The 68,588-nt window shown below is 46.4% G+C and overlaps 6 protein-coding genes across 7 annotated transcripts in view; 4 read left to right on the forward strand and 2 right to left on the reverse strand.

Moving 5' to 3' along the window:
- Window positions 1-569: 569 nt before the first annotated feature.
- Window positions 570-8,797, forward strand: mazb (MYC-associated zinc finger protein b (purine-binding transcription factor)). 2 transcript variants are annotated; one of them, XM_079757478.1, is made up of 7 exons: window positions 570-1,339; window positions 1,493-1,640; window positions 2,038-2,387; window positions 3,367-3,608; window positions 4,467-4,530; window positions 4,696-4,867; window positions 5,318-8,797. In XM_079757478.1, the coding sequence occupies exons 1-7, from the start codon at window positions 1,307-1,309 to the stop codon at window positions 5,659-5,661; spliced, it is 1,353 nt and encodes a 450-aa protein (XP_079613604.1). In that variant the 5' UTR covers window positions 570-1,306; the 3' UTR covers window positions 5,662-8,797. The 2 variants fall into 2 exon arrangements, with proteins under 2 accessions (XP_079613604.1, XP_079613605.1); XM_079757479.1 differs by having other exon boundaries at window positions 2,038-2,144.
- Window positions 8,798-10,817: 2,020 nt separating this feature from the next.
- tlcd3bb (TLC domain containing 3Bb) lies at window positions 10,818-18,782 on the forward strand. Its single transcript, XM_079756434.1, has 7 exons — window positions 10,818-11,180; window positions 12,577-12,761; window positions 13,158-13,241; window positions 13,766-13,991; window positions 14,358-14,453; window positions 15,538-15,647; window positions 16,121-18,782. Exons 2-7 carry the CDS (start codon window positions 12,637-12,639, stop codon window positions 16,341-16,343), a joined length of 864 nt encoding a protein of 287 aa, XP_079612560.1. The 5' UTR covers window positions 10,818-11,180; window positions 12,577-12,636; the 3' UTR covers window positions 16,344-18,782.
- A 686-nt stretch (window positions 18,783-19,468) lies between these two features.
- Window positions 19,469-22,010, reverse strand: pagr1 (PAXIP1 associated glutamate-rich protein 1). The gene is made up of 5 exons (XM_079756409.1): window positions 21,838-22,010; window positions 21,348-21,545; window positions 20,529-20,871; window positions 20,347-20,435; window positions 19,469-19,790 (listed from the first exon to the last, which is right to left on the reverse strand). Exons 2-5 carry the CDS (start codon window positions 21,520-21,522, stop codon window positions 19,555-19,557), a joined length of 843 nt encoding a protein of 280 aa, XP_079612535.1. The 5' UTR covers window positions 21,523-21,545; window positions 21,838-22,010; the 3' UTR covers window positions 19,469-19,554.
- Window positions 22,011-22,366: 356 nt separating this feature from the next.
- On the forward strand, window positions 22,367-32,273 carry kif22 (kinesin family member 22). The gene is made up of 13 exons (XM_079757530.1): window positions 22,367-22,493; window positions 22,780-22,974; window positions 23,093-23,220; window positions 24,177-24,331; window positions 24,602-24,811; window positions 26,562-26,958; window positions 27,355-27,454; window positions 28,056-28,167; window positions 29,017-29,206; window positions 30,578-30,681; window positions 31,373-31,573; window positions 31,885-31,944; window positions 32,051-32,273. Exons 2-13 carry the CDS (start codon window positions 22,787-22,789, stop codon window positions 32,078-32,080), a joined length of 1,875 nt encoding a protein of 624 aa, XP_079613656.1. The 5' UTR covers window positions 22,367-22,493; window positions 22,780-22,786; the 3' UTR covers window positions 32,081-32,273.
- Window positions 32,274-33,175: 902 nt separating this feature from the next.
- Window positions 33,176-37,859, forward strand: prrt2 (proline-rich transmembrane protein 2). The gene is made up of 5 exons (XM_079756591.1): window positions 33,176-33,326; window positions 33,930-34,273; window positions 36,138-36,418; window positions 36,794-36,923; window positions 37,722-37,859. Exons 2-5 carry the CDS (start codon window positions 34,039-34,041, stop codon window positions 37,736-37,738), a joined length of 663 nt encoding a protein of 220 aa, XP_079612717.1. The 5' UTR covers window positions 33,176-33,326; window positions 33,930-34,038; the 3' UTR covers window positions 37,739-37,859.
- Window positions 37,860-47,567: 9,708 nt separating this feature from the next.
- fasn (fatty acid synthase) overlaps window positions 47,568-68,588 on the reverse strand; it is a 41,947-nt gene continuing 20,926 nt past the window's right edge. The window contains exons 18-42 of the mRNA XM_079757208.1: window positions 68,468-68,548; window positions 68,067-68,252; window positions 67,255-67,434; window positions 66,532-66,735; window positions 65,660-65,988; window positions 64,759-65,166; window positions 62,342-62,506; window positions 61,791-61,909; window positions 61,377-61,531; window positions 60,764-60,967; window positions 60,073-60,223; window positions 59,413-59,591; window positions 59,174-59,293; window positions 58,698-58,820; window positions 58,061-58,284; window positions 57,310-57,508; window positions 56,190-56,341; window positions 55,237-55,328; window positions 54,172-54,569; window positions 52,888-53,073; window positions 52,113-52,340; window positions 51,094-51,305; window positions 50,453-50,551; window positions 49,828-50,079; window positions 47,568-49,315 (exon numbers count right to left, since the gene is read on the reverse strand). Coding sequence (XP_079613334.1) covers window positions 49,178-49,315; window positions 49,828-50,079; window positions 50,453-50,551; window positions 51,094-51,305; window positions 52,113-52,340; window positions 52,888-53,073; window positions 54,172-54,569; window positions 55,237-55,328; window positions 56,190-56,341; window positions 57,310-57,508; window positions 58,061-58,284; window positions 58,698-58,820; window positions 59,174-59,293; window positions 59,413-59,591; window positions 60,073-60,223; window positions 60,764-60,967; window positions 61,377-61,531; window positions 61,791-61,909; window positions 62,342-62,506; window positions 64,759-65,166; window positions 65,660-65,988; window positions 66,532-66,735; window positions 67,255-67,434; window positions 68,067-68,252; window positions 68,468-68,548 — 4,784 coding nt within the window. The 3' untranslated portion in view covers window positions 47,568-49,177. The remainder of the gene's footprint in view (window positions 49,316-49,827; window positions 50,080-50,452; window positions 50,552-51,093; window positions 51,306-52,112; window positions 52,341-52,887; window positions 53,074-54,171; window positions 54,570-55,236; window positions 55,329-56,189; window positions 56,342-57,309; window positions 57,509-58,060; window positions 58,285-58,697; window positions 58,821-59,173; window positions 59,294-59,412; window positions 59,592-60,072; window positions 60,224-60,763; window positions 60,968-61,376; window positions 61,532-61,790; window positions 61,910-62,341; window positions 62,507-64,758; window positions 65,167-65,659; window positions 65,989-66,531; window positions 66,736-67,254; window positions 67,435-68,066; window positions 68,253-68,467; window positions 68,549-68,588) is intronic.

Raw genomic sequence — 68,588 nt, forward strand, 5'->3', positions numbered from 1 at the left:
TCCCCTGTGGGTTGTACATACAGCTGCTGTGTGTCCCACATCGCCCGGGAAACGGACGGAGAGGCGATGGGGGACATTCTTTAAAAACAATCATGACTGTGGACGTGTTTAATATTCTAACCTTGGAGTGACAAAGAGAGGTCTTTAAAGGTGTATTGATAAGAGGGGGTAATTTAAAGTAATTTAAAAACATGATAATAAATTGATATTAACACATAGCCAGTCTTTATTTGTGACGTGTGCGATGATAAGTATTTTATTTGTGTGCGTGCGAGTGCGTTTTTTTTTCATCTCTATATCCGACTCTGACATCATCGTTACAGGAGCTCTGGTGAATCTGAGCCGGTGCACTGCCCTTTAAGAGGTGCTCAGTGTATTCACCGTTAACGGAAATGTCATTGCGTCGGTTCTTTAGCGACGCGGGACTGTGGCGGTGGAGCCTGGTACCGCATCCCGCCATAGTGTCGAATACACGGCGATGTGTTTTCTGTCGGCCGAACGGGGAGAGGAAACGAGGGGGCCGTCCAACGAGAGAAAGCCCATCCCTTTAAGAGCGAGTGGGACACGGCGGTGCGAGAAAAGGAGAGGAGGGGGAGAAGAAAGAAGAGGAATTAAAAAAGAAAAGGAAGAAAGAGACAGGGAGGGAGGAGGGAGAGAGCGAGCGATAAAAAAAGAAAGATGACATCCTCGCCATTGAAGCGCCGAGGTGGAGCGGTAGGCTGCGGCCCGGCGCAGACGCTCTCCGCCGGGGTCAGGGCTTGAACCAGACACCGAGGCTTCGATAGACACCCGGTCGGCCTATTGGGGAAATCGCGAAAATAGATTCATATATTAAAAAGCATGAACTGCTATTGTATCAAATGCGTTTGTTAACACTCCAATTATACTATTAAGATTGCGTGAATGCATCATTTATTTATTTTGGATGTATAATGTATATCGTTAAAAATATATGTAATCACACAGAATTTTCTGATTTGTTTATTTTTTTACGTTCTCTTTAGTGTCAAACGCCTCGTTTTGATTATTATGCTTTGACCGCTTCTAGTAAGAAAGCGGACTGAGAAGGAGATAGGCCGTTATTAGAGCTGGTTGGTTTCCTGGGCCTGGCCCTCGGCGAGAACCCGGGTTTGTCTGTCCCTCTGAGACGCTTTGGAGAAGCCCGTCGTGTCTGCGACTCTGAAGGCGGCTCTTTGCCCCGCTACCGTCGGTGTTTCGATCGGAGAATGCGAACGGTCTGTTCTCACATCTCGAACGGGACCGTTTAACGTTTGCTGACTCTTCATCTGCATCGCTCTGCTGCAAAATGGATGCTGCGTGGAGCAATTTCCTCTTCCAGGTAGCCTTTCATAATATTCACGCTCGACCTCTAACGTCTCCCGCTGTCGTGTTGTCTCTTGTATACGTTACTGTAAACCTAGACATTAGTAGCTGTTCCAAGCTCAAGGTGTAGGGACTTTTATTTACATTCGCTGCTCTCGGCCTTGTGCAGAATACTCCCACCCAAAACCAAGTGGAGGGCAGCCTCCAATCAGAGCTGATGTCGGTGCACGGAAGCTCCCAGAGCCCACCTCCGGAGCACATGACCCAGCCCCCCTCCACAGTGGACACCGCTGCGCTCAACGAAGACCCCCCGCCAGGTGAGACATGGACCTACAGACTGACTGATGAGAAAAAATCCTCCGTAGCCAATAAGCTAACTCCCCAGCCAATCATCTAGCAGTAAACCTCGACTGTGTCCCCTAAGAGTTGACCCGCACAATAAACGTAACACAACCTGGTTAGGGTTAATAGCCAGTTTCTAAAATGCCGTGTGAACACCCATACACGTGCCCGACCCGGTTGACACTCCCAGATACCCAAAACCTTTTTGCATGTAACCCGTCATGTGATTCGACCGTAGACTGTTCAGTCAGCCGTGTCTAGCTGTGCATGTCAACGGCTCTCTGACTAACGGTGTAACTATTTGTCTCTCCCCGCTGTGTGTGTGTGTGTGTGTGTGTGTGTGTGTGTGTGTGTGTGTGTGTGTGTGTGTAGTGAAGGCAGCCCCGCGGCCAGCCCGGGCTTCCCACGTCTGCTCCATCTGCAACAAGCAGTTCAAGAACAACTACAACCTGCGGCGCCACCAGTCGGTGCACACCGGGGTACGCATGACCCACAGGCCCAAGGAGCCCGCGGGTGGGGGGAGGTCCGACAGACAGACCGTCCCGCTCTCCCTACTCCATCTATCCATGGCCCCCCCCCTCGCGTCCCAGCAGCCCCCTCTGGCCGGGCTGGACGGGGAGGGGGGGGTGGCCATGACCGCCGTAGTGGCTAGCGCTAACCCCCCCCACAATCTGGCTCCCGCCGCTGCCGCGGTCGTCATGGGGACGGGGGCGACAGGACAGGTGGGTGAGGGCCGTGTGGAGGGCGCCGGCGTAGGGTTGCGGCACGAGCGTCTCCCCCCCCCCCCCCCCCCCCCCCAGAACATTGTTTCTTAAACTAACCGGTCTGTGCTCCCTTCTATAGTCTACTTAGCCTGACCACTAGCCTAGCTCAGCAATAGCCAAGCTGGTCGCTAGCCACACTATTCAACAAAATACCTCAGTGCTAGCAATGCTAGGCTAGCTAGCTCAGTAATAGCCTAGCTGGATGCCAGTCATATTATGCCAGAACCTACCTGGGTCATAGCCTCACTATGCAAAAGCATAGCTGGTTGCTAACATAACTGATTGCTAGCCTAGCTGGGCATAAGCCTAGGTGGGCATTAGCCTAGCTGGGTATTAGCCTAGCTGGGTATTAGCCTAGCTGGGCTGTAGCCTAGCTAGGAAGGCCCACAATTGGGCACCACCACCTAACTGTTAATTATGTAAATAAAGACGTGACTAAGTAGAGGACAACAGGCTGACCTCCCAGCGGGCTGTGTCTGGCCCCCGGCCCGTTTGAGAAACAGTGTACTAGAGACCCCTGCATGACCCCCCAGCACCAGGTCCAGGGAAGGTTTAATGTAAATAAACCCAATGATTATATCTTGATCCAGTGACTCGCTGTACAAACCGATATCAGTCTGTTTATAATTAACAGACTCTAACCTAATAACCTACAAGATCTGTTGTTAGTCCATGCTGCACCAAAATGACTAACTTCAATGATGTGTTTGATTTCAGTCTTAGTTTTGAATATTGTTAATCATGTTTAGTTAAATCCTATTCAAACCCTAAACACTGTCTGTTTGGTTTTGCATGTTTATTTGCGAAATAACGTTGTTATGAATTGTATAGATTTAACTGGTTAAAGTATTTTGTTATGTCTTCCCCTGTCGGTCTCTGGCTGTCCGTCTGTCTCCCGCCCTCCCTCCCTACCCGTCTGTCTGTCCGTCCACCCCAGCGTCCAGCCAACCCCAGCCCGGTGAGGAAGAACCATGCGTGCGAGACGTGTGGGAAGGCGTTCCGGGACGTGTACCACCTGAACCGCCACCGTCTGTCCCACTCGGACGAGAAGCCCTACTCCTGTCCCATCTGCCAGCAGCGCTTCAAGAGGAAGGACCGCATGTCCCACCACGTCCGTTCCCACCAGGGGGGGGTGGAGAAGCCCTACATATGCCCCCACTGTGCCAAGGCCTTCTCCCGGTAGGAGCCCTAATCGCCTCCTGCATACCTGAAGCACAATAGTACCAGACAAGGGGATGATGATATTCTAGTGTATATGAGCCTTAGTATTAGTGTTGTATACAGGTTTAAAATGTCTCGGTAGTAGGAGAGTAGTATAAAGATTTATAATGACTAGGTAGTATGAGAGTCGTAAACAGGTTTATACTGACGGTAGTAGACAGGTTTAATACTGTCTGGGTAGCATTAGTGTAGTACTGGGGGCAGGATAGTCTCCAGAGGTCTAGTGGTAAGCAATTTTATTTCCCAGCCGAAAGATTCTGGGTCAATCCCTATGTCAACACTCTATTTCTAGGTATCGCAGAGAAAGATGCCCTAATGCCAAACTGCTCCCGATGAGTGTCTGAAATTCACTTAATCGCATTAAAAATTAAAAATAAAGTGCGGTATTATATAATGATAATAAACCTTTTATAGTGCGTTATATAGTCTTTTCAGTAATTGTTTACCAGGTCAAATATAAAAATAAATATTATGGTTGCAGAAGAATAGAGGGCTGTTTGATGGGGGATGATTAGAAGCTCTGTACTTTGTGAATGAAGATCTCTTGTGACCGGCTACTATGTACAGCGTGGGAGGTATGCTGAAAGAAGCCAGTCAAATCTGATCTGAATGTTGACTGATTCAAAGCGATTCACTTCCGATCGTCGGTTCTAGTCTCCTGACTGTAGAAGCCCTTGGGGCCCTATAGTGTTTAAAAGTCCTTCTTGCATGACCAATGAAATCAATGCGGCTGTGTTTAAAGGTTAACATTTGACCTGAATAGATTGGCCTGTGTGGCTCTGTGCTGTTTGTTACTGTTATTTTCTCAACCTTTAGACCCGATCATCTGAACAGCCACGTCAGACAGGTCCACTCGTCTGAAAGGCCCTTCAAATGCACGGTAACTACCTCACTCTCCATCTCATGATGCTGTCCAACCCCAGTCCAACCCCATTCACACCCCAGTCTAACCCAAGCTACTTGGCTGTATCCTCAGATGTGCGAGTCTAGATCTAGGTCCATCAGACTTGTGAGGTGTCTTCACTCTCTCTCTTGTCTCTAACAGACGTGCGAGTCGAGTTTCGCCACCAAGGACCGTTTGCGAGCTCACATGATCCGTCATGAGGAGAAGGTGCCGTGCCACATCTGCGGCAAGCTGCTGTCGGCCGCTTACATCACCGATCACATGAGGGTGCACAACCAATCACAGCACCACGCGTGCCACCTTTGCAACCGCAGTAAGTAGCTCTGCCCAGACAAAGTACTAACCGTGTTAAATCGATTTATAGCACAGATCTTATCTGACAAGGAAACTAAATTAAGAATATGACCTCCACTGCTCAGCTCCACCGGAGCCATCTTGCATCTGAATACTCTTATATTCAGCAAGTAAACACCGTCATAAAAATCAATGGAAAGTGCTCCGTCCAAACCGATTTCAACACTAGCATCAACCCACCCCCCTCAAAATGATGACATAATTATTTGCACATTAAAAACAATCAATATACAACGAAACGTCTGGTGAAACGGAGCAGTTTATGAGTAGTTTATATGTAGTGGCAGGTTGACTCGTCTCTGGGTGCCGACGCAGTACTTTCAGGAGAGCCCCGGGGTGCAGGTGTATCGAGGCCCCTTGGTTCTGTGTGTTCCTTACCCCGCCTCCTCCTCTCCCCCCCCCCCCCCAGGCTTCACCACGCTGACCTACCTGCGGGTCCACGCCCAGAAGCACCACGGCCAGGAGTGGAAGGAGAGCGGGGGGGCCCTGGGCTCTCCCGTCGCCGGCGGGGTACTGGTCTGCCAGCTGTGCGGCATCCAGTGCAAAACCCCCACCCAGCTGCAGGGTCACATGGGCACCCACAGCGCCTCGCAGGGGGCCCCCAGCCCGGACCCCTCCGGCACGGCGGCCAGCAGCTCCGTCTCCCTCGGCAACATGGTGTCGGCGCCCGTGTACGTGAGCGGCGGGGGGGCGGTGGTGGACCTACTGGTCACGGACTGCTCCAGCATCGCCGCTCCGCAGGCACACAGCTAACGACCCGGCTCCGGCAATGACCCCCCCCGACCCCCCCGCGCCGTGACCTCTGACCACTAGAGCACTGCGACCCCCTGAACCCTCCCAAACTAACCCTGGAGAACCCTGACCCACCGCCATGGACGACCCCTGAACTCTGAACCGACCCTTGGGGGTTATTGATGGTAAGATGGTGTGTTAGTATACTGAGGGTCCAGGGGCAGGATCCCATCCCTGCTGCAGAGTTGTGTGTGTGTGTTTGTGTCGGAGTGTGTGTGCGTCTCAGGGGGTGTGTGTGTGTGTGTGTGTGTGTGTGTGTGTGTGTGTGTGTGTGTGTGTGTGTGTGTGTCAGGGGTTCCACTGTGCGACTCTGAAGTCAGGAGATAGAATCCTACTGGAGGTTCCTTCACACAAAAAAAACATGAAAATGTCCGTTAAATATTTCTGAATGCTTTCAATCCTTAAATAGACTTTAATAGAACTGTACTGCGAGCATCTACTGTATTGCTGGAATCTGCTACACCAAGGAGATCTTATTTCGTACCAGCTCTTCCTCTTCCTCTCATGCAGTGTTTCTCAACCTAGGGTCCGGAACCCCAGGCGCGGCCACTCTGTTAAACTCAGACCTTTTTGGACGTGAGATTTATATTGATATTATGAATATCAATGATATATTGACGTATTTGATTTAAAAAAAAAATGAAATGAAACAAAGTAGATAAAGTAGCGGCTGCCTAATGAATGATAGCCAGGAAAGGCCCAGTACTAAACGTCTCTGGATACGCTGCACGGCATGGTGGCACAGATTTTAGCCATTATTTCATGCTTCTTCTTGCTCCAGCAGATCGTTGGCTTAAAGAAGGAAACCCAGCCCCCCCTCCTTCCCCTGTTTGAGGTAGTCTATCACATAAAATAAAAGCCTTCTTGCTGACTTATAGTAGACTCTTTTAATTTCAATAAGGTGTGCTGAGGCTTTTGCAGTCTGGCCAATCCACAAGCCAATCCCATTTGCCACAATCAGATTTGGGTGGGTGAAGCCAGAAAGTTGTATTTATTACTTGGTCACTCAAAAGGGCCAATAACGGGTAACTAATGCAATAGAAAACCCTTTGTTGGCCATTTGAATCCATATTAACTTTGAATCCTGCAATGCAGTATTGGATTAAGATCTATCCATAGCATTACTATGTCACCAACTACATCAGTTTTTCTAAACAAAGTCGATCTAGGGTTTGATTTCCCTTTTTAAATTATTCAATTTTCCGTCCAAATATTTCCTTTTTAACTGTGATAAACCTCAGACGCCAGCTTCTAGACAAGAACGGCTATAGAAATGGTTTTGTGTTTGCTAATATGGATCCAAGAAATCACAGAAACAATAAGGTCCAACTTAAAGGATTGCTGCGTGATAATGTACCTTGTTCCGAGAGATGGAAACTAGTAAATGAATCTTGGAAAACGCTCACAAGGAGTACTTTGGGAAGCGTCTTAAATGTTTTCGTAAGAAAAATGCTGAGGCAGCATATTAAGACCATTAGGAAAACCTGAGATAATCCTCCCCAGCTAGTTCCTGTGTGTCTTCGGTGTACGACCGCTGAGTCACTAATATATTACTGGCAGCTCAGCTGTTGATGTGCTGACTTAGCGCATTGGGAGGGAGATGCAGAAAAATCGAAGAAGTCTGCATTGCAAGATTTATTCCGATCAAAAGGTTGGGGTTCCCAGCCGTATGTTGAGAAGCACTGCTCTCTTTCAACAGTTTCTTACTGGAAAATAAACACAAATAATCTGTTAACTGATTTGTTGGGACATGATGCAGATTGATATATTGAGACATTGAAAGACTAGAAAACTACAATGGAGCTGGTTTAGGCACCGGTTGATCCAGTCTTGAATATTCTAGCAGGCTAACAGCCTATCAAGCATGTTAGCCTGCTAGCATATCAGCCTACAAATGTGTTGGCCCGCTTAGTTGTTAGCTTAATGAGCGCTGTGTCCGAAAGATTTTCAGAGGGGGGTTTGAAACCTTAAGTATCATTCAAGGAGGTGTTACTCTGGATTTAGCCAATCAGCGATGAGTTTGAAGATGTCTGTTTTTATAGATGGAAAACCATGGGATGTTATGTTATGTTTGCTGATGATGGTACTCACAAAGTTAGTCCAATCTACTTTAGGAGTGAGAGGCACCTTAAATTGGGAGTCAGTCAGAAAATGGATTTTTGTTTTTCAAATTAAATGGTTTAAACGTTTTTATTTCTCCCTAGTTTTGGGCCTAAACATGTTGAAAAAAATAAGAAAAATATTTTCAGTATGAAAACTTGTGACTTGGCAGCACTACTTGCGCCTGAGAAACCACCTTTTGCATGAAATCCAGCCTAGTCATTGTGCATACAGCGAGGATGCTAAGCTAAAAAAGTCACATCACTAAATCTGTTAACAGTTATTTTATAGAAGTCTTGTTGTTTTAATTGAAATTCACCATTGCATTGCCATTGATTTGATTGTAACTGTCCATTGCCATTGTTGTTTTTAACTTGTGTGTACCAGTGGGGTGGGCTGCATTATGGATCAGTATGTACAGCACAGCCTTTCAAACGCACCTCACTCCCTGACGCCCCATTCCCTCCACTCCCCTCGATACACACCATCACCAGGGGTGCGTTGGGTTGTTTGGTTGCCGTCTCCCAGTTATTGGGACAGGGTTTGGAAAGTGTTTAATAACAGAGAGGTTGATCATTTCACGTCTGTATGGTATCTTAAATTTGGTAGTTATTTTATTTCTCGAGATGTTATTCCTGTTGAGAAAAACCGGTAGTAATTTTAACATTCATTTTGGGGGATTTTTACATGACACTACTAAAATTTAATACCTCTACCTTTTAGGAACTTGTACAGCTAGCGATACATCTTAATGCCTTATCGTACTCAACTGCTTTTTAATTCTTTAATTCTCAAATATTTTAATTCTTAGTCATGGATTCATTAAGAATATTAAAGGGGTGTATTTATATTTATATTTTTATATTTCTCAACAGTATGCATGTCTATAAACAGTTCTTATGCTTACCACTCATAAATGTTATGTTATTTGTAGATGACGTAGGGAACATATTATTTTGTAATTTTGACAATTAAAATTAAAACGGTTAAAAATTGAGTGTTTTGTGAGTGTGTGATCTGCTGGTGTTTGGTGATAAGAACGTGGAGGGGTGGAGATCTAGGCTCGACAATATCTCCTGAAGGCCTCAAATACACCCTTCAGTGCAGTTGCATCATACTAGAAGATCGTACTAATGCCTCCCGGTTTTTCCATTGTGAAGTGCAAGTGGGCCTTACAATTTGATACCAGAGTGTATTTGATACAGCTAAATAAGAAAAATGTGCTCAAGTCGATGTCCTCCTGGGATGTAGGCCTATATATTGTATATAATAGAGAACTTAATATTAAAATGGATTAAGGGTTTAAAGTCTCAACATCAGAATTGTAGGCCTCCTCGTTTGCTTTTAGTTGTGTATTATATTTTCCACCCCTGATGTACACAGTGGAAAGTGTTTCCAGATTTAGCCCTGAACAGCTAATCAACAATCCTGTCCAATGGGACTGTGGTTTGTTGCACCTTTCACTGCCTTTAATAATTAGTGTGGTTACAGCGCATGCCCCGATATTGTTGTCTTCATTTTTTTATTATGCCTAATTTGGGGTTATCGCCTTCAGTTTTGGGGGGATCAACACCAAACACTACTGCATCTACCTTTATATACCAAACATTTTGATTTAAGGAAAAACGCTTAAATCAACCATTCCAAACGTGAAAACGTGGGGGTTCAAATTAAACACACATATGCAAAACGAAAGTAATGTCTCCAAAAAGTTTAGTACAGCTTAGACCACAGGGGGCACTATAACTCAAGGTCAAACCCAAACGTCCAGGCCCAAGCCAAAACATACCAAAGGTCTACCTGGGTAAATTGAACATGTAGGCGTGGTTTATTTACCATTCCGCCCACTTCCAATATAAACAGTTTACCTGTGTTCGAGAGATGATTCATGAACCACCTCCGGAACGCAAGCTGGTTTACCTTGTTTCTCTGTTGTAATAAACCACGTGTTGAGCATTTACCACTCTTCGAGTCATACCTAGCCCGAGACGACCATACCATAAAGGATCGAAATAGTTTTTCATCACTCCATTATTCAATCAATCACAAGACCAAGAGTTCTCAAAATTGGTGTGCCCATCAAGGACTACCCCGTCAGGTAATGTGGGAAGTTTTGTGTAGAAGGCTTGAACAATGACGTCACCGTGTCAATTTGAAACGACCACTTTGCATGTGTTCACCGATTTATGTTTTAATAAATGAAGTCAATGGTAAAAAACAACAAAAAGTCAAGTACCAATTCGACAACAGGGGGCGCTATAGAACCCAATCAGAGTCAAACGATCAGCCCCATATTTCAATCAATCACAAGTCCGCTTCAAAGCGGTCCAAGGACTAGGTCCATTAGGGATCCTCACATTAACCTGTTGGTTTGTTCTCGGAAACTGCACATACGAAGGGTTTGCTGATGCAACAACACGCATTTTCTTCAGAAAATGCACATGTCTAGTTGAATAATGTATTTATTTATTTATTTTAAATAAATATGACATTAGGCCTACCCTAACTTATTTATTTTTGTTTGATTGGCTTGAATATATAACGCTAGGTCTTCCCAGAACATTTAAAAATTAGAATGGCATCAATTATGAAACCATGTCATGATCAAATAAATAAACAATGAAAATAAAGTAACAAGTAGGCCTACACGTTAAAATATTGCAAAATGAACAAGTAGGACTATATACGTTTGAGTAATAAGATCGATGGTTAAACACACGTTTTCTGGCCGGAGAGTGGAGGCAAAATGAACAATCATCTACCCAAAGGGTGGTTTGCTGAATGTGTTTAACATACAAAGACGTCTGGTGGGTGCCGCCGCACATGTCCCAGCGGCACGTTACCAGACGCAGCGCGACGCGGCCTCCTGCGCGTCGCTTCGCAAATCGCATTCGTTCGCAACGGCGCCGCGTTGTTCAGCGAACCAATCAATGCGATCCATTCACGCGTGGTAACGCGTATCGTACCGCGTCCTGCCGCTAGACGCCGCAGGGAAAGGCAGACGTGAGGACCCATGAGCCCGATGACCTCCTATCGAACCACTGCTAGCTACCACGTCGACATCTGGATGGATGCACATTTCCGTTGTTTCTGCAAATGCCAGTCGGGATCTGATCGGTGTCACTCTCTGTAGTCGTTGTCTGAAGACAGCGTTATTGCTAGCTAGCGCATCGGGAGGCTAGTTGGTAGCTAGTAGCTTCAATGTTAGCAGTTATATCAGGCTAGCGTTAGCCCGTTAGCCGCCGCTTTTTCCGACCGTGTTGGCCTCATAAACATGCGGATCATCGAGGCGCAGAGCCCCGGCACATCTTTACCGTCAACCGCCACCTGCAGGACACACGTTTGGACCGGACGTTGGCTGGACTCTGCATAGTTTCCATGTAATTGTTTATCATTTGTTTTAATAACATCAACTTTTGTGTGATTAGTGTATACTCTGATGTTGGCCAGTCTGCTGCTAGCCAATGTGCTGGTTTCTTACCGGGTTGTTAGCCTAGCTGCTATCGTTCTTAACTGTCGCGGACGGACCCGCATGTACCGGGTACTGATTGTCCTTCAAAGAAAACCACTTGACCTGAGGCTTTATCCGGTTTATCTGCTACTGGGGACTTTTCCTTTTAAAGAAATAATGGGTGTGTTCACTTAGGTCGTTATTGTTAACAGGTGTAGACCCAGACCGCATATCTTTACGATTCAGTCACACAGTTGTCTCTCCCGTTTTCCACTCTCCAAGGTGCTGACATTTCACACAGTTTTATAGTTTTTTTTAAAGTGTGTACCGTATGCCCCAAACAACCAGAGCCTTGCTTGAAGCAACGTGGCAGTAACGACCGCCGATGTTTACGAGTTGGATGTCTTATCTCTCAGACCGTTAGTCCCCGGGATGACTGAACGCTATCAGTCAGTAGCGGCTCTTTGTGTCCCTCCATGAATACACCCAGCTTGGTTTACATCCGCGATGTCCCCCCTGCGCCCTAGCCAGCATAGTGAAGAGATCAACCCAGCGTGCCCGGTTAACCTACAAGAGGTCCTTTTAAGGTTGTAGTGTTTAGTCCTGGTCCGTCTCTTATTTTAAAGCGCAGTGCGTATTTTCTTTTGAATTCTTCCTAATCAGTCAGCTTGTACTAATGTGAAGTTAAATGGGCCGCGTAACTTTGTGGATTATCCACATGTGTGGCCTCAAAAGTCTGACAATACGGATGTAGAGTACAGCCACTCGAACGATAAACCACTACATTACGCATACGTAATGTAGTAGTTTATCGCAATAATAATGTAGTGGTTATTCAGTGATAAAGTGGTTAATCATTGTGAGAATGTGACGGTTTATCGTGTTGATAATGTAGTGCTGAATCGTAGTTATAATGTAGTCATATAAGTGATAATGTGGAGGTTAAAGGTAGTGTTTAATTGTAGTTATGATGTAGTCGTTAATCATAGTGATAATGTAGTGGTTAATGCTCCACTATTTAACTGTTTCACTGCACGTTTTTACTTTTGTTCAAATGTTAAAGGTTACAAAATGTATAATAGTAAAGCAAGGAAATCCTACTCTAGAAGTAAAGTTGATAGATCCCTGCCAAATTACAATGGGGGAAAAGTATTTCCCCATCAAGACTTATATAATTGCTACTTGCTTCATAATAAAAAAGTCTGGTTGACTCTTTATCGGCAGACAATCAGCAAGTGCTCTCTGGTAAAAATTCTGGCCGTGAGGGGCCTATTAAAGTGTTATGTTATACAGTGGTTTTAATTAATGATAATATCTGCTCTCAGAGGGAAAGCGCCACAGATCGCCTGCCGAAGATAAGCCGCTGCAAGGGACCTACGGGCAACATGTTGAGCATCTTGGCCGCTGGCTCAGTATTCTTCCCCGGTCTCTTCCTGCTGTCTAAACAATGCCTCAAATACATCCCTGGCCTTCGCTGGAGCGAAGGGGACGCCGTCATCGTCTCTGCCAGGTGGGTGAACACTGGCTGCATTCAAAAAAGCTGCCCCTATAGGGGGATTTCGCGTGTTTCCTGCTAAATCTCCAGATGTTATCCTCATTGCCGATTTGCTGAAGCTGCTCAGCAAGAAGCTTAGCCGGTTGTGAATCGTCTTTGGGCCAAGGATACATCGGTTTATCCTTTGCGACTCTGTGACTGCAACTACTTCAATAGAAATTGGAATATCACGCCACCGCATGGCTAGATATAACAAATGTAATTTGGCTAAGAGGTCTGAAGTTTGTGACTGGTTGGATCCTCATCAACAATCTGTCATTTGCTGGTGCTCGGGTGACATGCCTCAAATCAAAGTGTTGGGACCCAGCCCTAGTGTTGGACTGGAGGGATGACCGGTTGTGTTCCCCTCAGGCTGGTGTCCTCCGTGCAGGCCCTCATGGCCTCCTCCGCCGGCTACATCATCGCTTCCTCCTGCGACGACATCATCGAGGACGGGTAAGGCCGGAAACTCACAGGCACCGTACAGAATAAGATGTGCCAATGTAAATGCAAAAAGGAATTACTGTTTCGAACTGGTAGGCCGGTCTCATGAGGGCTTGTTTCTAACGGATGTAAAGGTTTCTAGAGTAAAAAGACAACGGCTCTTACTGGGAACATATCCTGCAGTCACTCCACGGTTCACAAAATAAGAGCTGTGCCAAAGCACACGGAGCAGCATGTTAAAGAAGGACCTGTGTTGTTCTGATCCTGCCCCCCCACCAGCCCAGCGACGGGGCAGCCAGTGTTCGCTATCAACCTGGCCCATCAAAGAGCATCAGGGCACCAGGAAATGCAGAACATGCAACAACAGAGTAGAGCCACTGATACCTATGCCGCCCCAGGCTTGTGCAGACCTCTTGTTAGGAGCTACACCTAGTGACCTTTTGAACTGGGGTGATCAGCCCCTGGGAGCCTTTGTAGGCAGGTCAAGGTGTTGAGGGCTTGTACTCTCCTAACTGATTCCGTCCTTTTGTTTCCAGGCACTGGCTGACCTGCAGCTACATCCTGTTCGCCGTGCCCTACTTTGTGTACGACATCTACGCCATGTTCATGTGCTACTGGTACAAGCTGAGGGTGAAGGGTCACGAGGAGGCGGCGGCCGCGCCCAAACATGTGGGCTCTGCACTCCTCAGCTACCTCCGCCGGGAGTTCCTCATGGTCCTGCATCACGTCGTCATGGTCACTGTCTGCTTCCCTGTCTCCGTGGTAACCAGCGCTTTTCAGTCTCTTAGAAGAAAATCGTGCCTTAGATGCTGTAAATGGAAATACTTTTAATTCTGAGCATGACTTCATATTAATGAAGGTTATATTTATATTCCCTAAAGTAAGGGAACTAGTCGGTTGGCTCCTCACTTTAATGTCTTTAGATGTAATTCATTAAGACTTAATTAGGCACATCTAAGAGAAGATGTGCCTTTTTTGAAATGAGTTACACTGCCGTCTACTATCTGAATGTGGTTACCGTCTGACTTGTCAATAGTATTTTAAATTCATAAGCATATTGTGAAATTCAGTGTTATTGTGTGCAAGACTCAATCACTCGTTTGTTGTGCGGGTCATTTTTGTCTGTAGTTCTTGCGGCGCGGCAAGGGAGATTACTTCCAGGGTGTGATGTTTATGGCTGAGCTCAGCACCCCCTCTGTCTGTCTGGGGAAGATCCTTATCCAGGTAAACTTTATCTCTACAGCTTTTGTCTTCCTTCAGTCTGTCTCTCTCTCTCTCTCTCTGTCTTTCCTTTTCTCTGTCTCTCAAGCTCTGTTTCTCTGTCTCCATCTCTGTGTCCCTCTCCTCTCTCTGTCTTTCCTTTTCTCTGTCCCTCAAGCTCTGTTTCTCTGTCTCGCTCTCTCTGTCCCTCTCCTCTCTGTCTTTCCTTTCTCTCTCTCTCTCTCTCTCTCTCTCTCTCTCTCTCTCTCTCTCTCTCTCTCTCTCTCTCTCTCTCTCTCTCTCTCTCTCTCTCTCTCTCTCTCTCTCTCTCTCTCTCGACTCAACAACTCCCCTGGCCAAGACTTTAGCTGTCTAAATCTACTCGACACAATTCCAAGCATGCACCTTGTTGTAGTTTCCGATGACTCACGAGTCTTCTGAGGCTCATTCCTCAGCTCTCTTGCTTCACCACGTGACCAACACCATGTGTTTGTTTTTATGTGTGTGTCTACAGCGGTGAAGTAGCTAGGTGACGGTGTGGCCTGTCTGTCACTCACACACGCGCACACACACACACACACACACAAAGCTGTAACAGCTGTTGCCCTCTGAATATAGCTTCCATGGTAAGGCTGGATTAAACAGCTGATATATCCCTCCCCTTTAAACCAGACAGCCACTACCCCCTCCCCCATTCCCCGGTAGGTCGGGGTGATAACACTTTGAGGCTGGGGGCTTATATTTGTGCTCCTCTGTGCTCTTGCTGCTATGTCTGCCCAGTTCTCACTAACTCTTCCCCTTACTAAAGACCACCAAGCCGCCTAATATCAACTTCCCCTCTTTAGGGACCCCAGCAAAACAAAACGTGTAACAAAACCTTATTCTATAAACAGTGTGTATCTTGTATATATTTTGTTGTGTGTGTTTTTATTAATTTTTTTATTTTTTTTATTAATTTTTTTTATGAAAAGATGTTCAACCTATACTTTCATACCTCATGGTGGCTCTTACTCTCACACACAGGGTGCTTCTCCGAACACTGTGATTTATCTCTTCAGCTTGACCGACCTGCCTGCTGGCTGTCTCTCCCTCTCTGTTTCTCTCTCAGTACAAACAGCAACACACTCTGCTGCACAAAGTGAATGGGGCTCTAATGCTGGTCACTTTTTTCGTCTTTCGAGTGCTTCTCTTCCCATATATCTACTACGCCTATGGCAGGTATGTCTCCCTCTCTCTGTCTGTCTGTCTCCCTTTTGTCTATGTTCTGCAGGTCTGGTGCGTTCCCTCCCTCTCTCTGTCTGTCTGTCTCCTGTTGTCTATGTTCTGTATGTCTCGCTCCCTCTCCCTGTATGTCTCTCCCCATCTGTCTATGGTATGTATGTCTGTCTCTGTCCCCCTGTGTCCGGCTTGCTTTGTCTGTCTCTCCTTGCCTCTGTTTTGTCTCCGTCTCCCTGGCTGTCTTTCTCTTTGGCGGTCGGCCTCTATGTCCGTATGTCTGTCTCTCATTTTTATTTATTTGTTCCATTCCATTCCGTCGCCGTTCTATCATGTTGGCGCGTACCAGCTAGCATGATAGCATGTACCAGCTAGCTGCTATAGGGTGTGCGACTCTGAGCTAACCGTGTGTGTGTGTGTGTGTGTGTGTGTGTGTGTGTGTGTGTGTGTGTGTGTGTGTGCGTGTGCCTCTCTAGGTACGCCTCCATTCCCTTCCACCTGGTCCCGCTGAGGGTGTCCTGGCAGTGTAACCTGGGCGCCGCCCTGCTCATGGCCCCCCAGCTCTACTGGTTCAGCCTCATCTGCCGAGGGGCCTTCCGCCTCTTCACCCGCTCCTCCCGCAGGCCGCCCGCGTCGTCCCCCTCCCCCGCCAACGGGTACAGCGTGCGACCCGTGGAGCCGGAGTCCAGCGCTCACTGAGAGCCCGGGAGTCGAAGGGAGGGCGACTGTATGGATGGGAGCAACAGAGAGAGGAGACGGGAGTGTGTGGGGGGAGGGAGCAGGGGCTGAAACATCTGGTGGCCCCGACCACCTGGACCCAATCGCTGATTAACAAGACAGTTAGACCGGTGGTATAGCATCCCTGTCTCTCTGAGCTCACTAGGGCTAGCCTGGCGGCATAGCATCCCTGTCTCCCTGAGCTAACTAGAGTTAGCCTGGTGATATAGCAGTGCTATCTCTCAGAGCTTTCTAGTTTTTATCCTGCCGGGATTGCATCCCCGTTCCCCAGAGCTAGCTAGAGTTAGCCTTGGGGTACAGCGATGCTATCCCTCGGAGCTAACTGTATCCTGCTCTGTCGGTTGCCGGGCAGAGCAGGAACTAGGAATGTATTATATTGTATGTTAGTACATCTGCTGTAGATAAGGCCTCATTCAGCTTAGTAAGTCCCAGAAACTACCCACCCATCGGCTAAGCAGTATTTTGACTTGTAAGTGTTACCTCTGTGTACCCACCATGTAGCCAGTGGCACCAATTACCCCCACCCTGCCGACAGACTGGGCTGCTGCCTTACCCCCCCCTGATCGTCCCTGGGCCCCTTGTTCAGCCCTTCCCGCCCTAGACGAGAGGGACGCAGCCTAGCGCACCTAGCTTGACGGAGCTAGCTTAGCGCATCTAGCGGAGCTAGCTGGTCTACTACTCTCCTTCAGTGTTCACGTTGCGTTCTAATATGTTTCCTCAGTTCTACATGTTCGTAATGAGTTATCATTAATTTTATTAGTAGTATTAAAGGAGAACTCCGGCCTTAGTTTCAAACTACAGCTGAGGTCTCCCACCCGATGCCTCATGTGTATGTGTGCTTTGCTATCATTGGTTTCTTTGTTTGCAAGGTTAGTAACCACCTGTGACCGAAAAATAGAACTTAAGTATTTGAAGCATGCTTGTTATGACACCATTTGCTTCCACTGGACAGTATAAGTTGCAACTTCCAGCACAAAGGCCTAACCTGTCGGAACTTACAATGTCTAACCACTCATTAAGATGGTAGTGGAAGGGTTCCACTGAGAAAAAGTAGTGCCCAGTTAACGGGTTGGGGTGAATGTCTTGTCAGGTCATTGAAAGAGATTCACATATTTGACATACCAAATATTGCCACTGTGATGGGTCCGTGGTTTAGTCAGCCTTTTGTTGAACATGTCGTATATCTATTGAGCCTGTATACACATGGGGAGAGAAGCTGTCGTAGTCGTGCCATACATGGACGTGAGGCATGGGATGGGTTCCAGGTCCAAATGGTTCAGCTGTAAACCGAGAAGCAGGGTGCAGAGTTCTCCTTACACACACACACACACACACACACTTTCCTCCCAGTAAGGCAGCCTTCACTGCAGTGTAGATATTATTACCTTATTCCATTTAACAGTGTCGCGTACGTGGCTCATGTGTTTTTGTGTTTTCAACCCATAGAGAAGTGATGATAGGTAGCAATGTCACTTTTAAATGGTCTTCTGTTGACGTGACGTCAGATCATCTATTCAAACAGTTTGTCTGAAATTGCGTCGGATTATCCGTAATCGTGTCCAATGATCTGTCATTACGTCAGATCCTCTGCTATAGTTAACGTCAGATTGTCTGTTCTTGTTACGTCAGATTATCTGTGGTTGTGTCAGATTATCTACAGTTGCGTCAGATTGTCTGTTCCGTAACAACGGATGATCTGAAGAAGTAGCAACAGATATTCTGTTAACTCAGATTATCTGGACTAGGGGGTCCACGCGTTGAAAGTGTCTGGACAAGGGGAGTTTAGGGTCCTGGACGTGGACTAGGTTAAGGGTCCATGGTCCTTGGACGTCTTGGAGGAAGGGAATCCAGTCGCCGTTGCCGTTTGAAGGGAAACCAATCCAATGCTTTTTACTGGCAGCCTTTACTTACCTTGAACGGGGAAATGCTTTTAAAGCCACATGATTTTTCTGTGCCGATCCTTTTTACGATTTTTTTTCTTTTCAATTCCACCCCCACCCCCAATGTATGAAATGTGTCCTTCATCCAATATTCAAGGTTGTTTGACTTTTTCCAGACGTGAATCTGTTTGAGTCAACTGTTGGTCAACCCAGATTAACAAGCGATTCCCCATGGAGTCTGGGGGGCCGCGTCATCAAACTAGAGACCCCAAACTAGAGCCTACAAGCTCGGGGAGGGTGGACCCATGGCAGCCTGACCCCAGCCCCGCCCACCCCTCCCCAAGGTGTCATAGAGTACTGCTTGTTGCCAATGCTAAAGTATTTCAACTGATGTACTGTATATTCCACAAAGCTTGTTATTTATTTGTAATTATTTATTTATTGTTTATTTATTTGGTTCATTTGTGGTTTTGAATGCATATTTATGCATCCCTGTTATTCTCTATGCTTCTGAGCCTCACCTCAGGCGTTTCTTGTTACTCAAACTCTTAACTAAAATATATTCCAATGTCCCCAGACTGCTCTACTTATTCTGCCTTATTCTACTGTTTAAAACGTGTTCTGTCAATAGAACATTATTCCACTGCCAATAGAACATTATACTGCCTTTAGAACATGACTATCAATGGAACATTATTCTATGCCCAGAAGAACCTTAACCTGTCAATAGAATGTTATTCTGTTGTTACAACCCATTGGCTCTTTAGCTTAGTTTTACAAAAATGTTGGCTCTGAAAATGGTGACTTATATGATGATGTTCAGCCGTGTATGTTAAGTGTTTGTATCGTAACTATACAGCAATAAGGAATAACGACCAGAACTAGCATCCTGAAACACTTGCCTGATTACGCCCAGTAAAATATGCAATACATACGTTTGACCACTAGAGGGCGCTGAGCACCCTGGGTCACCAAGTTACAAGCGTAACTTGTTGGTGACCCAGGGTCTGTAAAGTGGTTTTATTGATTATGGTTGAAGGTTATTAAGTATGTTAGTTATTATATATTTTTAGAGAAACAAAAGGCACTTGCAGCATCTAACCCAGCCAGGCCACATTCTGCAGGAGAAACGTTAAACTCATTTATAGTGAAAGGCATCCAACCAGCATTTACATTGAATAAAGGGTTTATTACTGTTATTACAAAACATGCTTAAAAAACATACAAAAGTCCAAGACGGATATAAAATTCAAGTTTCAAAGCAAGAGGTCCTCTGGGTGCTATGGTGTCTCTCAATATCTCCTTTGCCTAGGAGAGAAGATGGTGTCTGGGTTGCTGTCTCTCTCCCGCTCCTTCTCCCTCTCCTTCTGACTGTTGGGGGACAGCGGCTCCTCTACACGCTTGTCACTCTTAAACAGGTCCCGCCCCGTCCGCAGGATCTGCTCCTCCATTCGCCGGTGGCGCTTCATGTCGGACAGAACCTTGTCCAGACGCGCCTCACGCTTCACAGAAGAGCGGGCTGAGGACCCTGGGGGGAAACGGACCCGGGGTCAGAGGATGGAGAGGGGTCACTTTAGGTGTTAGGGTACAGGGGGTTGAGTTAGCGATGGTTACAGTCAAGTTTAGGATAGAGTTAGAGAGGGTTAAGTTTAGTATAAGGTTAGAGATTGCTGGTTAGGCTAAAGGGGCTTAAGTTTAGTATAAGGTTAGAGATTGTTAGTTAGGCTAAAAGGGGCTTAAGTTTAGTATAAGGTTAGAGATTGTTAGTTAGGCTAAAGGGGCTTAAGTTTAGTATAAGGTTAGAGATGGTTAGGCTTAGGTTTTGGGTTAGTGGGGGTAAAGTTTAGGATCAGGTTATAATTAGGTAAGAGATATTGATAGTTTTAAGGTTAAAGACGGTTAGGTTAATATTAAGTTACGAGTTTGTTTACTTAAAGTACAAGGTTAGAGATGGTTATGTTTATTAAGTTAGAGATGGTTAGGTTCAGTTAAGGTAGAGAAGTTTATGTTTATGCATAAGGATAGAGATGTTTATGTTTAGGTTGGATATGGCCCGGTTCGAGACGGTTAAGTTAGCAGGTTACCTGGCGTTCTGCGTCGGTTGATGAAGGAGCTTTTCGGAGTGGCTTGCGTCTTCTCCTCGTCAAAGTCAAACTCCGTCGGAGACACAACCCTGGCGGGAGAAGGGTCACGGTTAGAACCAGTCGACAAGCAGCAGAATGAGTGCCCTGATCTCCTGTCCGTTAGGGTTAGGGTTATAACTCACTTGCTCTCTCCACCCGCCCGCTCGCTCTCGGCGTCGTCGTCCTCGTCGTCGTCCCTCTCGGGAGAGGGGGTGCGCTCCGGCGTGGGTGGCCGGCGAGGGAGGGGCTCGAAGCTCAGCTCCAGTGCCTCCCCCTTCGCCAGGATCTCGTACAGACGCTTGATCTCGGCAGGCGGGGGCATCCACGTGCGAGGCTGCTCTAACTCCTCGTCACTGTACGGGACCTCCCACTCTTCCTCCTCCTCCTCCTCATCCTCCGCCTCCCCAGTCTTCTCGCCTCCATCCGACCCCAGGAGGGAGTCTCCTCGCTGGGACTCCTGCCCCTCTCCTCCGCCCTCCTCCCCTCCTGGAACAACACCAACAAGCACACGTTGGAACAACAGCTCAGCGTAAAAGAGATGTGCAAAAGCCCTGCCACGGACCAATTAAGTATTATCTTAACACATAGACTTTTAGTTGACGTATTAGGTTAGGGTATCAGGTTAGAGGGGCTTTATGTTTAGAAGTAAGTACAGGAAAACTTGACCTGTATAGTAAGTAGGCAGGAGGATAGCTTGCGGTTGGTAAGGTGTTCGACTCACAGTCGATAGGTGTTTGGTTTGCAATCTAAGGTACCCTGGAGCATGATGCCCGAGCCCCTAACTGCTCCTTTAATGGCATGGGTCTGTATTCACTGTAAATATCTTTGGATGAAAAAAAGCAACCTGGGCGTCCGCCAAATAGTCATAGTAATTGCACCCTATTTGATACACAAAAAAGGTGCATCACAGAAACATCACTACAACGGACAAAAGTGATCGTTTATCGAACGACCAAACGCACCATTGTTTGTCTTCTCATCCGGTGAAGTGGTTTCTTCAACAGATGCTTCTACCATCTTGACGTCATTACTACCAAGGTCCCCGCTTTTCTCCTCCTTCTCTTCTGCGGTCTTGTCGCCAACCGCCAGCGCCTCGATGCCCTCGCGCAGCGAGGGCTCCATCGCCTCGGCTTGCATCCCGTCAGCAGCCGCAATTTATCCTATCAGCCCCGCAGAATGGTAGTTAGTTACACGTTGGTGACACAAATGAATGACTTGGGGGTTCCGACCGCATACGACTCTACTGGAGAAGGGGTTGGGGTGTTACAACTATGGCTATAGTTAACTTTATTCATAGTGTTTATATCTCCTTAGTTCGTTGTTAACATCATGGCCGAAAAGGATAACTTTAAAGTGTTTAACCTATATTTTTTTTAGGACTAATAAAGAGTTAGTGCCTAATTTCTAAGGTTAATGATTATTATGGCTGGAGAATGTGAACGTCTAATTTACCTATTGCAGACCAGTTAAGTCGCAGATATCCCGATAGACGATATTTCCAAAGAATAAAAGCATCAGTTCACCTCATGGGGATAAATCCTGGATATTATAATGACAACTAAGACGGTTAAACTAGAAAAAGCGTTCGGGTCCTATGCCTACGGACAGGTAAACATAGCGCCATTTTGAACCGAACCTACTGACTTTGAGCGACCGCGCAGTGCCACTAACAGCCGCTAATGTGGATGCGCCTAAACCACAACACTTGGGCTAGTCTGTGTGTCATATAGATCTGCTACAAGAGCAGCACTCAAATAGACACGGGCGGAGAAGCATTCTGTTTTTTCACCACGGCTATACATCTCATTAATTGTCAATTTGATTAAATGAAAAATGCATTATACGTTCAAACGTTTTTAATCATGTCGAAATATGAATATATATATGTGAATACTAGTCGCGATTATGACGTGTTAATAAAATGCGACGCGTTGCGCGGGAGGGATTCAGCGGCTCCTGATTGGTCAGTTCGGCTTTCCGGTTTGCATTCAAAATTGTTTGGAGAGGTTTTGAATCGCCATTGTTGCGTTCAAAACATTTTAGTATTGAAACCGACCGGGAACGCTGAGTTTATTGAACAAACATTATCGAACGTGAACGTAGCCAAGGTAATACTGGAACATCTATAGTAAAAAATGATGCTTGACTCTATTAATGAACTGCGGTGTTATCTTATCGTAGGCGTTGCCTACCGTTACTCGCTACGAGGTTTGGTAGAAGTTAAGATTGATAGATCGATGTAGTTACTGGCTTAAAGTATTAAAACGTGGCTTATCATTGGCTTGTTTATGGAGAACGATAAAGACGGCTATTGCTGAACGAATAGCACGACTTAAACCCGATCTCTAGTCGACTCGTATGATATTTAGCAGCGTCCATCTTTTTTGTTTGCAGCCAAGATATGGCGCAACGTGTCCCTGCAGCGGACACTGGGGCCAAGAAGACGTCCCGTGTGCGGGTGGCCGTTCGCCTACGGCCCTACATGGAGAAGGAGGACGAAAAGGCCGAAGGTCCATGTGTCCGCGGGCTGGACTCCCAGAACCTGGAGATAATCAACTGGAGGAACGCCACGGAGACAGTCAAATACCAGTGAGTCTTCAGAAGTCCTCGCTGTGTATTCCGTATCATTGTATGTTTTGTGTTCCGACCACTTGTAATTCACTTTGGAGAGGCTGTCTGCTAAATCGAAACTTTGTGTTTTATTCAGTTTTGACGCCTTCCACGATGAGAAGACGACCGAGCAAGGTGTGTTCCTCGCCTCCGTGAAGCCCATTCTACCACACATTCTGACTGGACAGAACGCCAGCGTGTTGGCCTACGGGCCCACAGGAGCAGGTAGGACATTTAACAGTATTGGTTGCCCAAAGGTTCCCTGTTTTACCACCCGATGTGACGCAGAGTAGCCTCTATATGATTAGTCATTATACAAGGTGTGTTTTTCACCCCGATATGTGATGGATGGATCAACTCCGTGATGCTTGCAATCCCCAAATAGTGCTCACCGCTCATTGAGTTAGAGCTCACCCATTTTTTTTGAAGTCTGAAAGGGCTTGCTTAATCTTTGTCGGCATCACAATGTTAACGATTATAATATTTGCCGTTGCATTACTGCCCGTGCGAATCATCTAACATCAAAACGGCAAGGCAAATGTATAGCTGTATGTGCTGTGGTGCTGGTGTTATTAAAGACAGCTCAATATAAGTTTAGTTTGTAAGTCGTTTTTCTTCAATTGGAACGATATTCACGCTATAAAGAGCCCGGTATGTGTCCAGTGTGCAATGATGTATACCTGCGGAGACCGGGTTTTCAAGATAAGCGTTCAGGCAGAGGCACAGCTCTATAGAGTGATTGTTGGGTCAATATTTCTGCCCAAGAGGCAAATTACAAAGTTCCCTGCCCAAAACAATAGCATTACTATAATGCCATTAAACCATAGACCACACACGTTTCAGAATGTTTACTGTGGAGGTAGGTATCCCACTATTGCCAACGGTGAAACAGGTCAATGAACACAGATTTATATAATGCAGGTTAAACTGACCCTCAATTTGTATTCATAATTGGAAACTATTGTGGACTTTGCATCTCTGTATAGAGGGAAAAAATTAAAAGCACCCTCAAATCGACTACCTGCTAGGTTTAAATTTGGACACAATCAATTCAATTCAAGTTTTTACTGGGTAGTCATTAATGACTAATCAGCATCCTACCTGGTGGTAAAGTAAGGGCCCTTTTTAATCACTCATTTACTCAGCAGCAATCAAGGTCTGACTCTTGTTTTTGTCCACAGGTAAGACGCACACCATGCTGGGCAGCCGTGAGCAACCCGGGGTGATCCCCCGTGCTGTGAAGGAGGTCTTCAAGCTTGTCCGCACCCAGGAAGAGGGGCAGGACGGCTGGGGCTGCAGTTTGGCCATGTCCTACCTGGAGATCTACAACGAGAAGGTAGAGCTGTGGTCTTAGAACTGCAACTAGATGGTGGTATTGTGTTCCGCTTGCAACGGCATATTAAACATGTTGTGGTCTCTGTTCAGGATTTTGTAGCTGGTGATGAAATCAACTTTGGCTCTCTGCAATAATTAATTAATGGCTGCTGCAAGGCCTGCTAGGAGCTTAGATTCAAATGAATTGGGAACTAACTAGCATCTGCCTCAGGACAGTAGTTGATGGTCTCCTGCAGATGGTCATCTTGACGTCTCTCTTTTCCCTCCTCAGGTTCTGGACCTGCTGTCCCCGAGCACCCAGGACCTGTCCATCAGGGAAGACAAGGACCGCAACATCCTGATCCCGGGGCTGACCCAGACCCCGCTCGCCTCCTTCTCAGACTTTGACCGCCACTTCGTCCCCGCCAGTCTGAACCGGACCACCGCCTCCACAAAGCTGAATCAGCGCTCCAGTCGCAGCCATGCCATTCTGCTCATCAAGGTGCGCTCTCCTGTACTTCTAGGCTCTAACCCGTAGAGGACCATCATATACAGGCTCTTCTGGGCTCTCATATGTAGAGGACCATAATATACAGGCTCTTCTGTGCTCTGACCCGAAGAGAATTATCATATATATGCAATCTGTCAGTTGCTAGTTTGTTTGTGTGTAGCTAGCGTGTTGGGTTCTGTGAAGGCATTTTAAACAGGTTTTGGTCTCTGTTCAGTAGACCAGGATTTGGTAGCTGTGCCGAAATCAACTCTTTCTCTGTATCACTCACTGGCTGCTGCAAGGCCTGCTGGGATATCAGAGATAGAAATAACATAATTTAATTTGACAGAAATTTCAGTATAAATATAGTAATGGTCTCTATACAACAGGCCTCTATTTAACCACCAGGTGATGTTGATTACCCATAACAAGCTTTCAAAATTGTCAGTGTCAATACATCTGTCATCAGATATATGATGGCAAGATCGGCCTACCCAGTCATTTGGACCAACTGATCGTTATACAGCATGCTATTAGGTTTATATTTAGAAATGACTAATCGCCTTGTCACCAGGTGGTAAAATAGGGGTCCTTCAAGACCACAGAACCCCAGTAGACATGAACTCGGCCACCACGGTCGGCCTCCTCCTATGCTCTTCATCGGGGTCCTTGGTGCGGTAGTAGCTCAGGAGGTAGAGCGGGTTGGCTGGTAACCGCAAGGTTGCTATTTTGATCCCCGGCTCCTCATACCTGAGAGTCAAGGTGTCCCTAAAGGGCTGATTATGGTCCCAGGTTCACGCAATGCACCGACCACGCAGACGCTTCGACGCAGTCGTGAACCTTTATGGTTCTGCGTCGGGTTGTAGTAAGCGGACAAATCACAGCCCTTGTTGCTGTGTCGCCTCGATGGAAGCTTGCAATTTTTGGGAGGAGCACGTCAACTCCTTGCGGTGGACGCAAGGAGGGTCCACAAGGAGGTAGGGGGTCCGTAACCCCCTTGCGTTGCGTGAACGTAGGACCATAATCAGCCCTTAAAGGACAATTCCGGTGTAAAATGGATTTGGGATATGTTTTGTATGTTAACGAGCTGGAACGTTTGTTTTGGAGCACAAAAAACGCATATAGACGCATTCTTCAGTTGGCTGTTTTTAGCCGATTCTATCAAAACGCTATAAACCTGGAACGATAGGGGCATGTGTTATGGTAAAAACTAAATCACTATTTTAATCCACTTAAAAGGCTAAAGTAGCCCGACATTTCTTTGGTAGTATAATAAGGGTCTCATCATATACAACGAGGCATTGATAACTTTGTAAGTGTACAGATTGTTTATTAAAAATAACATTTTATACACACAATACCATCAGTAGATCACCCGTCGATGCCATCTTGTTTTTAAGACTTGATAGGTAGATTTGCGAACACAGAGCTTGTGTGTTGCTGATGGATGTCACAATCTGTGTTCGTCAATCTACCTATCTATCTTAAAAACAAGATGGCGTTGACGGGTGATTTTTGTGCTCCAAAACGAACGTTCCAACCGGTATCATACAAAACGTATCCCAAATCCATTTTACACCGGAATTGTCCTTTAACTGCCCCCGACGAGCTGGTTGTCGCCTTGCACTGTTGACTCCGCTGTCGGTGTGTGAATGTGTGCATGGATGGGGGAATGTTTGGCAATGTTGAAAGGCGCTTTCGAATAAAGCCATCTATAAATGCAGTCCATCTGACTTTTGTCAACCATCCTCCTGGCGGTCAGGTGGTGCGGACGCAGCGCGCCCCGCCCCACCGTCAGCAGACGGGAAAGCTGTACCTGGTGGACCTGGCCGGCTCTGAGGACAACCGGCGCACGGGGAACCAGGGCCTCCGGCTGAAGGAGAGCGGCGCCATCAACCTGTCCCTCTTCACCCTCAGCAAGGTGGTGGACTCCCTGAACGGCGGCGCGGGCGGCCGCGTGCCGTACCGCGACAGCAAGCTGACGCGCCTGCTGCAGGACTCGCTCGGAGGCTCCTCCCACTCCGTCATGATCACCAACATTGCCCCGGAGTACAGCTACTACTTCGATACGTTCAGCGCGCTGAACTTCGCCGCCAAGTCCAAACTCATTGTCAACAAGCCCTTCGTCCGCGAGACGCTCACGGTCCCCGTCCCACAGGGTGAGGCGATAACTTGTCGCTGGCTGGATTCATATCCGCCCACGTTGCTACTCATTGCTGGTCATGTTTATAGCTGCCAAGGTTGCTACTCATTGCTGGTCATGTTTATAGCTGCCAAGGTTGCTACTCATTGCTGGTCGTGTTTATAGCTGCCAAGGTTGCTGGTCATGTTTATAGCTACAAATGTTGATATTCCTAGGTAACCCGATTAATCCAAGTCACATTTATAGGCTCTAACGTAGCCACTTTAGGCTAGTCTGATTTATATCAGACCATGTTGTTGCTCATACCTAGCGAGGGTTACAGCAGCCTACTGCTTGCAGCTAGTATACTTTATGTAGTGGTCGGCCCTGACTCCCTCAGAATACTCTTGACCCGCTCTTCTTTCTCCCCCAGTCAAACGACTCCGGGAGGAGCCTGAGGCGGACCAGCTGAGGAAGAAACACAAAGACGACCGCAAACCAATCACAGCCTCTCCTCCGGCCCCGCACCCCAGGTCTGACGCCCATCTCAGTCTACTCTAGATGCCCTAAACCCTACCTTCTTCTCAATGACATGTGTACCTGTATTAACTGTAAGTTAGTTTCAGTGTGTATAAGTCAGTGTGTATATATTATGCGTTTACTGTTTGTGTGTGAAGGCATTTTAAACAGGGTGTGGTCTGTGTTCAGTAGAACAGGATTTGTCAGCTGTGCCGAAATCAACTCTCTCTGCAGCACTCACTGCCTGCTTCAAGGCCTGCCGGTAGAATAGAGACAGAAACAGAGACAGCTGTGTTTAGATGCACAGGTGGCTTATCCTGTTTTGTATTGCTCTGCTTAACAGACCAGATAAAGCTCCTACGGGTTGCCATGGTTTCCATAGCAACATGTTCCTTGCATGCCACGTCCACTTGTTTAAAAAGAGTTTAAGCGATATCTGCTGATGGCTAGTTTTTAGTTAAACAGGGAAATGTTTTGTTCTAGCTGCTTGTATGTTGACACTCATCTGCTTTTCTTTATGTCACACGCTCTCCCATCTCCTCCTCCTACGCTTTCACTTCTTTACATCCTTCTTTCCACCGTGTCCCTCCTTCTTACCTCTGTCTGTAAGTCCAGCGGTACATCAGCACCCTCTGTGCTGGACAGACTGGTAGTGCTCGAGAAGCTGATGATGGGCTGTCAGGAGAAGGACAATCAGACCATGCAGCAGTCACGCAAAGAGATCGAGGTACACTGACTCACACGGCGGCCTGCTGTGATTCGTTGACTCCATTGATGACTGACACTGAATATGTGTCAACGTTAATATTTGTAGTCAACACGTTATTTTTCTCTTAGAATACTTTTTCTGAAAAAAAGTTTAATTCAATTTTTTCATTAATATCTTTATTCAATATCTCTACGTAATTTGGGCGCTCATGTCAGTCACTTTATTCTGTCATTGGTCTGCTCTTAGTGATTTCAAAATATATTTTGACTGCAATAGACGGCTGCTAAAAAGGTTGCTTGTAAAGGTTTCTCCATTCCCTAAACACAAAATGAACACAAAAATCGATCATCTGTTTAACATCTGAAGGATATGAAATGTGTAGTTTACATTGCACGATTCATCAATAGATTAATTATTAGTGGTAGCCATAATCTGAAGGCATCTTAAACAGGTTGTGGTCTCTGTTCAGTAGACCAGGATTTGGTAGCTGTGCCGAAATCAACTCTTTCTCTATAACACACTCACTGGCTGCTGCAAGGCCTGCTGGGAGATTAGAGACAGAAACATGTGTTCCTCCTCTGCTGGGGTGTGAGAACAGTTTCTCACCCCAAGACTGAGAATCATGTCAGCATGTATCAGTTCGTTATTAATATCTCACAAGAAACTCTTATGTAACAAACTTACAGCCAAGCTGGCAGATGGATTAAAGTCTGTCCTTTTACTGTCCACTCTTTCTGTTATTCTTTTTTTCCTTTTTGTGTCTCCCTCCCTTCTGCCTTTCTGTCTATTTCAATGTCCCTCTCCCCCTGCCCTCTATATCTGTCTACCTCTCTTTCCCCTTCTCTGTGTTTCTACTTCTCTCTCCAGGCGTTGAAGGAGAGGCAAAAGGAGTTTGTTCGCCTCAACTGCCCGTCTGGCGGCGGTTTGTCTTGGGATTCCTCATCGTCCAATCAAGACTCTATGTTCAGGAACAACCTGCCCCCTTTGCAGCTGAAGCCCGCCTCCGGCAACACTGCCAAGCCCAAGAAACAGCAGGCGATGGTTCTACCTCTACAGGGTCAGTCTGGCGCTGCACTCTATTTACATATTCATTTTGTAATTTATTGGGGTCGGCTTAGCTCAGGAGGTACTAAAAATCGAAAGTTTGTTAGTTTGAGCAAAGGCTCCTCATGAGGGGTCCCTAAATAAAAAAAAAATCAGCAGACGATTGTATTCAAAGACTTGAGGTGCATCTACTTGAGATGCGTCCGCTTTGAGCGCAGTGGGCGTCTAGCGTGTAACTAGGGCAGGCGATGTGTTCTCCAGTGAGCCAAAATCAAAACCACCCACTGCTTAAATTACTCTTTTCGACTGTGCTGCAAATCGGTCAGTCAGCGAGTTACGTCGGGTCAAAGTTTAAGTAAGGTCCACATCGTGGAGATCCCTCCAGGGCAACATACGCTTGGTTCAGCCCATGTCTTCTCCCCACTAAACACCGGTTTTCCTGTCGGAAACTCGAGTAGCTTTCGGGAGGTGTCTTAACACGTCGTAACAGTTGAGATCAGAATATACCATCGTTGTTGGGGCAGAAAAAGCTTTTGTGCTTCTAAACCATAGTTTAAAATAGGGGTCAGAACTTTTAAGGCCAGTCATGTTGACTGGGCGTTATTGCAGAACCATTGTCATATGAAACCAGCGAAACGGCACCACCCGTGGTTGGACCGAGTATTGCGGTACTCTGCGATGGTTTGTAATGGTGACTTTGCTCAGAGTTGGGAGAAGCTGCTGTGGTGGTCATCCACCTGTCAGCCACCTCTAGAGGGACGTGCAAGTTGAGGCATGGGCTGTCCTGCATACCCTCTAGAAGGGCTGAGCCAGTAGATTCTCTATCGACCATGAAGGCCTGGATCGGGTGACCCTGAGGCTGGGTTTCTTTTTACTCGACCTCAGCATCCCTCTGTCAGGCTGTAGGACATCCACACAAACCCCCCACCCCGATGGAGCCCAAAGCCTGGGCCGTCCCTGCTCTCTGATTGGCCCCCTCGATGGGCGGGGGGGCGGGGGTTTATTTAAGTGGAATGAAGTGACCTTTTAAATCCAGACCCGTAACCTTGCTTTTGTTTTGGAGATGGATGTGTATTGTGACCCACTGCCTCGGGATCTCGGCCTTAAAGCCGTGCATCAGCATTCTGTTCCCTGTATCTACATCACTCCTCTTCATGCCCAGGCACCATTACCCTGTGTCCTATACCACCGCAACCACCAGCCTTTGTCCTACACCACCGCAGCCCTGTATCCCACACCGCCATCCTGTATGATCTATTAAAAATATTGTCTTTTTTGTTACCTAACTTGATGATTCCCTCCTCTTCTGCATCTATTCCTCCTCCCCTCCCTCCATCTCTCTCAAATCCTTCTCCTCCCTCCTTCCTCTCCACCACTCCTCCAGTGACCCAGCTGCAGCCTCTCAAGCAGGTGCTGGTGGTGAAGAAGACGTCTGTCTGCATGAAGAAGAAGAAGAAGAAGACTCAGCAGCAGTCGGACCAGGATGAGGTCAGTAAAGGAGGAGGTGGTTCCAGCGACCCAGTCAGCCTCTCCTGGCTCACAGCCTGGTCCCAGACCGCTGAGCTCAGTCTGGATGGGCAGCCGGCAAACCCGCTTTGAATACCGTAATCAGTAACTGCGTTTAAACGACCCGCTGATTCAGCGTGGGGATGAAATGGGCCCCGGTGCGCTCACATATGACCTACTGCCGCCTCGGTCTGGTACCACAGAACCAGACTTTTTGGGGCATGGGACCCCACAAGTGGGTGGGACCCGAAGCAGCTGCTTCCAAAAATCTTTTGACCACACGGTGAGCTTAGTAGCGCGCCCAGGGATTCAGCTCATTAAGCATTAGTGTTTTATCTACCTTCCACTAAACATTTTGAACTTCTTAAATTGTCTTAATTAAAAGTGCGTCGTCAGGGGTCGACCCGGTGGCCCCCCCGGTAGTGCGCGTACCCTATAGGCTCTGCCCTGATCGCAGCCACCCGGGTTGGAATCCCGCCCGTGGTCCTTTGCCCCATGTCCTCCCCTCTGTCTCCCATGCCTTCCTCTCTATCTCGCTCTATAATAAAGGATGAAAATGCATAAATAATTTTTAAAAGTGCATCGTCAGATTTCTTTTAACGCAAGGTTTGGAAAAACTGCGGTGAACGGGACAGGATGCGGTCGTCCGTATTAAAGGTTGTTTGGGTTCCAGGAGCCGGAGGGGAAGGAGAACGTGACTCCTTCGAGCTGGGAGGCCCACCTGGACTGCTCCCTGGTGGAGCAGTGCAAGCAGAAGATCCTGACGCTCCTCAACAATGGCTCCCACAAAGACCTGAAGGGCCTGCAGCTCATCGGAGACAAGAAGGCCAAGCTCATCCTCGGCTGGAGAGAGATCTACGGCGGCTTCACCAAGGTACGCACCGCTCCCCGGGTCACCTGTTGTCAGGTGACCTGTTATACCACCAGCTATGAGTGTGATTGGCTGTTACAAGCTGTTTTGAAAATCTGCCTCTTCTGACATCACAAGTGGGCGTGTCCGCCTAGATGTGTGCTGGATAGATCAGTCTACCAGCCTGCCCATTGGACTGTAGCAAACGTTGCTCATCTTTTCGTCATGTCATCTTGTAACGGCTAATTACACTCACAACTGGTGGCATATGTCCCCTTAAAACATCCCTCACCTGGTGGGTCTTTCTGGGGTTTAAATACGTTGTGTGTCCACAGTTGGAGGACCTGATCCAGATAGAAGGCATCACGGAGAAGAGGTTTTCCTCCTTCATGAAGGTGAACTGCTTACGCTGTAGTGATGATTGTACTTCCAAACTGTTTATTGTTTGTGATGCGATTCACAGCATCACGGGAAGCTAACTGGTCCTTCCTCTCGTTGCAGGCAAACCTCCTGAGTTCCTTTGGACTATGACCTCTTCGGCGTCTGAAATTAAATGTTTTTGTACAGTTTAGTAATGTATACATTATATCTTGCACCTCTTTTGGTTTTAAAGGTATTTTTTGAAATGTTTGTTTTAATTTGTATTCCTATGATATGTTTATACTGTGATGCTTGGTGTTGGATAATGGAGACGTTTATCTTTAATAAACCCTGCTTGTATTCACATTAACTTGTACTTATTAGAAGGTAAATGGTCTGTTTTTAAAACCGCGTGGATGACCGGGTTACATGAGGTTAATTAACCAGCCTGGAGGACTAGGTTATAAGAGGTTAATTAATCTGTCTGTCTGACCAGATTGTAAGAGGTTAAATGAACCTGTTCGGAGGACCATGTTGTAAGAGGTGAAATTAACCAGTATGGCGGACCAGGTTGAGGAGGTTAAATTAACCAGTATGGCGGACCAGGTTGAGGAGGTTAAATTAACCAGTCTTGAAGACCATGTTGTAAGAGGTGACTAAACCAATCCGGCCAGGTTATAAGAGGGTTAATAACAACGGCTAGATAACCAGGTTATAAGAGGTTAATAAACCAGTCTGTTTGACCATGGGTTATATTAAAGGTTATTAACCCAGTCTGTTGGACAAGGTGACTTAGGGTAATTAAACAAGTCGGTCTGACCATGGGTTATATTTTAGGTTATTTCAGTCTGTCTGACCAGGTTACTCAGGGTAATTAAACCAGTCGGTCTCACCATGGGTTATTTAAGGCTATAAACCGGTCTGTCTGACCAGGTTACTTAGGGTAGTTAAACCAGTCTTGGTGACCATGGGTTATTATTGAAGGTTATTAAACCAGTCTGACCAGGTTAGCATTTAAGGTTATTAAACCCTTCTGGATGAGGGAGTATCAGGGGTCCTATCCCAGCTGGCCTCATTGCCGAACCATTCCAATAGAAGGCGGGGACCACCGTGACTCGCTGGCTTTGCACCAACACCCTCCACCTGGTGAATAACAGCCGGACGCTCGGGTCGCTTTCACTGGATTCATCCGTCGTTCTCTCAACCGCGCACCGAGCCTCGAGGCGCGCATCACGTCTGACTTCCACACACAGATTCCTCCGGATCTGGAGACGACAGGGGACACTTTGTAGTGGACATGCAGAGTGGTTCTTTGGGACGTTGACGGTTTCCCGTGTTTTTTTTCCTGGGATGACTACGGTGCCGGAGGAGGAGACGGGCATGTTTTGAGTGGAGCAAGACGCACCGCATTTAGAAGGTCAGTTTCACCGTTCTTTTGTTCCGTTGGTGAGAAAGAAAACCTCCACGCCGCACATCCTTGGAAATATCAAAGCAGTAGGTGTGGGGAAAAACACCATTGCCGTCGGTTTTTTTGTTTGTCATTTCCAGTCGACATCTCGCATCATTATAATTCATGTCGCCTTTATTCACCGAATCAGACCCCCCCCCTCCACACACACACACACACACACACACACACACACACACACACACACACACACATTCCCTGTTATGGTTGCTGTTTGACTTCTCCCATTGGGTCCATTATGATGTAGCCTACAGCAGATCGTGTGTCGTGGGTTCTGCTGGGGCATAGCGCGCCTCGTTATGTGCACACCTGCACGGCTATTTACCCACCAGCCGCGCTCCTATTGTTGGGATCCTGGGACGCCTGCTCGGCCCTTTGTTTGGGAGAAACCATCCTAGTTTTATTATTCCCACTCAGTTCGCCCTTGAGGCATTCTGGGTCCTGATCACCTTAGAGCAGGCCCGTAGGCAAGGGAATTAAGGGTCTTGGGGGGGCTTTTTAATCGTGGACGACTACAGGCACGTCCCTCACCCTACCTCTGTCGTTGCCTAGGCGAACCGGGCACTGCTCGTTACCAACTGCTGCGTGGCCGCTTTCAGTGGGGGAACGCATCACAGAGGCGCCCGGAACACGAGCATCGTCCCCGCGGGGTCGTCACAGTATGTCCGTCGACACCAGCCCCCCAGCCCCGCCGCCACCGAGCGCATGGCCGGGCGAGGAGGAGCAGTCGGCGTTAGACGCGCGCGGCTGTCTGGCGGCGGGAGCGATGGTGGCGGTGCCCTGCGACGCGACCGACACGGAGGAGTCGCTCGCGGAGGAAGATGCCAAACCCGAGCCCCCCCGCAGTGCGTCCGCCGGAGAGCTGGTCATAGTCATCAACGACAAGCTGGAGAACCGTATGTACTCCGTGTGTGTGTGTGTGTGTGTGTGTGTGTGTGTGAGAGAGAGAGAGAGAGAGAGAGAGAGAGAGAGAGAGAGAGAGAGAGAGAGAGAGACTGTGTGTGCGAGAGTGTGTGTGAGAGAGATAGAGCATGTTTGTGTGAGTGAAACCAAACGTTTGTATGCAAGAGACAATGTGTGTGTGCTTGTGTGTGAGAGAGAAAGAGATAGAGCATTTGTGAGTGAAATAAAAATATGTGTGTGAGAGGGTGTGTGTGTGAGTGTGAGAGAGAGAGAGAAAAAGCATGTGTGTTTGTGTGTGTTTGATAGAGGGCGTTTTATGTATGTGAGAGCGATCACGTGTGTGTATGTGTGAGAGAGAGAGAGCGAGAGAGAGAAAGTGTGTGTGTGTGTGTGTGTTTAGAGAGGGCGTTTGTTTGTGTATGTGAGAAAGATCACGTGTGTGTGTGTGTGTGTGAGTGTGTGTATGTGAGAGAGATCACGTGAGTGTGTGCATGTGAGAGAGAGTATGTGTGTGTGTCGTTAAGAAGTTGAGCATTTCACTGTGTTTGTCGTGTCGCTACACGCTGTTCACCACGGTGATCACAGAAGATGCGGAGACAGCCCATCTGCTGCGTTCACTGACAGCAAATCATCTCTGTAGAAGGCTGCATGTCTTGACCTTGCTTTTATGCTTTTCTTCAAACTGAGGAAAGCATTGTATATTTGTATACATACATACATACAAAAATGGCGAGAGTCTAGAGTGTGAATGCTTTAAAGTTATAATCCAGTAGTTGCGGTAGCGTATTATTGGTAAAATCTGTACACAGGGCACTGTTCTGAGCTTGGGGGCATTTGGCCTGGTCAGCATTAACGATCAGTTATAATCAGTGCGTAGACAGCTGGGTCAAATACGGACTGATGCTGTGGTTCACATGATTCATCCCGCATGATGAGGTGCTAAAGACGTTTGAGTTGAGGTGTTAGAGATGTTTAAATTGAGGTGTTAGATTACAAATGGTTGAGTTTAGGTGTTAGAGATGTTTAAGTTTAGGAGTTAGATTGTAGATGGGTATGTTTAGGTGTAAGAGATGTTTATGTTTAGGTACAAGGCTAGAGATGGTTAAGATAAGGTATTAGATAAGAGATGGTTACGTTTATTAGGTAAGAGTTGGTTACGTTTAGGAGTTGGATTACGGATGGTTCAGTTTAGGTGTTAGATTACAGATGGTTATGTTTCGGTGTTAGATTACAGATGTTATGTTTCGGTGTTAGATTACAGATGTTATGTTTCGGTGTTAGAGTTGGTTACGTTTAGGAGTTGGATTACAGATGTTATGTTTAGGTGTTAGATTACAGATGTTATGTTTCGGTGTTAGAGTTGGTTAGGTTTAGGTGTTAGATTACAGATGTAATGTTTCGGTGTTAGAGTTGGTTAGGTTTAGGTGTTAGATTACAGATGTTATGTTTCGGTGTTAGAGTTGGTTTAGGTATTAGGTTGGAGATGATTAGGTTAAAGATGGGTTAGTTTAGGTAAGTAAGAGATTGTTAAGTCAACGTATTATTTGAGAGATGGTTAAGGTATTAGGTTAAAGAAGGCTTAGTTTAGGTATTATGTTAGGGATGGTTAAGTTTAGGTGTTAATTTAGAAATTATTAAGTTTGGTAGGTAAGAGATGGATACGTTTGTTGGGTAGGACATGGTTACGTTTATAAGGTAAGAGATGGGTAGGTAAGGTGTTTGGTAAGAGATGGTTAAGTTAATAAGGTTATGGTTGTGTTTAGGTGTTAGATGAGTTATGCGAAAAAAGGTCTCAGGTGGTAGGGGTCAGGCTCCGCCCCCCTCTCAGGCCCCTCCCTGCTCCTCCGTGTGTCCCAGGTGAGGCGGGGTCTCCGGTGGTCTCCTCGCCCCCCCGCCGGCAGCACTCCATCTCCTACTCCCACCACCCCCACCACGCCAAGACCCGCAAGGGCAGCCGGGCCGGCTCCATTGGGTACACCGCCTTCTCCCCGCGGCCCTCGATCTCCCGCCACTCCAGCATCGCCGTGGCCCCGCCCATCGACAGGTCAAAGGTCAAGGACTACATGCTGCTCAGCGTGCTGGCCTGCTTCTGCCCCGTCTGGCCCATCAACATCGTGGGCTTCGTCTACTCCATCATGGTGGGTCTGGGGCTGATGATGTCACTTCCTGTCGGCGCACGGACTGGGGTTCCCGCCGTGGCGATCGGGATGGTGTGTGTGTGTGTGTGTGTGTGTGTGTGTGTGTGTGTGTGTGTGTGGAGCCAGTCTAACCCTTTGTGTGTGTGTGTTTAGAGCCAGTCTAACCCTGTGTGTGTGTGTGTGTGTGTGTGTGCGGAGCCAGTCTAACCCTGTGTGTGTGTGTGTGTGTGTGTGTGTGCGGAGCCAGTCTAACCCTGTGTGTGTATTTGTGTTTGCGTAGAGCCAGTCTAACCATGTGTGTGTGTGTTTGTGTGGAGCCAGTCTAACCCCATGTGTGTGTGTGTGTGTGTGTGTGTGTATGTGTGTGTGTTCCAGTCCCGGAACAGCCTGGAGCAGGGTAACCTTGACGGAGCGGTGCGTCTGGGCCGCGTGGCCAAGCTGCTGTCGGTGGTCTCGCTGGTGGGCGGGACCCTCATCATCATCGCCTGCATCGTCAACCTGGCCAGTGAGTGGTGGATTCAGTCTCAACACGTCTTCTGATTGGTTGAGCTTTTGGATTGGCTTAAGAAGTTTCTTAAAGGGGGCATCCCAGAAGCATGTTGTCCGCATTAGTCCTTTAGACCCAAGATTAGCGGAAAATAGGGTCTAGATGGAAAAATCCAGGAGTTTTCCATTAAGTAAGCTTGTTAAAGGCGACATATAATACTACCAGGTGCAAGTGTGTTTAGCCGTTACAAGCGTTTTTTGAAAATGTGTAGCTTCTGACATCACAGGTGGGCGTGTCCACCTAGATGTATGACGGACAGATGAGCAACGTTTGCTACAGTCCACTGGGTAGGCTGGTAGACAGATCTATCAAGCACACATCTAGGTTGACACGCCCACCTGATATGTCAGAAGCTGCACATTTTCAAAACGGCTTGTAATGGCTAATCACACTCACACCTGGTGGTCCCCTTTAAAGGTGACACATGATACCACAGGGTGTGAGTGTGATGAGCCGTTACAAGCGGTTTTGAAAATCGGCCTCTTCTAAATGATTCTCAAAACGGCTTCTCGTGGCAATTCACACTCACACCTGCTGGTATAATATGTCACCCTTAACACCGCTGCTGGGACTCCTTAGCTTCAATGCCGATTGATGTAGCCTTTGTCCCGTGGCACCTCCTCATTGTAATGTAATACGTTAAAATATTCTGCATCGAATGCCAACTTCTAATGTCACAGTTCCTCGGCTACTGTACGGTTTAAAACAGAAAACCCCAAAGCATTCTGTTGATCGCTTTCCTTCTCTTTTCTCCAGTCAATGTGAAAACCTGAAGGTGGTTCCCCCCACACCCAGACCTGACCCCCCCACCCGCTCTGCACCTCGCTCTACCCTTAAACCCTCCACCACCCCAACCACCCACAGCCAGGCCCAGTGCCTGACTTCCCCCGGCCCCCTCGAGGAGACCTGGTGCTGGGGTGTGGCTGGAGAGGGAGACTCCCTGGAGGGGTTACGAGAGACAGGAAGTGATCTCAGAACAGGATGTTGACCACAGAACCCCTCCCTCCCCCCCCCTGATACATCACCAAGTAAAACACACACACTGGCACTCACACACACAGGAACAAACACACCATGTGACTTTTGGAGCTGGGTTGGGTGGTCCGGACCCGTCACACCTTTGATGTCCTTCTGTTCGTATCACTGCGCCTGAGTCTCCTGCTAGACGGAGAATCAGCAGAACCTTGAGAGCACCTCCGCCTCCGGGGCACCGTCACAGAGGCAGAGGCAGAGCCAACAACAAGACACCATTTTCACTTTAGTCTCTGGGGGTTTGAGAGGGAGAGGCCATCCATCCATTTTGTTCTTAGGGCGGGGGGGTGGACGTAGGGAAAAAAGGCTTATGACAGATGGAAGAGCAAGGGAGGATTTAAAACTGTCCTCACATCACAGAGACCAAATGTGCCAAGACCGACTTTTTATTGTCAAGTTTTGGCTCGGGCTCAGAGAAAGTGCTGAAGCGGTCAGAGTGTCCAGAGAAATGTAAATAGAGAGATGTTTCACTGGGAGAATGGTATTAGAAACCCCCTCTACAAGCAGTCACCACGGGCTACGATCATATGAGTCTGCCATACTGCTTGTGTAGCTGTTGATATAACGTTTGGTACAATATGATTGGAAACCCAAATGGGTTTTAAACCTTAGAACTCATTTGGGTTAAACAGTGGTGGAACACAGACACTAGAATCACCAGCGAATTGACGGGCGATGTTTTATTTGCATTCCAATTTGATTAACAAATGTTTAGTTCACCTGTGGTTGAAATGCTTCTCTCTACTTCCTGTATGAGTCATGCTCCATCAGCAACACCTGGCTACACCTCCACATGGAGACGCAACTATACAGACGACCTTCCCATGATGCACTGCTTTCCCAAGATTCTAACCGACACCAAACCCTTAATGTAACATAACTAAGATACCTCAACGTAACCCATCTCCAACCTCATGCCTACACTTAACCATATTTAACCGAATACCTAAGCGTAACCATCTGTAACCAACACTTAAACTTAGCCATCTCCAACCTATTATCCAAACCTAACTATCCCTTGATAAGTAACTAACATAACACTTTTGAATGCACCATGGGACATGTTTATTACGCTCATGCCGTCTGTATAGTTGCACCAGTCGGTCAGCCAATCAGAATGGGAGGATTCGTGACATAACCGTGGTACATGCGGATGTGGTCACTGTGAGTGGGTTGAGGTCACCTGAAACATCATAACCCTTTTCTATCTTTCTATCTGGATTCTATTGTAATCTCTCTTGTAACCTGCAGACGATCAACGAATATTAATCTGGTTGGTTTAGAAGTTATGCGTTAGATAATGTGATTATTCTTACAACGGCTAGGCTCTATTATATACTCGATATTGGTATAATATGAATATTCTTTGTGGTTGTTGGCATGTTGTGGATTCTCTTGATGAAACATCACATTCAAATCCAAAGATAATCTGAGTACTATCAAACTGTTGTATACTTGTTAATATCACATTCTTAATAAACACACCTTGCATGAACGCGTCTTTGTGATTGTTGAAAATAAATTGCTTTCCCTTCTTCCTCTAATCTCTTACCCTCCACCTGCTCTCTTCTCTTTCTGTATTGTACGTCAATTATTCTGATGTATAATGATGACTATACATGTATTTGTAGGGCTAACAATATCTCTATGCCCTTAGGCCCGCTGATTGTCGTCCGGAGGGAAATTAAATGAGAAAAGTCTGATTGATCTGTGAGAGATGAGAAACATTTCGAAACCTTTTACTCGGCGCTGCCCTATGCTGGCAGAAGTATGTATTGCATAAACAAATAGCCAATGTCATGACATTGTTTTCCTGTTTACATAATCAGCAGTATTAATTTAGTTGATTTGCTGTGATGACGCAGATTATCCAGATGTCTTCATTAATCCCAAGGGAAATGGTTAACAGGCTGAAACTCGGTCAACACCTGGGCTGCGAACAAATTAATGATAATATAGCACACTTTTATCGAAATTTACTTGAATTCAGAAATTTAGCAGGTATATAGGCAGCTTCTCTAGGATACCTATCTGCTCAAGTGGACATAGGGAATCGAACCTGATGATGGTAACGATTGCTCATTTGCACTTCCCCTAATTAAATGAGACCTGGAAATTAATAAATGCGTGTAAGATATTACCACTGAAAGGGCTAGGCGTACAAGACGCCATATTTGCCATTTCATCACCAAATGATAATTCCTCAAAGTAGTTTTGCACTTCTATAAAATTCCTTCGAGCCGGAGTTGAACCAGCGACCTAAGGATTTCAGACTCTTTCCTCTACAGTCCTCCGCTCTACCAACTGAGCTATCGAAGGCATAGTTGTAAATGGTAATGTAGAGAATTTATGGAAAATATTTTGGCGACTACTTTCGCTGACACCATATTTGCCATTTCTTCTAAATCCGTTGTCACGGATAAGCGGTCACGGATTTAAGGGATTATCAATGGGGAACTAAATGGCAAATACCGTATTAGAGAAACTAGATCTATCAATTACCGGCTACATTCATGCCTTCGATAGCTCAGTTGGTAGAGCGGAGGACTGTAGTTGGATGAGTTTGAAATCCTTAGGTCGCTGGTTCAACTCCGGCTCGAAGGAATTTTATAGAAGTGCAAAACTACTTTGAGGAATTATCGGGGAAGTAATGGCAAATATAGCATCAGAGAAATATATGCTGCCGCACTTCTACAACACATTAAGTTGGTAGTATTAACATGCTATAACGCAACACCTTCTATTTTGGATATCTTCTCTCCATTATCAGTCGTAAATATGCCTTCGATAGCTCAGTTGGTAGAGCGGAGGACTGTAGTTGGATGAGTCTGAAATCCTTAGGTCGCTGGTTCAACTCCGGCTCGAAGGAATTTTATAGAGGTGCAAAACTACTTTGAGGAATTATCGGGGAAGTAATGGCAAATATAGCATCAGAGAAATATAGGCTGCCGAACTTCCACAAGACATTGAGTTGGTAGTATTAACATGCTATAACGAAACACCTTCTATTTTGGAGATCTTCTCTCCATTATCAGTCGTACATATGCCTTCGATAGCTCAGTTGGTAGAGCGGAGGACTGTAGTGGAAAGAGACTGAAATCCTTAGGTCGCTGGTTCAACTCCGGCTCGAAGGAATTTTATAGAAGTGCAAGACTACTTTGAGGAATTATCATTTGGGGAAGTAATGGAAAATATGGCATGAGATAATATATATTGCACTTCTACAACACATTGAGTTGGTAGCGTTAACATGCTGTAACGCCACACCTTCTATTTCTCACTCAAATCACGCGCTATTTAACCACGTATGTAATCATACGACTCTCGCCCAGTCCTCGGTTAGAACCGTGCAGAGCTCTGAAATCTGAACCGTGACCGAACGCAGAGGGACCAGAGAGCCCTCTAAGCCGGGACCGCGTTCACGCCGTAGTGACTGCGGTAACGCCATCTACACTTAGGGGAAGCGCGGTCACGCCAGCTGCACTTAAAAAAGTGATTGGGCAGCAACATTGTGGTTGGGGTAGAACCTTGTACGGTAAAGCACTTTTGCGCCGACAGGGAATTCATGGTGTAATCAAGTGTGAAACTTGGCCACGAAAATGGTTAAAAACGGGTGATTCGCATTTGCATCTAGTCAGATATAGACAATTCATAAACAAATATGTGTGGTGCATGTAACTCTGTCGTTCATTATTGGTCGTCATGAAAAAAACGTAAGGGGTAACACTGTTGTTTTGTATTGGTCGTCGTGGAAAGAAACATTAGGGGTAACACTGTAGTTTTTTTATTGGTCTTCAGGAAAAAAACATTAAGGTAACGCTGTCGATTTTTTTGGTTGTCATGGAAAGAAACATAAGGGGTAACACTGTCGTTTATTTACCAAATAAAACATAAGGGGTAACACTGTCGTTTATTTACCAAATAAAACATAAGGGGTAACACTGTCTTTTTATATTGCTCGTGATGGAAAAAACATGCGGTGTAACACTGGCTGTTTTCTTTGGTCGTCATAGAAAAAGGATAAGGGGTAACACTGTCATTTTAAATCAAATAAAACATAAGGGGGAAAACTATCGCTTTTTATTGGTCGTCGTAAAAATATAACGTACGGGTAACACTGTCGGTTTTGGTCGTCATGGAAAAAAACATAAGGGGTAACGCTGTTGTTTTTTATTGGTCGCCATAAAAAATAACACAAGGGGAAACACTGTCGTTTTTTTTGCTTGTGATGGAAAGAAACGTCGTCATAGAAAAAAGATAAGGGGTAACACTGTCATTTTAAATCAAATAAAACGGGGGAAAATTGTCGCTTTTTATTGGTCATCGTAAAAAAAAACATAAGGGGTAACACTGTCGGTTTTGGTCGTCATGGAAAAAAAAAGAAATTTTTTTTTGGTCTTCATGGAAAGAAGCATAAGGGGTAACACTGTCTTTTTTTATCGGTCGTCTTAAAAAACACATAAGGGGTAACACTGTCTTTTATGTACCAAATAAAACATAAGGGGTAACACTGTCGTTTATTTACCAAATAAAACATAAGGGGTAACACTGTCTTTTTATATTGCTCGTGATGGAAAAAACTTAGAGTGAAACACTGTCTGTTTTCTTTGGTCGTCATAGAAAAAGGATAAGGGGTAACACTGTCATTTTAAATCACATCAAACATAAGGGGGAAAACTATCGCTTTGTATTGGTCGTCGTAAAAATAAACGTACGGGTAACACTGTCGGTTTTGGTCGTCATGGAAAATACATAAGGGGTAACACTGTTGTTTTTTATCGGTCGTCAGGATAAAAAAAAAATGTTTTTTTTTGGTCTTCATGGAAAGAAGCATAAGGGGTAACACTCTTTTTTTATCGGTCGTCTTAAAAAACACATAAGGGGTAACACTGTCGTTTTTTATCGGTCGTCTTAAAAAACACATGAGGGGTAACACTCGTTTTTTATCGGTCGTCTTAAAAAACACATGAGGGGTAACACTGTCGTTTTTTATCGGTCGTCTTAAAAAACACATGAGGGGTAACACTCGTTTTTTATCGGTCGTCTTGGGGTAACACTGTCAGTTTTGGTCGTCATGGAAAAAAACATAAGGGGTAACACTGTTGTTTTTTATCGGTCGTCACAATAAAAAAAAAATGGTTTTTTTGGTCTTCATGGAAAGAAGCATAAGGGGTAACACTGTCTTTTTTTATCGGTCGTCTTAAAAAACATAAGGGGTAACACTGTCTTTTTTTATCGGTCGTCTTAAAAAACACATAAGGGGTAACACTGTCTTTTTTTATCGGCCGTCTTAAAAAACGCATAAGGGGTAACACTGTTGTTTTTTATCGGTCGTCTTAAAAAACACATAAGGGGTAACACTGTCTTTTTTTATCGGTCGTCTTAAAAAACACATAAGGGGTAACACTGTCGTTTTTTATCGGTCGTCTTAAAAAAGACATAAGGGGTAACACTGTCTTTTTTTATCGTTCGTCTTAAAAAACACATAAGGGGTAACACTGTTGTTTTTTTAATGGTCGTCATGAAAAAAAAAGGGGTAACACTGTTGGTATTTTTTGGTCGTCATGAAAAGAAACATAAGGGGTAACACTGTCGTTTTTTTTGCTTGTGATGGAAAGAAACGTCGTCATAGAAAAAAGATAAGGGGTAACACTGTCATTTTAAATCAAATAAAACATAAGGGGGAAAATTGTCGCTTTTTATTGGTCATCGTAAAAAAAACGTAAGGGGTAACACTGTCGGTTTTGGTCGTCATGGAAACAAACATAAAGGGTAATACTGTTGTTTTTTATCGGTCGTCACGATAAAAAAAAAAGTTTTTTTTGGTCTTCATGGAAAGAAGCATAAGGGGTAACACTGTCTTTTTTTATCGGTCGTCTTAAAAAACATAAGGGGTAACACTGTCTTTTTTTATCGGTCGTCTTAAAAAACACATAAGGGGTAACACTGTCTTTTATTTACCAAATAAAACATAAGGGGTAACACTGTCGTTTATTTACCAAATAAAACATAAGGGGTAACACTGTCTTTTTTTATCGGTCGTCTTAAAAAACACATAAGGGGTAACACTGTCTTTTATTTACCAAATAAAACATAAGGGGTAACACTGTCGTTTATTTACCAAATAAAACATAATGGGTAACACTGTCTTTTTATATTGCTCGTGATGGAAAAAACTTAAGTGTAACACTGTCTGTTTTCTTTGGTCGTCATAGAAAAAGGATAAGGGGTAACACTGTCATTTTAAATCAAATAAAACATAAGGGGGAAAACTATCGCTTTTTATTGGTCGTCGTAAAAAAAAACGTACGGGTAACACTGTCGGTTTTGGTCGTCATGGAAAAAAACATAAGGGGTAACACTGTTGTTTTTTATTGGTTGTCATGAAAAATAACACAAGGGGAAATACTGTCGTTTTATTTGCTTGTGATGGAAAGAAACGTCGTCATAGAAAAAAGATAAGGGGTAACACTGTCTTTTTTTATCGGTCATCGTAAAAAACACATAAGGGGTAACAATGTCGTTTTTTATCGGTCGTCTTAAAAAACACATAAGGGGTAACACTGTCTTTTTTTATCGGTCGTCTTAAAAAACACATAAGGGGTAACACTGTTGTTTTTTATCGTTTGTCTTAAAAAACACATAAGGGGTAACACTGTTGTTTTTTTTAATGGTCGTCATGAAAAAAAAAAAGGGGTAACACTGTTGGTATTTTTTGGTCATCATGAAAAGTTACATAAGGGGTAACACTGTCGTTTTTTATTGGTCGTCATGGAAAAAAGATAAGGAGTAAGTCATTTTAAATCAATAAAACATAAGGCTTTTTATTGGTTGTCTTAAAAAAAAACATAAGGGTAACACCGTCGGTTTTGGTCGTCATGGAAAAAAACAGAGGGGGTAACACTGTTGTTTTTTATCGGCCGTCACGATAAAAAAAACTTTTTTTTTTTGGTCTTCATGGAAAGAAGCATAAGGGGTAACACTGTCTTTTTTTTATCGGTCGTCTTAAAAAACACATAAGGGGTAACACTGTCCTTTTTTATCGGTCGTCTTAAAAAACACATAAGGGGTAACTTTCGGTTTTTATCGGTCGTCTTAAAAAACACATAAGGGGTAACACTGTCTTTTTTTATCGGTCGTCTTAAAAAACACATAAGGGGTAACACTGTCTTTTTTTTATCGGTCGTCTTAAAAAACACATAAGGGGTAACACTGTCTTTTTTTATCGTTCGTCTTAAAAAACACATAAGGGGTAACACTGTTGTTTTTTTTAATGGTCGTCATGAAAAAAAAAAGGGGTAACACTGTTATTTTTTGGTCGTCGTGAAAAGAAACATAAGGGGTAACACTGTCGTTGTTTATTGGTCGTCATGGAAAAAAGATAAGGAGTAAGTCATTTTAAATCAATAAAACATAAGGCTTTTTATTGGTTGTCTTAAAAAAAAACATAAGGGTAACACCGTCGGTTTTCTTTGGTCGTCATAGAAAAAGATAAGGGGTAACACTGTCATTTTAAATCAAATAAAACATAAGGGGGAAAACCTGTCGCTTTTTATTGGTCATCGTAAAAAACAAACGTACGTGAAACACTTTCGGTTTTGGTCTTCATGGAAAGAAGCATAAGGGGTAACACTGTCTTTTTCCATTGGTCGTCTTAAAAACACATAAGGGGTAACATTGTTGTTTTTTATTGGTCGTCATGGAAAAAAGATAAGGGGTAACACTTTCTTTTGTTATTGGTCGTCATGAAAATAAACATAAGGGGTAACACTGTGTTTTTTTTTAGCAAATAAAACAAAAGTGGTAACAGTGTCATTTTTTATTGGTCATGGAAAAACACATAAGGGGTAAAGGCGCGTTTACGGTCCTGGTGATAACGAGACGACCCGTCGGTGATGACGCTCACGCTTACGCGTGTTCCCGACAGCAACCGATCATGTGCACTGAGTTGAGAATCTAAAACTTCTTCACAGCAGGTTTTTTTTGTCAGATAAAAAAAAGTCAGAACTAAACAGAACTTAGGAACAGTTTCAAGTTCGAACACATTTATTTCCTTGGAGCCTTTCACCTACTATCCTTTTGCTTTTATTTATGAGAAGCATTGCCACTGAATGGAAGGCTATAATTGCCCTTATCTAGAGCTAGTTTACCAGTACATAACATTTAAAACTGAGCCAAGTCGATGCCGACAGATGGTAACAACGTCAATCAATAGCAAAGTATGTGATATGACGGTTGATTCTTTTATATTTACTAAAACGATCATGTTCTGCCTAATCATGCGCGTCACTCGTAAACCTTACGTCACCAACTGGGAAACTCTGTTATCAAAATCTGGCCCCAGGTGTCGAACGGAAATAGAATCATAAGAGCGTCATGAAGGGTCGTTCACGAGAACTTTCCGACGTCGCATAATTGTTTTCCCCATAATTTCCAGCGATGTGAATGCACCATAACACTGTTGTTGCTTTTTGGTCTTCATGGAAAAAAATCATAAGGGGTAACAGTGTTGTTGTTTTTGGTCGTTACGGCCGTTTTTTTTTGGTCGTCATAGAAAGAAACATAAGGTGTAACTGTCGTTGTTTTACCAAATAAAACATGAGGAGTAACATTGTCGTTTTTTGTTGTTCTTCAAGGAAAGAAAAATAAGGGGTAGTGTTACACCAAATTTGTACCGGGTACGTAATCCATACGTAATCCATTCCAAACCTGCCTGGCAACAGATGATCGCGTCGATTGACGTAGGAAGGTTCAAGAACATTCGCGAAGTCGTTCATTGAGTTCAAGAACATTCGCGAAGCCGTTCATTTAGCGCGACAAGACAGATAGCCCTAACTTTACAAATTACATTTATTAGCGTTCCTAACTTTATATTTGTATTGCATTTAATTGTTTAATCGAATTTAGCTAGTAACCTCTGTGTTTAATGTGTAGTAAACCGAGTGTTGAACGACTTCGCGAATGTTCGTGAACCTTCCTACGTCAATCGACGCGATCGTCCGCGATCATCTGTTGCCAGGCAGGTTTGGAATGGATTACGTATGGATTACGTACCCGGTACAAATTTGGTGTTACAGAAGCACTGTTGTTTTTTATTGGTCGTCATGGAAAAGGACATAAGGGGTAACACTGTAATTTTTTATCAAATAAAGTATGGGGTAACACTGTCATTTTTTTGGTCATCATTGAAAAGAAGATAAAGGGTAACACTGTCATTTCTTTACCAAATAGAAATGGTAAACACCTCATGGTAACACCGTCGCTTTTCATTGGTCGACATGAAAAAAGATAAGGGGTAACACTGTCATTGTTTATTGATCGACATGAAAAAAATCATAAGAACACTGACCATCTTCGATTTTCTTTGGTCGTCATGGAAAAATCATCACGGAGTTTTAGGGTTTGTTTTCAGTTCTACGTTGCTTTTTTGCAGCACCTTACATAAAGTCTCAACTAAAACAGGTCTGTAGTCGGATACCTCAATTCAGATCATTTGGAAAAACAAACCATTTCATTACGCACACTGGTATGTGTGCTTTTCACAAAAAAACAAGACCCATTAAATGTTAGTGATATGCCTTTATTTTGGAATAGTAACAATAAATACAAGGGAGAAAAAAACAACATCACGTTTCCCTAAAAAGAGTTGCAAAGCCTCCTCGCCCGACATAGCAACCAATCAGCACAAGGCCCAGGGTCAGCTGACTCTTCACCGACTCCTGTTTGGAAGTCTCAGACATCAGGGGACCACAAGTTGTGGGTGACTGGCAGTCAAAAACACTCATGGACCAATATCTTAACAACGTGAAGCCAAAACCCATCAATGGCCACTAGGTGGCGCCAAACCCAACCGGATCCTCACGGTCCTCTGCGGGTCTTCTACACTTAAGGGTTGTCGATGCCTATTGTAATTACTGCTGCGTGTTAGCGCCAACGGCAGACACATGTCTATACCTAGCTTAGCATTAGTCTCGGGTTGTAATACTATTACTTAAGGAATGTCGGAGCAAAAACGTGCCCTTTTTCAATAATGTAGAAATGTGTTATACAAGTACCACGTTGCACACGTACAATAGCAGTCTGACAAACAAATCTAATTATTTCATAATTCATAAGATGACCTCTTGAAACAACAGCGGGTCGGTAGGACATCCGCGCACACGTTAGCTAGTGATCACATCAGGAGAATAACAAAGCGCCATCAATTTCCACTCGGGTCAGTATCATACTGCTCTGTGGCTCCCTAAACTAACACTAGTGATCATTGCGTGGCGGTTTTAAGCTCTCTCTAGAATCCCTTGAGGCACTAGCTCATTTTTCAGGGGGCCCATTCATAATGTCCACCCCGAAAGAAACAAGTAAGAACAAAGAAAAACACAAAATATAAAATGATAGAACACAAAATGAAGAAACTGTAAACAAATGACAAAGACGCCAACGGCAGATAAACCAAAAAAACTAAACCAACAGCAACCCGACAATCAAACCGTTCACAACGAGAACGCTCACCGGTTGAGACGCGGCGAGTTGGAGGAGCAGCCACTACAAAGGTCTAGCACTACACCACGCAGGTGTAGCCCTACACCTGCTGCCGGGGGTCAACGGTCTGCATCATTACAGCGTCAGGGAGAGGACGGGAGAGGAGGAAGCGTGTAGGAGCCCTCTGGGTCGTTTCTTACGTGTAGAACCACATCCATGCCCCGCATCGTTTAACAGACAGCCTGGCTGGGGGGGGGGGGGGGGGGGGGGGGGGTGAAGACCAGAAAAGTGGGACTGTAGGCACTAGTTACCTGATAAACATGGCCGGGGCGGAACCTCAACACCACTAAGAATAAAAAGGGTTTCTAACGTTTAACTGGAAACATCGTTTGCTTGATAAGCTCGCGCTTTTATTTTTTAGACCAGGTATTCTTGAAATAATGTGTTGTCCCTCAAGAGCCCGTCAACTGATTTAAGTCGCGCTCGGAGGGGAAAAGATAGATTAAGTTCTTCCGGTTTGAGGCGACACTACACCTAAAAAGACTCAGAACAAGACAACAATACTTTGTGTTAAAAAAGGAGAAGAAAACAAGGGATTCATCTTGAAGCAGAAGGCCGGACCGCATTCTCTCTGCACCCCTTCCTGCTGTTGTTTGGTGGTGGTGGTGGTGGGGGGGAGGGGTAGCGCTTTGGGGCGTGGCCTAACCCTCGCCGGGGTTGAGGCGGGGCTCGGCCAGGCTGCTGTGGATGATGCTGCTGATGGACTCCACGCCCTCGCCCTCCAGGAAAGAGCGGTGGTCGCCCTCGACGACGTGCACGGAGACGGTGCCGTCGCACACCTGAGGAGGGGAGACCGTCGGGGTGAGGTGTGGCCGGAGACTTATCACGGGAGTTTTACATAAGCGAGCGCAAACAAAACTATCGATGAACAAGCCTTGCTCACACAAGCCTTTTGATTTAAAAAGGGTTGTATGAGCCCTTAACGGCTCCCGTAAAATCCTATAACATCGCCCACATCCCATAATAAGAGCGCTTAGTAATTGCAAAGCCACATCGCAATGGCGGTGATTTTGGAAGCATGGTGATGTACGTTAATTTATTAGTAGTAATGCATCTTTGGTCATTGATAAGTAATTAATCAATAAAGTATTCATCATGTTTGGGGGACCTTATTGTGTTTGAAACTGCCATCAGGAGCGACCAAAAGAATTCTTAGGTTACGCTATATTCACGTTGATTCAGCATTTTAATAGTTCTAAAAAACTCGTCAGTCCTCCCAAAATGGCAGAGCATCAACAACAAAGAATATCCCATGATGCATTGCGCTGTACAAAGCTACGCGCCGCCTCACCTCGCTGAGCTTGTAGTCTCCCCCCAGGTTGTCCCCGTAGCCGCTGCTGGCCTTGGCGCGGAGCAGCGTCACGTTGCCATGGTACCTGGCGGCGGGCACGTAGCCGTCGGCAACCTTCAGCTTCTGGTAGAAGGTGGCGGCGGCAAAGTGCAGGCGGTCGCGGCTGACGTTGCGGTGCCGGGAGGTGATGAGGTCCACCGTGGCCGAGACCCGGGCCTCCAGGTCAGCCAGCGGGAGGAGGAGCTCCAGCAGCTGGAGGGGGAGGGGCATAATGGAAGAGGGAGGGGCGGAGTGAAAGAGGGAGGGGCGGAGTGAAAGAGGGAGGGGCGGAGTGAAAGAGGGAGGGGCGGAGTGAAAGAGGGAGGGGCGGAGTGAAAGAGGGAGGGGCGGAGTGAAAAAGAGAGGGGAGGGAAAAAAGGGAAAAAAAAATTAATGACAAATTTGAAGAGAGTTAAGAAAAGTGTCACACATCAAATCTATTAAATATAGTACACCTCTATGCCTAGTATTCAACATATACAACTAGAGCTACATTAACCATAACATTAAATGTAGTATGTCAAACTATACAACACACAGTTAGTTAGATATAGCTTGTTGTACTACACAACCAGATAAGGTGTACCTTGTTGTACTCTATGCCGGTGAACTGCTGGATGAAGGCACACAGGGCCTCCGTCTCAGCCTCGGACTCCTTTCCTGGAGTCAGCTTCGCCCGGTAGCTCTGGAACATGATCATATGATGACGATTACGTATCAAGTACCACTCGGATTAAGAACTGGTAAAGAAATAATCATGTACTGTTCAAAGAGATAAATAGGGAAAATAGGGTTAATTGGTTCCAACAATGTAATGAAAATGTACTAATAAAGAATACTGATAAAGTACTACCAAAGTGCTCTTATAACAAAAGTACTGCTTCAGCAAAATAAGTACTATCAAAGTACTGAAAAAGAACTAATAAAGTATACTGATAAAGTACTACTAAGGTGCTCTGATAACAAAAGTACTGCTAAAGCAAAATAAGTACTATCAAAGTACTGAAAATTAACTAATAAAGTACCAACAAAGTGCTCTTATATCAAAGTACTGATAGAATACTAATAAAGCTTACCGATAAGTACTTCATTAGTACTTTGATAACTTTGCTATTAGAGTACTTCATTGGTACGCTTCATCAATAGTTGATCAGTACTCTGTTATCAAAGTGTACTGATTAAGTGCTGTAATAACGTAGCACCGATGAAGACCACCCGGCGGCCCACCTGTGTGTACGCGGCCACGTAGGAGTGGGACCCGTCGAACAGGAACAGCGACTCCACGGCCTGGCCCTGGCTCTGCAGCTGGGAGCACATCTCGAAGGCCACGCAGGCGCCGAACGAGTAGCCCGCGATGCGGTAGGGCGCGGCCGGCTGCAGCCGCCGGATACAGTCCACGTAGTAGGAGGCCAGCGCCTGGATGCTGCCCAGCGGAGCGGCTGGGGTAGGAGACGGGTTAGAGACCTCGGACCAGGCGTGGGGCAACTAGCCAGACGGTGTCAAACACTCCACAGTGTTGTCATATCGTTGAAACGTCAATAAACAACTCGATACTCACTACGCACTTTGAGCTGCAATTCCTGTATGAAAGGTGCTATACGAATAAAGTATTATTACTCTATAAATAAAGTATTACTTATTATTTAACTATGTATAAGGATGTCAATAATGTTTGGTTTTAATCATGTAGCATATACCATCCATAATGTCTTACTCACAATAAACTATTACATTGTTACTTTTCATACTGTGTTCCCAGATATGTATTCATCTTTAAGAATATTTTATTCCTATTGAAATGTTTATTTCCATTTCTACCACTTTGCTGAACTGGAGGCACCATCTTATGTCACCTAAAAAGCCTGATTACAGATTATGACACAAGATATAGCTATATTGTACAACTGTTTACGTTTAGCACATGTTTTCTGACGCTTTTATCCAAAGCGGCTTACAACCATTCGTTCAGTAGTCCCACACTCACACACCGACGGCGGAGACAACCATGCAGGGCGGCAGCCAGCTCGTCGGGAGCAGTGAGGGTTAGATGCCCTGCTCAGGGATACCACGGCGCTCAAACTGGGGGTCGAACTAGCAACCTTCCGGCTACCAATCAACTCGCTCTACCTCCTGAGCTTCTGCCGCCCCCCCGCCCCCCCCTGTTTAGTATGACAACCCACTTCATACATCCGCCCTAACTCCATCCGGTCACATGTCCCACCGGGCAGGAAGTGGGCGTGGCCTACCTTTGGTGCACTGCAGGCCGTAGCAGGGCATGCTGAGCTTGGCGGTGAGGCTCTTGAAGGCGGCCACCGAGCCCTCGATGGGGTGCACCAGGAACAGCGCCCTCTCCTGGCTGTCCACCGCGTTGAGCTGGGCCAGCGTGGGCCCGTCGGGGTCCACCAGCAACACGCTCAGGTCCGAGTCCAGCAGCACGTGGGCCGCAGCGTGCTTCACCGGGGACTGCCGGGACTCTGTGGGAGGGGGGGGATGACGTTGATGTGTGAGAACCAAGTCGTGTCTTCATGGATGCTACCACCGTCTTTTTTTTACAGGCTATGATCCCAGCACTGACGTCGAAAAGAGTTTCGACACACGGTTTCACGTGCACTGCAACAATGTGTGTACCAATAAAGTATACTAATAAAGTAAAAACAAAGTGCTCTGGTAAAAAAAGCACTGCTTAAGCAAAATAAGTAGTAGAAGTAGCAGAAGTAATCAAAGTACTGAAAATTGACTAATAAAGTACCAACAAAGTGCTCTAATAACGAAGTCAACGTCTACGATTTGTAAGTCTGTGCAACCGACGCGACCAGAGTGTCGATACACCAAACGTCCACCAGTGGGAGATTTATCAACAGACCAAAAAACTATGTTTATCGGAATCTAAATTTAAGCTAGGTACAAAAATATGACTTTTAAACTAGCAACAAAACAAGCGAACAAAACAACAACAACTAGATCATTTGGGCACCTATTCTCCCGATCTGTCTGGAGGGGTGGCGGGGGGGTAATCCGTACCTTCCGTGGGTTTGCTATTGGACAGCTCTCGGAGCTTGTTGATGGTGAGCTGGCGGATCTCCCGCATCGCCATGACGATGTCGTAGTCGCGCTCCAGCGTCTGGCGCACCTCCACGCCCATCAGGGAGTCCAGGCCGAGGTCGGCCAGCGAGCTGTCGGCGTTCAGGGTGCTCACGTCTCTCACCCCTGGGGAAGGAAACACACACAGCCGTACGTTAGGGTGGGGATAACCACTCAGCTCTTCTACATCGGTACATATCACGCATAAATATTATATTTCACATTTCTTTATTCCATGTACAGTATTCTATGTCATTTACAGATATATTTTTGTTTATTGGAATTATTTCATGCCCAGTATTCTATTTTGTTTACAGCTATTATTATATTATTATTTTATTCTAATTATTTCATGCCCAGTTTGTGTCATTGTTGAAAGAGTCTGAGACTCAAGAATTGAATTGCCAGTGACTGCCGCTGTAATTGTTGTGCTTATGACAATAAACTTGAATCTTTTGAATCGGGAGATGGTCCAAGATATCTAACCCAGTCTAAAGGGGAGGGTTTAAGTGTAGTTAGGAGTTGTTTTATTGCATCTTTTTTATGATTTTCATTATAAATTAATTACTCGATTGATCACCTAATGGTACTCCTCATTATAGCCTGTCTGAAAAAAAGACAGCCTCCAAGACAATCCACACCGTCAGTATTTGCAAGAACTATCCTAACGTGATCCTAGCCTTCATTCAGTATTCATAGTTCTTGCAGCGTGTGAAAGCCCAGCATTTCAAAATAGCATACTCTAAATAATGAATAGTGAATCAAAATCAAAATCGTAGAAACCCTGGGTTACTGTCTGTCCGTCCGACCAGACGCCACTACCGGTTACTGTCAGAGCTGTCTGTCTGACCAGACACACCACTACTGGTGTCAGAGCTGTCTGTCTGACCAGACACACCACTACTGGTGTTAGAGCTGTCTGTCTGACCAGACACACCACTACTGGTGTCAGAGCTGTCTGTCTGACCAGACACACCACTACTGGTGTTACAGCTGTCTGTCTGACCAGACACACCACTACTGGTGTCAGAGCTGTCTGTCTGACCAGACACACCACTACTGGTGTTACAGCTGTCTGTCTGACCAGACACACCACTACTGGTGTCAGGGCTGTCTGTCTGACCAGACACACCACTACTGGTGCCCGTCCCGTCCCGTCCGTCCGTCCGTCCGTCCGTCCGTCCGTCCGTCCGTCCGTCCTCCCCACACCCGGGGCGCCCTTACCCAGGATGTGCGCCACGGCCTCCACCAGGTCCTTCTGGTCGCCCCCCCCGTCGCTCTTGGCCACCGCCCGCTCCGCCAGCACGAAGCTGGACACCACCGGGCGCCGCTGGCACAGGAAGCCGTCCAGCACCTCCAGGCAGGAGGCGATGCGCTGGGGCAGCGTGCCCCCGATCACCGCCTCGTTGCCCCCCATGGTCTCCAGGACCACGCCCACGTCCCCGATGGCGCCCCACTGGACGGCCAGGCCGGGCAGCCCGTCGCGCCGCCGCCGCTCGCACACGCGCTCCATGGCCGAGTTGGCGTAGCCGTAGTTGCTCTGGCCGGCGTTGCCGCGGCCGCAGCTGACCGAGGAGAAGGCCACGAAGTAGCGGAGCTCGCCGCACGACTTCCGGGTCGCTCTGTTTTGGGGGGGGGGAGGGAAGGAGGGAGGAGGGAATGAAAGACGTGTGTTAAAAGAGTGAAAATATTTAGCAGGAAATTGCTTCAAGGATGAACTACTCTCAAAGCTGACATATTATACCATCGGGTGTAAGTGTGATTGGCCATAACAATTGAAAATCTGCCTCTTCTGACATCACATTTCAATTCTACTAGTTATCCAACGTCGGTCTGGCATTTTTTATTACCACACGTCGTATTCAATCATTGGGCTTTGCTTGAACATTGCATATGTACAAAAACATGCATTTACTGTGGATGCCATGTTCCACTTTAAAAAAACGGACATCAAATGCTAGTAAAGTATTCTCAAACCTGCACCGTTAAAGTTCTCGCATTAGCGGCCTCTAGTGGTTTGAGATAAAACTAGTTATAGTTTATCATTTTCAGATGAGAGTAACCCAATGTAGAGATTGTCCCAAATCGGAAAAAATAGAATAGATAAAAGAAAATTATTCATTGAGAAATAATTTATTGAGAGAGTGCAGGTTTAAATGTAAAGGATTGCACCAAATTCAGTCTAGTGCTGAACAGGTGAGGTCATAGCAGCAAATACAGACAGCATTACATCATCGCTAACAACCGCCTTGGTGGCAATCAATCACTTTGACTTTCCACACAATGTACCTGTCAAGGTGAACGGTGCCGTCGTATTTTGGTTTGTTGACATCGAGGAAAAGCTGGGGAGTCAGGTTCTCCAGCATACCATCCTTCAACACCTGAGGGCCACACGCACACGCACACACACACACACACACACACACACACAGACACACACACACACACACCTTCAGTATCACTTGAACAGAAACTGCAAAGTCATAGCCACTAACCAGTATGAACTCCCAATTTTGGCCTCAAAAGCAATTTCAGAATAGCATTACATCATTGGTTTAATGCTCAATGTTCCTCTTTATGAAAACTATATCTGGAAGCTGGATGTTAGATAAGTGGTGCAGCATTAGGCTGTGTTCACATCTAGCGTTTTTTCTATCTGCCAGTGCTTGTTTTACATTATATTCCTATGGAGCAGAGCGTTTCTGGAAAAAGTCACGGCCGTTTTTTAAACGCCTCTCCCAGTGTTAGTTTCTGCCATACGGAGCGTTGAAAAAGGTTCAACTTTCAGGAAGAAAGCGGCCGACGTCAGGCGTCTTTTTGGCAACTGACCAATCACAAGCGGAACATTGACACTTGGTCACGAAGGAAACTCTCAACTGTCAAAACGAGAAACAATGGCGGACAAATCACTCGGGAAAGTACCGGTGGAGCGATTAATAGTTTTAATCACAGAACATGTCGATATCTACGACATGTCTAATGGGCTCTAGCCTGGATACGTAGTAGGCGAGTAAGGTCGGGTCTAGAATGGGTTTGTTGCAAGGCGATAGAAAAAACGCTCCCGGCGCTTTTGAGACAAAAAACGCTGCCATTTTTGTTTTTTGTTGAAAAAGCTCAACTTTTCCCTTTACAAAAAACGCTAGATGTGAACACGGCCTTGGACTGCTTTTACAGAAGGCATTCAGAATTGATCAATCCTGATCGGTCAGCAGGTTGGGGGGGGGGGTGGCAGTCTACGTTACCATGGCGAGGTGGAAGACCCCCCCCAGGGGGCCCAGCCGGCTGGCCTCGGTGACCAGCGCCTCCGCCCCCTCCTCGGTGGACACGTCCCTGGTGGACACCAGGACCTCCACGCCCTGGCTCTGCCACTCACGCACCCGCTTGGCCTGGTAGCCTGGGGGAGGCGAGGAAGAGACCGCGTTGTTACGATGCACGCAGTGCACAACACAATTTGAATCTGTTTACCCAGTTTATATAAATTTATAATATTCTTCATTTCTGTTAAAACTTATATTGTATTCTATTCTCTCTTTATTCTATTGTTTTTGTGTTTTGTTTTTAAGTACATAAAATACAGAGTATGTCACGCAAACATTTCAACGCACATCCTGTGTTCGACAAAAAAAAACATTTGAATCTTGATCTTATTATCCTCATCTGTTTTTCTTTATTTTTCGGAGTAACCCCGGCGAGCTTGCGGTCCTAATGTGTATTTCTTCTGACAAATGTGCTTATTGTAAGACCCCTTTGGATAAAAGCTTCTGCTAGATGCCCTAAGTGTAAATGTTTGCACCATTTTAGGAATACTGTTAAAGTGGAGAGAAACTAATCCTGGTTCTGGACCCGCCCCCTGCCGTCCCCCCTCAAGGCCTGACATAGGGCCTGGTAGGGCTGGATGATTTTGGGAAATAATGAAATTGCGATTATTTCGACCAATATTGCGATTGTGCTTATGTTCTGTATTAATCAGTAAACAAGCAATACATCATTCTGTAGTATGACCAACACAACATTGGAAGCAGTCAACATATGAACTACTCTTTCCTTTAGGCCAGGCCTATATATTGAGATGAATTGATGCATGAATTTAGATTATCAAATATTTATTTAACTATTGAATTGTAAAAGAAAAATAAATACGAATCTTGCTGATCTCCATTCAGTTACAGTAAGAAATCCCCCCCCAAAAAAAGAAAGAAATCGCAGCCTTTGTGATTTGCATATCGCCGTCTATCACATCGCGATGTCGGTTTGAATTTGATTAATCGTTAGGACCGGGGGACCCCAGATTATCGTCGCCCTAATCTGTAGTGAAGCGAGGAGCAGCCTGGAGTGGGGGGAGGTGAAGGCGGGGGCCCTCACCGTTCCTGATGCCCGACCGGGAGGTCAGCACCAGCTTGCGGGCCCCTCTCTCCGTCAGCCAGTGGGCGAGCTCCAGGCCGAAGCCCCCCAGCCCCCCAGTGATGATGTAGGAGTGGGAGGCGGGGCAAAAGGTACGACAGATGGCCCGCAGGGACAGAGGGGGCGTGGCCAGCGCTGCACCCTCCTCCTCGGAGCGCACCTGGGGACGGACAGACAGGGAGACAGTTGAAGGACGGACCCCGATAATATGATGTTCCAGGATGTCTGGGAGGTTGTATGATGTTTGGAAACCTATTCTTTCATAACCCCAGCTGCACTAGGTGGAGTCTAGGTGGTAGTTTATCGGACGGTGATGCAACAAAATTAGCGGTGACAAGTGACAAACACATCTTTTAAATCTTTTTGAATGTGAGAAAAGTTTCAGTAATCTAAAAACATTAACTTTGTTCAGGTTTGGATGGATTCAGATCATTTTAAGCTTCTATTGCCTAGAAGCGGCTCGTCTGTCCCCCTTGGCGTAAAGAGGAAGAAATATATATTATTTTTGTTTTCTTTTACCTTACTTTATTATTGTTCTGCAATCTGTTTTGTCATGGTGTGATTTTGTCCGTATGCGGTTTTGCATGCATGTGTTTGACATCAAACAAGTCCAAGCAAAAATAAATAAATAAACAAAGAGGAAGAATGCCTCCGAGTAGCCATCGAACCCCCGCGATCGGAGGAGTGCTGTGGCCTCGGGAGCGGGACCCACCTGCAGCAGCACCTTGCCGATGTGCTTCCCCTGGGCCATGTAGCGGAAGGCGTCCTCCACGCGGCCCCGCTGGAACACGGTGGTCTTCAGGGGCTTTACCACGGCCGAGGCGATGCCCTCCTTCAGCAGGTCCGACACCTCCTCCCATTCCCGGTTCCCCTCCTCGAACAGCGCGTCCAGCAGGATGCCGTGGAACGCCACGTTCTTCAGGAACAGCGCCATGCCTGGACGGGGGGGGGGGGGGGCGGCGTGTCACGTGACAGGATATGATGTCGGCGTTAGAGGACGACGACAAATATAGCTATAGTGGGAACATTCTGAGACGCCATCTTGGAGTTTTTTTTATCATTATCAAAGCCCTCCTATTATTGTACACAAAACGTCTAGAATTAATTACTATAATAATATAATATAATAATAATGATTTTGATAGGTTTTATTATTATTATTTTATATTATTATTATTTTATTACTCATAATAATTTTATCATTATTATTGACTTCTTGGTAAAGAAGTACCAAGATGGCGTCTTGGAATGTGCTTTTGGAACTTCAGACCGCTCCTTTAACTGTAGCCTTCCTCTTCCCAGCTAGCCAAGATGGCCGCTGGGTAAAGAAGGCCTGTGGCTGTACTGACCGAGAGGGGAGTTGTTGGACAGGTCGTACTTCCCGATCTCCAGGAAGCGTCCGTGCCGCGCCAGACACCGCAGGCTGGCCTGGAGCTTCTCCTCGGCCAGAGAGTTCAGCACCATGTCCACACCTGGTACACACACACACACACACACACACACACACACAACATTTTAACATTAATATGGTATGATTGGACGTTTTCTTTCGATGGAGGGCAATTGACGGCATCCCAAAATAATGCACACAACACTTCGTTAGGAGTTATGAGTTTCAAGTTATTCTGCACGGGCACAAGCACTAACTAACTCTTAACCAACACTAAACTAAAAATGAGGTGGAGGAAGTGAAGCAGAAACAGTCTCCTCAGGACATCCTGCGTCACCGCTGCAGGAGCGTGACGACTAGCTGCTACATTCCCTTTGATAGTCATCAGGCCTCCGCTGCCACGCAGCAGAGAGTACAACAGAGCGCGGTTCTCACCTTTCCCCCGCGTGTGGAGCAGCACGTGCTGTTCGAAGGTGGCGTCCCGGGAGTTGGCGAACGACTCGCTGTTGAGCTGAGGGAACCTCTTCTGGAGGTAGGCTCGCTTCTCCGCCGAACCTGACACGCGCGCACACACACACACACACACACAGTTAAAAATCAAAAACAGCACTCCACAACAATAAAGACACCATAATACCAATCGGTGACTTGTTGAAGCAGTCGAGAGTTCTCACCGACGGTGGTGAACACCTTGCACTTCCTGCTCAGGGCGATGGCAATGGCCGCCTGGCCGACGCCCCCGGAGCCCGAGTGGATGAGGACGCTCTCTCCGGGACGGAGGCGCCCACGCACCACCAGGGAGTAGTAGGCCGTGGCGTACACCACCGGCACCGAGGCGGCCTGCTCCAGAGTCCTGGGGGGATAAGGGGGGACAGGAGGTGAACGGGGGCGCCCGATGAGGGCTATAGGCTGCAGCTCATTGACACCTTCGGTCTCTGCAATTATTATGGAAAAGGCTTTTTGCTTTTTAAAATGCACCAAAATAGGATTTTCAGCATGATGTATAAAATAAAAATAAAAAAACCTATAACATTGAACTATATTGTTATTATATGGTCATTAGCTTTGTTAAGGGTTCACTTAACAATTTTTTTAGTGCTTGGCGCTTGGTTTGATGACCATCCTTACTGTACCGTCGGCGATATATTGCTTCTCTTTTTTGGGACAAATGTACTTATGGTAAGTCCCTTTGGATAAAAGCGTCTCCTAAATGCCCTAAATGTAAATGTATTAAAATGTCACGTGACATTGTAAAGTCAACGGTGAGATGACAGGGAGACAGGGACCCCCTGCCTACAAACCACCGTGGCCGTGGGCGCGCTAGTGTTGCTCACCAGCTGGAGGGCACGTCCCAGAGGAAGCGCTGGTCCGCGTCCACGCAGGTGGCCAGGCCCTTGGCCGGCAGCAGACCCATCACCCGTCGGCCGCTGGGGTCACGTCCGGAAAACTCCATTCCCAGCATGCACTGCTGCAGGGCCACGTCGCCTGGGAGGGGAAGGCGGAAGGAGAAGATCTTGAGCTTACCTCTTGGGGATTGAAACCTATATTTATAATCTTGAATTAATCATAAAAGGCTGATTTATACACTTGGGAAATGAGCCACAGTTCTGAAACAACAACTAATTGGTGTCCTGGATCTGGGATTTGCTTCCTCAAAATAGAACTAATGGATTAACTTTTTAAAGAAATGGAGTTGATATGGAGTTGATGATTTTGCATTTTCTCTTCGACACCATATGTACTCCCTTATATTAGTAAAATACCCAGTGTTACGGCTCAATCTCTTGTGTCTATAACGTAGCACTGAAAGCAGTCTCTTTGCCTATTTTATGACTTTGTCAGTCCTCAAATAATTCTGTCACTTTTCTGGCTTTATGCTCGTTGTTGATTGCACACACAAGTCACACTGGACCACAAAACGTCTTTTTTGTGGCTACCTGAGCATTTAGAGCAAAAGGTAGAGTAAAGTGGAGCCAGTTAACAGACCAGGGGGTCAGAGAACAGCCTTCTCCCACCCCCACTCACCTGGGATGGCGTCGGGCGGCAGCTTGCCGGTGGCCAGCATGATGTCCCTGAAGTTGAGCGAGCTGTAGTACACGCTGCACAGCTGCACGTCCGGGCTGGTCGCCACGAAGTAGCGGAGCGGCGAGGCGATCCAGCGCAGCGAGGAGAGGTCTCCACGGGTCAGCACGTTGACGTAGGCCTGCTCCGTCAGTTCCTCGTTCAGATCTGAAGGGGGCAGGAGGAGGAGGAGGAGGAGGTGGTCCAAGTCCGTGAGACAGGATTTAATAAACACAAAGTCCAGCAGAACATCCAAGGTTAATAACAACCCTGTCATGAACCTTGACAAGATAAAAACTCTCCAGGATGGTCACTCCCACTCACCTTTGCATCAAATACCCCCAATTCAAAGGTTTCCCTATAAGAATCTTGTTCACCCATTCTCTCACTGAATGTATCGGTAACTTTTCTATGATCATGCTTTAATATTAAATCAAATATTTAGCTGGCCGACGTGTCCTAAAAATATGGTTTTTCTTCATCGATAGTCAAATGGGGATTGGATGGGAGTTTGAATCTTGGACTTTTTGGTGTACTACAGACTTGAAGGCGGGGGCCGGAGGGCAGCGGTTCGTACCCTGGTTGATGAGCTGGTGTCTGAACACGCCCCAGCGCCCGTCCCGGAACACGTTCATGACCAGGTCGGCCTGCAGCGCCAGCTTCATGGCGCCCTGGTCCGGGGAGAGGGTGGGCGTGGCCGAGGCGTCGTCCAGGTTGGACACGAACGCACAGCTGGGGTGAAGCAGGGAGGTGGGAGAAAACTGTTCACTGTACCATTCTGGAATGGCTTTCAAGGCATGAATCAAAGACGTGCATTTCAAAATTCAATGGGGGTCAAAGATTTAACTTTTTACTCTCCAAGGGAAAACATTTGAATGCACATGCAAATGCAAATCCAATATCTTTTTTTGTAACATGATGACATCTTTGTAATGTGAGTGAGTCAGTGAGTGAGTGAGTGAGTGAGTGAGTGAGTGAGTGAGTGTCCTACCGTATGCGGTGGCCCCCAGGCTCCTGGCGCAGACAGTTGACCATCCCCACCACCCCACAGTGGCTCTGGGAGGCCGTCAGCCAGACGGGGCCCTCAGAGTCGGCCTCAGCCAGCCTCGCCTGGAGGACACATCATACAACAACAGCTATTGACCTCGCTTCAGTCTTTAAAATTTACATTTTGGGATTTTATTTTAGAATATCTCCAGATGCAACCCATACATTTATATTGACAGTTAAACAGTAAAGGTCATTTTTCATAGCCGTTTTAATTTATGGTTGAAGAACTATTTTTTGTCGTTTCATTTCCTCATGAAGCGATAGCCTGGCTTCATGAAGCGATAGCCTGAGTTCCCCTGTTTTAGCTTTTCCTGGGAAATTTCTATAACTTTTACTCAAGGCTCTTCCTCATATCATTTAGATTTCTCTTCTGGGTTACAGCTGCTGAATTCTGATTGGCTAGCCTCAGTATTTTCTTCCGCCTAACTACACCTTCCTTATTGGCTGATATAAATGACCTTCATGACCCCATGAGGGGAAACCACGCCTCACCTTGAGGGGCTCCACCCACTGGTAGTCGCCGGCATCGACGGGAATGAAGACAGGCGTCTTGGCCGGTAGCCGACGGCGACACAGGAAGAGGGCCGAGCCGTAGAAGGACTTCCTGTAGACGACCAGGGTGAGGGAGGCCTGGGCGAACAGCTTCTCCCACTCGGCCTGGGGCGAGAGAGAGGGAGAGACAGAGAGAGGGAGGGAGAGAGCGGGTTACAGCAGGTTTAAACCGGTTGGCTGAGGCACTGTTGATTCACCATCTCCGAGGGCATATATTTTAGCCGCGTTAGAATGCATGAATGAAAAGTGAATTGTCAACATTCTGTTGACATTCATCAACAGAATGTGAGGATTAGAGATAACCGTTTTGCCGATATGCCGAAGACCTCCCTGTATTTCGTTGCAGAGACACATCCTTCAGTTTAGCCCAGCTAGCATCAGCCCGTACGTCTCGTCATACCACTTTGTACCTCAGGAGATAATGTCCCTTCAGCGTCCAGCCTGCCCTCACTCCCAACATGAGAGGATGAAGAAATAGCGTGGCCCGGAGGGCTATGTAGCGATAGCATATAAAAAGAGGGCCAAATTAGATGACAGTGTGCAAATGCTTGCTACTAAGCCATTTTTTTAAAAACACAATTCAGACCTTTAGAATATGTAGAATACAATATTGGTTGACACCACAGCTTACGGTTAATACTGCCCCTTTGACCAGAAAAAGGGTGCCCCCTATTTGAGTGTTGAGAACTAAGTCGACCAAATCGTCCACACTGCACCTCTTAAGCTCTTAAGCTCGAGGGTCCCCATATTTAGGGACTCTCGATCACTCTCGCAGCAAAAGGCCTACAACACTGCCCTTATTATGTAGAAATAGTCCTTGCAGTCCTTAGAAATGACCTTCCAAAGGAAGCTGAGAGGGGTTGCGTTGGATACGGCGCATCAACCTCCTCTACGTAAAATGGATTGATACACGCGAAGAGACCGTGTGCTCGTCGGTGCATGAGGCCTTCACTGGTCAGACGGTCAGGAGGAGGGTGAGGAGGCTGGTGTGTGGCAGGTGTAGTCTGTACCCGTCCCCGACGCTGTAGTGGACTACAACCACAGCATGGGAGGTGTGGAACTATCGGATGCACTGATAGGCTACTACAGCGTCAGCCACAAGACCATGAAATGGTATAAAACTTTTTTTTAATCATTTTGTGGACATCACAGTGATGAACAGCTTTCTGCTACACAAGGAGCTGCTGAAGTTGCGGAACCCTACCCAGACAAAGCCGGACACCCAAAAGACCTTCAGAGAGCAGCTGCTAAAAGAGATGTTGGTGTTTGCTGAAGACTCAGCAGCTACTCCACCGCCTGCCTCTACGCCCACCACATGCATGCCCATGTACTATGCAAGTGATGACAAGCAAATTCGCAAGCATAGCAAGAGGTGCCTCAATGCTGGGATCCCGAGGGTGAAGACTGCCGTGTATTGCAGAAAATGTCAGGTGCCACTGTGTCTCAGCGCAAAAACTAACTGTTTCAAGCTCTGGCACGACAACCAGTAGAGAGGAAAAGGAGACTTAGGAGGGGCTGTTTTTAGTTTGGACTTTACAGCCAGTGTAAATAGTTGTGTGATCTTTTTTGTTTTACAGTTTACAGTTTGTTTATTCTTGTTGATATATTGTTTTTATTTGGACTTTACAGTCAGTGTAAATAGTTGTGAGTGTTTGTTTTTTATTATTGTTGATAAATAAATATGTTTCATTTTGATTCAAACTGCTTTTTATGGTATTCTTTGAAAATTGTACACAGGTTAGGTTGGTTATGCAAAAAAAAATGAAAAATCAAAAGAAAAATCAAAGACTGTTGAAAATGTATGTGCTGATCACAGATAATGACATAAAAGTGAAATATATAGTTCAGTACATCAAAAACTTCAAACAGCACAGATGGTGCCACAATGTGCCAAAATGACCATTTTGGAGAGTCCGCCTAGATAGTCTTTACTAAAACCTCTGTAATTTTGCTCTGCTTCACTTTATGATGATCAAACTTTGCAGAGATAATAGTCACACCTTGTGCTATGATTTGATGTAGATTTTTAGCTTCATCAGCATCATTTCAAAGAGATATTCAAAGACAAAGTGTAATTTCTTTTAGGCGAAAATGCAATCTGTCATTTATGCTTGTGTGCCAAATTAATTTACTCTGAGCCAGTGACATAAATGCTGATACTTACACATCTGAACACATTTCACAAGTGTTCCCTTTCTAATGACATCACAATTATTCAAACAGACCTTGTAGATGCAGAGATATTCTCTATTCATTTTGGGTATGTCATTTTCGAGCAGAAACCTAAAAAATAGGCTGGAGCTTAAGAAGTTAAGGACTCAGACTCCCCCCTCCTCCACTCCTCAAAGCCTCCTCACCTGTTTGAGGAGCTGCTCCTGCTGGCTGCTCCGGGACGTCCCGGAGAGGAAGGCCAGCATCTCCCCCAGGGTCTCCCCCTTCAGCAGGGTGTGCAGCAGCACGAAGCCCCCCTCCCTGGCGCCCGAGGCCAGGTTGGCCAGCAGCGCCGGGGCCTCCAGCGCCCCCACAGGCCCCCAGGCGCGGTTACACACCACCAGGTCGGCCCCTCCCAGGCCCCCGGGGACGGGTCCGGTCGCCGGGTCCCACCGGGCGCCCGCCGCCGTGACCCCCAGCTGGTCCAGCTGGGCCTGGTGGGGGTCCAGGAGGTGGGCCGCGGGGGCCGTGGCCGTGTAGTCCAGACGCAGCATGGGCTGGATGTTGAGGATGGGCACGGCTCGGGAGAAGAGCTGGCCGTCGCTGGAGAAGGCCTGGAGAGGAGGGCCGCGACCAGGGGGTCAGGGTTCAGCGTTTAGAGCACAGGTAGAGGACTAAAGAGGAGCTAGTTAACAGACCGGGGGGTCAGGGTAAACGGACTGCATTTAAATAGCGTTTTTATCCAAATCGCCTTACAATGTTGCCTGACATTCACCCATTCATGCACACACTCATTCACTGACGGCGGAGTCAACCATGCAAGGCGACAGCCAGCTCGTTTTCCGAGCAGCAAGGGTTAGGTGCCTTGCTCAGGGACACCTCGACACTCGAACTAGTTACCTTGCGGTTACCAGCCATCTCGCTCTAACTTATAAGCTACTGCCGCCCTGTATAACATTCAGGCCGCAGGCAAAGCAACGAGGACTAAAAAGGAGCCAAGTGAACACGGTCACTCCCCGAAGACAGCAGAGTTCACCAACGTGTTAAGCGCCTATTCCGAATCCCCCTTTAACAGTCTGAACATGAGCCTGCAGGCTCCCCGCTCACCTCCAGGACTTTGATGCGGCCGGGCGTGCAGTTCTCCATGGCCGTGTCCAGGCAGTGGCGGAGGGCCGGGGCCTCCAGCAGGCCCTGCAGGAGGGGGTCCTGCAGCAGGCACGCCCGCTCCCTCTCCACCATCTGCTCCAGCTCCGAGCGCAGGTTGCCGTTGAGCTCCAGGCCGCAGAGCAGCGCCAGCAGACGGGCCAGGCCGGGCTCCGCCGGGGGCCCCTCCGGGTTGGCCCCGGGGCCGCTGTCCGCCTCGCCCCCCTCCAGGCCCGGGACGGCCAGCTTGATGCCGTGGGGGGCCAGTTTACCCTGCAGCTGGTGGATCAGCCCTGGAGGAAGGGAGAGGGACACTCAGACGTGGAGCTACAGACTACACTGCTCAATTACTTATTAATTCATTCATTATTGTGCTGCATAAAATGAGTGGTAGAGCGGGTTAAGGTGCTTAGAGCAGACAGGATGTTACTAAGTGCTTTCTAAACGACACCATAATAGCTACATTTCTATAGCGGCACAGCTCCTCAAAGTGCGTTCTAGAGTACCAATGTGGGAAAATCCCAAGTGGCCAATAGCAGTGTTGAGAAGCTGGAGTGTTACAAATGTTTTTCCTATCTAATAATTCGGGGCTGCAAGTTTTTATTTACTTTTGGTTCACTTAGCCGACCCATTTATCCAGAGTGAGGTCGAGAAGAATAGACGAAAGCATTGTTGGAAGCCCTTGGCCTTCTTTAAAGTCAATCTCTCGCACCTTGACCCTCAGCAGATGGAGACAACGGCCAGCCCGCTAGCACATTAGCCCGCTAGCACATTAGCCCGCTAGCCCATTAGCCCGCTAGCCCATTGGCCCGCTAGCCCAGTAGCCTGCTGCCTACCCTTGCAGACACGGAGCTCCTGGACCAGCCTCTCATCGGAGGCCAGGCAGGCGGTCTCGGCGTACGGGACGAATACGAACTCCTCCAGGGTGGGCGGGCTCTGCTGGAGCTGGCGGCGCGGCGCCACCGTGGCGTGGAGCCCGCAGATCTGCACGCCGCCCGCCACGATATTGTCCAGGCAACGGTCCACCTTCACGTCAACGGCTAAGGGTCGGAAACATAAAGAGTTAGCGACAGCAGCGCCAAGAAATATGAAACAAAGAGAGAGCAACCATCACACGGACCACTGGGAAAAGGTAGGGCTGATTTGGGGACATAGTCGAATTGCGATTGTTTCTACGAATATTGCAATTGCGATTTAGTATGCGATTATCTTTTTTTTTAAAGTTCCTTATATCCTGTGTTATTCACTAGACACAAGCAATAAATCGTTCTAGTCTGACCAACACATCATTGGAAGCAGTCAACATATAAACGGCTCTTTCCTTTAGGCCAGGCCTATGTGTTGAGATCAATGATGCATGAATTGATGTAACATCTTGATTTAACTATTGAATGGAAAAAGAAAGATAAACACAAATCATACTGATCTCCAGTCAGTAACAAATCCCCCCCAAAATAATATCACCCAAAAATATTACACACATATTTTGATCCCTTGTCGGTTTGAATTCGATGAATCGTTCAGCCCTAGCAACAGGACCACGGGGGGGTCGAACACACCTTGCTGGTCCTGGCCGTACGGGGAGACCCTCTGCAGGTGCAGGCCGGGGTCCACGCACACCGAGCGGATTCGTGTGGGCAGACGCAGGCTGCGGCCGGGCAGCCCCGCCACCACCATCTGCAGCATGGTGTCCAGCAGGACCACCCAGCTGCCCGTCCACTGGAGCTTCCCGCTGTCGCCTGGAGACAGGACGGGGGGGGGGGGTGGGACACGTTAGCACGCACCCCAGTGACACACCGCGGCGTCAACGACCGCCTGGCTCACTGTGGATGTTCTGTGCAATGCATCCGTCCACTGTCTGTCTGTACGTGTTGTGTTTATTTGCTGTCGTCTTTGTGGACTATTACGTTATATGTTGTGTGGGAATATAACTTGCCCATTTGGGGAATAGGGAAACGCGATTTCGATCCTCTGTAATTACTTGTTGCATGGTCTGATTGACGATAAACTATGACTTTGATTAGATTAATCGAAGTTGAATCGTTGTTTAATTGTTTTACTGACTTGTACCAGAATGGATCAGCTTGTATCGGCTTAAGAACATTACATAAGGTTCAAACATAACATAGTGGAAGACAGCGTGACATAAGAACATGGGCTGGAGTCACATGATCATGTGCAGAGGAGTGTACGGGAATGGCATAGCTGGCATGCTTGGGATCTGTGTTCTGGTCGCGACCCAAAAACGGGTCGTGGTCCTGTCTGAAGGTGGGGGGGCTCAAAATAAAATATTATTTTGGGTCCCCGGATCAAAGCATTTAACAACCCCTGCATACGATAACAGTTTGCACACACACATATAGACACACACCTGCATTGTTGGACTCCAGGATGCCTTGGAAAGTCTTCCCGTAGTCGTAACCACGGAGACGCAGCTCTTTGTAGATGTCGTGGGTCGTCAGCTTCAGCTTGGGATCCTCGTCGTCCTCGGCAACCACCTGGCTGATCTGTGCGTGGAAGGCGTCCAGGGCAGACTCCTCCAGAAGGCTGACCCGACCTGGAGCCGCAAGGGACACGTGTGGAAGATTAATACAATAATCAACCATTAGGAGGAGGAGGAGGAGGAGGAGGTGCACCTCATACAGTAAGTTCCTGCGGGGAAATGAATTCTCCGAAGGAACGTACATTTGTAATTTCAATTACATTGAGGTTTATATGTACATTTAGGGGGTAAGTAATAAGTGACAAGTATTGCATATGCTGAGCACTCACCACTGACGGCCAAGTTGCCATTTTCTGAAACCTCAAACTTGTTGGTGGCTGGCATGAGACGGACCTCCAGCTGAACCGTACCTGGAGATAAGAACACATTGAAATGTTAATGAAGACTCTT

The sequence above is a fragment of the Pollachius pollachius genome (assembly GCF_949987615.1).
Source record: "Pollachius pollachius genome assembly, chromosome: 19".
NCBI lineage: Eukaryota > Metazoa > Chordata > Actinopteri > Gadiformes > Gadidae > Pollachius > Pollachius pollachius.

Excerpts from the sequence above, each read along its gene's own strand:
- pagr1 (XM_079756409.1), bottom strand. The coding sequence starts at position 21,522 with ATGCAAGCCGAGGCGATGGAGCCCTCGCTGCGCGAGGGCATCGAGGCG. Across the intron at positions 20,436-20,528 it reads CGGGCGGGTGGAGAGAGCAA|GGTTGTGTCTCCGACGGAGT; the intron begins GTGAGTTATAAC and ends TTCTCCCGCCAG. Across the intron at positions 19,791-20,346 it reads CAACCGACGCAGAACGCCAG|GGTCCTCAGCCCGCTCTTCT; the intron begins GTAACCTGCTAA and ends GTTTCCCCCCAG.
- kif22 (XM_079757530.1), top strand. The coding sequence starts at position 22,787 with ATGGCGCAACGTGTCCCTGCAGCGGACACTGGGGCCAAGAAGACGTCC. Across the intron at positions 22,975-23,092 it reads ACGGAGACAGTCAAATACCA|TTTTGACGCCTTCCACGATG; the intron begins GTGAGTCTTCAG and ends TGTTTTATTCAG. Across the intron at positions 28,168-29,016 it reads AGTCACGCAAAGAGATCGAG|GCGTTGAAGGAGAGGCAAAA; the intron begins GTACACTGACTC and ends TTCTCTCTCCAG.
- tlcd3bb (XM_079756434.1), top strand. The coding sequence starts at position 12,637 with ATGTTGAGCATCTTGGCCGCTGGCTCAGTATTCTTCCCCGGTCTCTTC. Across the intron at positions 12,762-13,157 it reads GCCGTCATCGTCTCTGCCAG|GCTGGTGTCCTCCGTGCAGG; the intron begins GTGGGTGAACAC and ends TGTTCCCCTCAG. Across the intron at positions 14,454-15,537 it reads TGGGGAAGATCCTTATCCAG|TACAAACAGCAACACACTCT; the intron begins GTAAACTTTATC and ends TTTCTCTCTCAG.
- mazb (XM_079757478.1), top strand. The coding sequence starts at position 1,307 with ATGGATGCTGCGTGGAGCAATTTCCTCTTCCAG. Across the intron at positions 2,388-3,366 it reads GGACGGGGGCGACAGGACAG|CGTCCAGCCAACCCCAGCCC; the intron begins GTGGGTGAGGGC and ends CGTCCACCCCAG. Across the intron at positions 3,609-4,466 it reads TGTGCCAAGGCCTTCTCCCG|ACCCGATCATCTGAACAGCC; the intron begins GTAGGAGCCCTA and ends CTCAACCTTTAG.
- prrt2 (XM_079756591.1), top strand. The coding sequence starts at position 34,039 with ATGTCCGTCGACACCAGCCCCCCAGCCCCGCCGCCACCGAGCGCATGG. Across the intron at positions 34,274-36,137 it reads CAACGACAAGCTGGAGAACC|GTGAGGCGGGGTCTCCGGTG; the intron begins GTATGTACTCCG and ends CGTGTGTCCCAG. Across the intron at positions 36,419-36,793 it reads GCTTCGTCTACTCCATCATG|TCCCGGAACAGCCTGGAGCA; the intron begins GTGGGTCTGGGG and ends TGTGTGTTCCAG.